At 32.9% G+C, this 71,823-nt stretch overlaps 8 protein-coding genes and 1 pseudogene across 8 annotated transcripts; 6 read left to right on the forward strand and 3 right to left on the reverse strand.

Annotated features, from left to right (window-relative positions):
• The first annotated feature begins 1,661 nt into the window (after positions 1-1,661).
• LOC122590025 lies at positions 1,662-5,756 on the forward strand (annotated as a pseudogene).
• Positions 5,757-8,532: 2,776 nt separating this feature from the next.
• Positions 8,533-19,019, forward strand: LOC122589514 (hippocampus abundant transcript-like protein 1). The gene is made up of 14 exons (XM_043761814.1): positions 8,533-8,744; positions 11,162-11,273; positions 14,881-14,993; positions 15,271-15,396; positions 15,491-15,693; positions 15,994-16,069; positions 16,166-16,252; positions 16,339-16,419; positions 16,698-16,730; positions 16,856-16,909; positions 16,989-17,030; positions 17,501-17,579; positions 17,670-17,740; positions 18,733-19,019. Exons 1-14 carry the CDS (start codon positions 8,556-8,558, stop codon positions 18,832-18,834), a joined length of 1,368 nt encoding a protein of 455 aa, XP_043617749.1. The 5' UTR covers positions 8,533-8,555; the 3' UTR covers positions 18,835-19,019.
• A 3,509-nt stretch (positions 19,020-22,528) lies between these two features.
• Positions 22,529-25,986, forward strand: LOC122587376. Its single transcript, XM_043759526.1, has 4 exons — positions 22,529-22,795; positions 22,894-22,979; positions 23,745-23,990; positions 25,678-25,986. Exons 1-4 carry the CDS (start codon positions 22,672-22,674, stop codon positions 25,852-25,854), a joined length of 633 nt encoding a protein of 210 aa, XP_043615461.1. The 5' UTR covers positions 22,529-22,671; the 3' UTR covers positions 25,855-25,986.
• A 1,354-nt stretch (positions 25,987-27,340) lies between these two features.
• Positions 27,341-28,032, forward strand: LOC122586807 (plastocyanin-like). Its single transcript, XM_043758797.1, has one exon. The coding sequence runs from the start codon at positions 27,434-27,436 to the stop codon at positions 27,932-27,934; it is 501 nt and encodes a 166-aa protein (XP_043614732.1). The 5' UTR covers positions 27,341-27,433; the 3' UTR covers positions 27,935-28,032.
• A 1,771-nt stretch (positions 28,033-29,803) lies between these two features.
• LOC122586808 (plastocyanin-like) lies at positions 29,804-30,489 on the forward strand. The gene has a single exon (XM_043758798.1). It carries the CDS (start codon positions 29,876-29,878, stop codon positions 30,374-30,376), a length of 501 nt encoding a protein of 166 aa, XP_043614733.1. The 5' UTR covers positions 29,804-29,875; the 3' UTR covers positions 30,377-30,489.
• An 855-nt stretch (positions 30,490-31,344) lies between these two features.
• Positions 31,345-37,083, reverse strand: LOC122589240 (phospholipase D delta-like). The gene is made up of 10 exons (XM_043761502.1): positions 36,166-37,083; positions 35,968-36,084; positions 35,274-35,468; positions 34,589-34,870; positions 34,133-34,201; positions 33,741-33,888; positions 33,503-33,651; positions 32,613-32,768; positions 31,922-32,122; positions 31,345-31,643 (listed from the first exon to the last, which is right to left on the reverse strand). The coding sequence occupies exons 1-10, from the start codon at positions 37,081-37,083 to the stop codon at positions 31,350-31,352; spliced, it is 2,529 nt and encodes an 842-aa protein (XP_043617437.1). The 3' UTR covers positions 31,345-31,349.
• Positions 37,084-43,109: 6,026 nt separating this feature from the next.
• LOC122588103 (serine/threonine-protein kinase STY46-like) lies at positions 43,110-50,174 on the forward strand. The gene is made up of 16 exons (XM_043760243.1): positions 43,110-43,339; positions 44,297-44,411; positions 44,496-44,584; positions 44,673-44,789; positions 45,404-45,458; positions 45,605-45,715; positions 45,839-45,889; positions 46,337-46,503; positions 46,970-47,077; positions 47,183-47,256; positions 47,360-47,535; positions 48,218-48,313; positions 48,988-49,068; positions 49,167-49,220; positions 49,297-49,431; positions 49,832-50,174. Exons 1-16 carry the CDS (start codon positions 43,110-43,112, stop codon positions 49,898-49,900), a joined length of 1,728 nt encoding a protein of 575 aa, XP_043616178.1. The 3' UTR covers positions 49,901-50,174.
• A 3,318-nt stretch (positions 50,175-53,492) lies between these two features.
• LOC122588971 lies at positions 53,493-57,434 on the reverse strand. The gene is made up of 7 exons (XM_043761199.1): positions 57,287-57,434; positions 56,456-56,750; positions 55,569-55,804; positions 55,213-55,471; positions 54,355-54,534; positions 54,118-54,273; positions 53,493-53,736 (listed from the first exon to the last, which is right to left on the reverse strand). Exons 2-7 carry the CDS (start codon positions 56,483-56,485, stop codon positions 53,560-53,562), a joined length of 1,038 nt encoding a protein of 345 aa, XP_043617134.1. The 5' UTR covers positions 56,486-56,750; positions 57,287-57,434; the 3' UTR covers positions 53,493-53,559.
• A 3,279-nt stretch (positions 57,435-60,713) lies between these two features.
• Positions 60,714-67,609, reverse strand: LOC122588497 (RNA pseudouridine synthase 2, chloroplastic). The gene is made up of 8 exons (XM_043760629.1): positions 67,218-67,609; positions 65,848-65,991; positions 65,249-65,500; positions 64,279-64,481; positions 63,162-63,240; positions 62,589-62,764; positions 62,386-62,488; positions 60,714-61,206 (listed from the first exon to the last, which is right to left on the reverse strand). The coding sequence occupies exons 1-8, from the start codon at positions 67,566-67,568 to the stop codon at positions 61,192-61,194; spliced, it is 1,323 nt and encodes a 440-aa protein (XP_043616564.1). The 5' UTR covers positions 67,569-67,609; the 3' UTR covers positions 60,714-61,191.
• Between the last annotated feature and the right edge of the window lie 4,214 nt (positions 67,610-71,823).

Raw genomic sequence — 71,823 nt, forward strand, 5'->3', positions numbered from 1 at the left:
TTATACAAGATCAGAATCCAATAAAAAAAAATTATGTTAGTAAAAGACAACACACAATATATACCAAAGTTACCATGGGAAGATATAATTACACATCAGATTTTTACCTAGACAGGAGACCCTCCATTAGAAGCTGGGATTCGGGCACCAGCAATGGATTATGGACAACATCAGCAGGAGATGGAGAACCTGTGTCTACATCGCCACAAGACCCTTCAGTATAATTCATAAGCCAAAAATGACACGTTAATTGTTTTTCCTTCTTTTGTTGTATGCACGTTGTCAAAAGAAAGTGACCTGGCAAATGATGGTGCCTTTAGTTTCTGTTTCTATCCTGATATGTTCGTTGAGGCCTCGAAAGGTTTGTGATAAAATGGTAGTATGAAAGTTTTATATGAAATGAAAGGTTTTTATATACAATTATGGAATTTATTATGAAATAATTAAAAGATTGGTCAAAACGTTTTGAAAATTTTTTCCAATCCCCATTCATGGTGCCGTGGGATTTGTATATGTAAAATAGGAAATTTTAATTGATAATAATGATTTGATAACAATAAATTTCTAATTACCATAATTAGATGATTTTGTGCTTATTATGCCAATGGTACGTAACGTGGATGGTCAGCAACCTTTTAATGAATTGATAACAATGAAATAATTTTAGATGGGGTCATAATAGATATATATAGATAACAGCAAAGATCAAAAGTTCTCTCTAATGTTAGCTGTATTTTTTACTGTAAAAAGAAATAATATTTTATGCTTAATTATTTTATTATTACTGTAAACATATACATCTTCTAACTTTTTACCCCTTCGTGACCTCTACTTTTCTTTCACCCCTTCATTACTTACTCTTCTTTCAACCAAATTGAATCACTTGATCTACTATATCCCGATGTATCTTCAACAACATTCAACCAACTTGAATTTCGATTCGCAGGTGTCATTGTTTCGTTTGTCTTTGTTTTTATATAATATTAACTTTTTGATCGTCTGTTTGATCTTTGATTTTTTGCATGGAAGCTTCTTCTTTTCTATTCACTCAATTATATTTTCTCATATTAGGAGTGGTTGTTTTCTTTTTTATTTCATGTTATTTTTTTTTTATATGGTTCCTTTGTTTGTGTGATACGTGAGATTAGGACCAATTTGGCTATATTTGTTGTTGTTGCTTGTTTTTTTTACTCATCAAACCACTAAGGTAAATAAGTTCTTTGCATTCTAATGATTTATATATAGGCCAAATATTTGAGACCAACTGTTTGATCTAAGTCCTCAACCAAAAGTGTAGTATTGTATTGTGTACATCAAACCAGTAATACGTAAAAGGTTGTTTTTTTTCATGATCTGTTGGTTAGCCTAATAATTGTTAGGATTTTGGTTTTTTTTTTTGTTGTCATTTTCTCATGACTAAAACAAATGAAATTTACAGTGTGCACAATTTTGAAAAGTTGACAGTTGTTGATAAAAACCTTTCTTGAGTGGAATTCCTTTAGTATTTATCAACTTTTATGTATACAAAATGTTTTCTATAAACGTTACTGCATAGTACTCGTATATAATTTTGACAAAAGTACATCAGGCTTGCATGAAAAGCAGGTTAGAATGTATGAATTGTACCACTAACTACATTAAATTCTTATGCACACACTTAAATAAATGTTTTGATGCAGGTCAAACGAAGCAGCCAAAAACATATCGCGAACTACAATAAACCCTTCGCAAGCTTACAGCTCTTCTATGAATATGCAAGTTAGATTCACAAGAATTATATATACAACGATAAGATTAACAGAATTAACAAACGTGCAGCAACGCGCAGGGTTATCTACTAGTTTGTTAACAATTGGTAAGGCTACCCTTGGCACTTATTTTATGTTCACATTACTTTCGTATCCTCTATCTTATGTTTACATTACTTTGCTTTTTTTTATCCATTATTTTTGAACGACATACATTGGAATTTGAATAACTACAAGACTACAACAATGTAACACATGACAGTAAAAGTAGTGATTTTAATAAAGTGAAATAGATAATGACGTATTTGACCGAATCTTGTTGAGATTCTCTATGGGCATGTAATTTTACAGCTTTTTTTAGAAACCTGAGTGACCCGACCCATATACATTAGTAATAAGTACAACGTATGAACGTATCATATACACTCACATAGTTTTCTTTCATTCTTAAACATCAGTGATATTAGCATACAGTAGGGGAAAGGCTTTTTACTTGGCATCTATGGGGCTCGGTACTCTTATCAACATACTTGGTGGTGGGGCTGTCTTCTGCATCGCACACGCTTATGTGGTACTCATCTTATTATTTTGACATTTCGCGTTGAAACTACGCAATTTAAGGTGTATTGTATTTGATTTGATTTGAAAACCATCGGTCAGGCAGATAATGTAGCTGAGCAAGGACGATCATCAGCATTTGGAATCCTTTCCGGTCTCCAATCATGTTCATTCGCTTTTGGTTGCTTCGTTACTCATTTCCTCCCATCTGTTGCATCTGTTTTCCAGGTAGTTACATGCAACTCGTTGTGCGTACTTGGATTGGTTGCTCAAAAAAGTGTTAAGTTTGCGATCTATTTGTGAAATATTTTAGATATCTGCAGGATTAGCAATTCTTTCTGTAGTATACATGAGAATTTTTTTGCCCGAATCTAATATGGATAAATCAGTGATTGGTGGTTTCTCAAAAGACGATATAACTACAAGCCAGGGTCTCATTGAGAAAGGGAGTAGCAACACTCGATGTTCTTTACACCGAACCACTCCTTTTTGTGATTCAGTTTCTCTCTTAAAAAGCAGGTATGTGTCACCCCTAGTCGTGAAAAAAGTAAATATTTTTCATCCAAACAAATGGAAATTAAGCATAGGTAAACGGGTTGTCCTACTTGAAAACTAATACAAAAATTACACTGAAATTTCTTGCAGTCGGACATTTATACAAGCAACTATCGTGTCATTCTTCACCCAACTTGGTCAACTTGGCATAGAGACTTCATCAATGGTACTTAATCTGCACGATTATTTACTAGAATAAACAACTATGTATTTGGTATTATGCTACTCGTATTTTCAGTCTTGATCGTTTGTTGGCATTTTGTAGTTCTATTTGAAGTCTAAATTGACAAAGACCAGTTTTCTGAGTTAAATATCATCACTGGGATTACTGGAACCACATCGCAAGTAAATCTTTACCGTGTACTCATCTCATAGTTATGGTATCCATTGTTCTTTGGGTAGTGATATTCGTACCACAGTTTTTAATAAGTCTACCACAATGTATCATAACTTATGCATATCATACAACTGTTTAATGCACACTAGTGTTAAAAAAAATCAAAAGTTGTGGTACAAATATCATTGCACCCTTGTTCTTTAGGCCTAATTCGGGTATATTTCATATATTGTATTGAAAAAATGCAGATGATCCTTCTGCCCATGTTGACTAGGGTAGTCGGTGATGAAAAACTTCTTGCACTTGGGCTTGCTTTCAACTGCATATATGTAAGCAAATGACTACCGACATAAATGAATTTTCTTTAAGACTTCTGAGATCTTGCATTTAACTAGCCATGCACTTGAAAACCGGTTTCTGCAAAACCGGGTTGGAAAACCCGAAACCGAATCCGGTCAAACCTCGGTTTGACCAAAACCGGTTCAGGTTTTGGAAAACCCGATAGTTTGAAACTGGTTTCGGTTTTGGGATTCAAAATCGGGTAGTTAGGTTTTGGGCAAAAACACCGAAAAAAAACAGTAAAAAACCGGTCCACCTTTGACCAAAAGCCGGTTTCAAACCAGTTTGGGTTTGGTCAAACCCGGTATCTAGCCTCGTTGACCAAACCCGGTTCGGGTCAGGTCGAGCAAAACCCGACTTTTGTGCTTTGGAAACAAATTACTTTAGTACTAAAATTACCCGTCCCACAAAATGTCTATAATGAAATTGAAACACGGTTTTAGAAAAGTTATCATCCGATAAGATATTACCTTTAGTTTTTTGAAAAACTTTGATTTCTTAAAAATGGATACTTTTTTTTTTGGAACAAACACATATAGTGATATGAACATTCAGTCATTCATTGTGGGACTCAGGTTGAAGACATGTAGAATGCTTATTCATTCCCTACAAAAAATCCAAGATCAATCCTTGCATAGTTGCAAGACTTGCATGTTTAACCAAAATGATTGTCAAAGTAAATGGATAACAAGCTTAACATATTCCTTGAATTGCAATGCAGATATTTCTTTATGCCCTAGCCTGGAACTCCTGGGTAACTACTTATGTACTAAGCAAATACTATATATTTACTGATTATACTTAATTGGAAAGTATATTTGATCTCTTTACTGTGTCTTGGATTTCCTAACTAGCTAGTTTGATTGAACAGGTTCCTTGTCTTGCAACGACACTTCACATTGTTGCCATTATTGGAGGTCCATGTGTGAGTTGATATCCACATTTTTTTCTTTGTGTACTTGCTAATTTACTTTCAGTTTTAACATCATCTGCCCTCTTTAGTTACGGAGCATTGTATCCAAACAAGTTGGTCCTACGGAGCAGGTAATTTGTTACATTCTTCCCGCATATGTAGTAGACAGTAGTTATGGAGTAGTTGTGGCATAATGGATGGGTCAATCTGGTTTTGTAGCACATCAAAAATTTTAATTTGTTTAGAAACTGTTTGGTGATGGGCTGATGGTTGGGTTGATATGAAACACTTTTGTCTGGATCTTTTTAACATTATTGATTCTATATTATAAAAAGCTTGTTATCATAATAATCATCTACTAATTGAGTAAAGCATTTAGCAAATTATATGCATTTGAAATACATTTTTTGAGACTTTTTACTTCTTTTCTACCTATTTAAGATAAATTAAACATGCCTGGATAAACCATTTGATTAATTGATAAGTGGAAACTCCTACATCCAGTGTGTAGTGCAAGTCGGAACACTATTTGCAGTGGTTAGACGACTAATAAAACTTTAACAGTTTAAGTTGATTAAAAAGCCTACTAATTTCTCAATCCTAGTTTTTCTTGTAGCTACAATCCACTTCATTGTATATCGATTTATTACACCAAATTAACTGGGTAATTCTTTCCATCTTTTAGGGCAAGGCACAAGGATGCAATATAGGACTAAACTCATTTGCAAATATCATCTCCCCATGGATTTTCAGTCCTCTAACAGGTCAAAAAACAACCTCAAACCTATGTTGTTTCATCATCATATATATTTGATTTTTGCTAATATATACGAGTATTGTTCTGTTTTGTTTATTGTGTCACCAGTTTTATTCTTGTCTGATCATGCTCCATTTGATTTTCCTGGTTTTAGCCTTATGTGTGCCGGCATTCTTGTGGTAATGTTCAAATCTTTCTATATTGGTTTCTTATATATAGAAGTGTTTAAATGTATATGGGCTGGGTAATGGGTCGACACAAATTAACTTCAACGGGAGTAACTTTTAGCACTTGTCAAACACATGAAACATAACTTGAAATATGTTCATTTGCAGACGATAGCATTCATCCAGAGTATCTTTATGAAGGCACCATCGACTCCTCAACCCAATCTAGATTCAAAAGTAGACTCTGGGGAAACATAGCTATGCTTATCTAGAATACGTTATTCCATCCTTCTATCTTGTATAGGTTGTACATTGTTGTACTTATATTACTGTAAAAAAGTGTGCTAGTGAAATATATCAAGGGTAAATGATGACGACAAAATGTACTGAAATGGTGGTGAAAAGGGATTGTTTGATAAGATGTTTATATAAATGGGTTCGATCAGAGCGGTTGGTTTATAGGGTACATCCTGTTGCCTGGCAGATATCCAACCGGGTTCTGTCTAACCGGAGGTCTTGAAAATGCCAGTCCAACCACGACCTGATCGGTTTGAAAACATTGGTGTTTATGCATAGATGATCTCTAATAGGTTGCCAATTCACCTAGGTGGGTTGGTCATGAGATTTTGTCAAAGATTCCTTGTGTGAAGGTATAAGGTTCAAACCTGGTATAGACGTTTATGTAAAAATTAATTAGAGTATTACTTTTATGAAAATTGTATGTATAAAATATATAATCCAAAATCTAAACATTAAACCTACAATATATAAAAAAAAAATAAGCCCTGAATTTTTAGAGGCCTAAAGCGATTGTTTGGTCCGTAATAACTACCGAGCCGTAATAATTACCGAGCCGGCTATGGTTGTTAATCATCAAATTTTTCTCATCAATCACAAAAGAAAGATAAGATATAAATATAAAAATAAAAATATTAAACTATACATATAACCCTGAACCAATTATGTTCTGATCTCTTGAACCTTGATATTCCAAATGGTCACCCTTCTTCTCCCATCACTAACCAATAAAAACCTTCCACCTCAATTTTTCTCAATCTTCCCCAAATCACTGGCGTCACTTTCCCACATCTTCCCCAAATTTTCACCTCATCATTTCTTTTTCATTTATTTTTAATACCATTTCATTCTTTTTTTCATTTCTTTTTAATAAATCAAATCTAAAACTTTATAAAAAAAACGTTGCATACATATATAAGTATAACTTATAATAAACAAAATAAAAATATAGGGGCTGAAACATAAATAAAAATATAGTTACCAACTTTAAATATTAACAAACTAGAGGGACTGAAATGTAATTAATATAAATAAAAAACTATAAAAAAAAATCGAGATCTGCTTCTTTCTTCTTCAACAATAGATTCATACACTATATATATATATATATATAGTTTCCACCATTTTTAAGATTAAAAAAAAAAAAAAAAAGAGAAATGAACCAATCAAGGCTCACTCTCTCTCTTTTTCTCCCTTTATCTCTCCTTTCTTCCCTATCGAGGTTCTTCACTGAAAACAACCTTCTCTCTCCTGCGGGGAATGGCCGGCGGCAGTGTGCCCGCGCGGCGCCGCTAGCGGGTAACACCCACCACGCGACCACTCCCTCCCCCCTTAAAGTTGATACCATTTCAATCCTTACATTTTCCAAAATCTCCATTGATGGTATTGATATCCCTAAGAATGAATAAAACTTTTAGAAACATATATAAAACCTTTTTAAAAAAATAAATAATAATCTTTAAAATGTTTATCAAAAATTCAAGATTGAAGTTAATGTCAAATGAAGATTACTACAATGAAAAAAAGCTTGAAAAGTCTTCTGAACATCAAAGATATTTTCAACATTCAAGTTAAATAAATAGATATAAATTTTAAATCATAAGCGGAGATTATTATTAGGACCCAAAATTGTGACATAAAATAGTCAAGGGAGTTGTGTGAAATATTGTTATTGTTATAGTTATTAGTTAGACTATGTGGTATGAGGGGTTCTCTAGGCGTTTTAGGGCTGGAACGCCTCTCGAACCCTTCCAAAACGCCTGCTACATTGCCCCCGGTAGGCGTTCCGGGCTAAAATATGGGTGTGGAGGGTTGGGCAAATCCGTGGACCAAACTTGGACTTTTTCACCTTTCCAATGCCAAACGGCTACTCTTCTAATTATTGTTTATATTTATTTTTTTGTTTTTCTTTTTCTTTTTATCCTATATAACTCCATAGGAGCACTGACACATGACGGAAGATGTCCATAAGGGCAAAGTTGCCTCACCCCACACATTTTTGGAGAATGCCTTGTTTGCTTATGTGGCGCCACATGGCGGAAAACCCCCCACCCATGGAATGCCTCATACCACTTGGTCTTATTACTCGTATAAGACTAAGAGGAGTGAGATAACTCCTACTCCAAAACACCCCAAATTGCTACCAAAACGCCAGATACACCACCATCCCAAGCAATCCATAGAAAAAAAAACTTTGCTTTCAAGACCCAAAATAGACGTCCACTCCTGATGGTTCACTTTGAATAATAACATTAACATAAAAAAAAGGAAGATTTTTATGTGTGTTATAGTTATTTTGTTTAGACATATCCTAACAAATTAAACATAATTTCTAGAGGTTTTTCGGTAATTCGTTGAAAGGCCATTAGAGTATAAAATTGATGTTAAAAAAAAACATAGTTTCTAGAATTATATTTGTCATTTCCTAAAGATTTTACATTTTCTTTTTTTCGTTCTCAAATTTTGCTATTGTTAACATCCATAATATATACTCGTATCCTCTAGTAGCTTTTTTTAGTTAATATACGACATGTTCTTTTATCACTAAAAAAAGCTATATATAAAAAAAATTTAAAGTCATTAGTTTAACTTGCATGTGTAAACAAGACTATTCTAGCCTAATAAGGTTAATAATAACATAAGAAATGATCATATATATTTCCAAGATAAATAACTTTTGGATGTCGACGACTCCAAAAACTAACTAAAGTACACATACGAAAAAGTTAAATAGTCACGTCTCTATTGATATTCCTATAATAAAATAAAATCCACTATGATTCATCATTCTTTGTACAAAATTAATACATTTTGCATTTTTTTTTTTTTTTGTCTATTAAAACCACTCTTCCAACGTACATAATAAATAACCGCATTGACATATATGATCATGGCGGAAAAGGTGACCATGTGGTGGTCATGGAGCCTCTCTCACCTTTTCTTGACGGTTTTTTTGTTTAACTTCTCTAGTTTCATGGTTGCTCCGGCGATAACCGACGTAAGCATGGCCGCACTTTGTCCCGGGCAAGACGAATGCTCTTTAGCCATTTACCTCACCGGAATTCAACAAGCGGTATATGATCTCCACTATCTTATTACTGTCCTATTTACTTTACATTATGACTCGAACCACAAGTTTTTACATTTTTTTTTAATTCAAAAGTTTGTGTTTAATTAAGTGATTCAACTTCGCATTTTGAAAATCTAATGTCAAAGTTGTAACCATCTTTTTGCACACATTTTGCGATATTATTATTATTATTATTATTTGTGTGTGTGTGTGTGATGATTTCCCTCATAAATCAAAACGAAAATTCATCTTCTTAAATTTTTATTTTTTGCAATAAGAAGATAATTTACTGATTTGAACTGTAATCATGTATGTTCCTAATAGACTGATCGATAGCTTTGCACTGGAAAACATATCGATTGTGATTTACACATCACATATCGATTGTTACTCTTTTCTACCTATTTCATTTTCTTTCTTACATTTTTTACTTTGCAATGTCTAGAAAAGATCAAGTGGTATCCATACTTATTAAATATTAATGTTAAGATCAAGTGCTCTGCTTCGAATAAGTTCTGCATGTGTTAGATTAGGTGCCTTAAGTATTCCTTGTAATGGTAGATAATGACCGGTACCAAAAAACATATGAAGTTAAAGAATATTCATTTATCAAATCTACTAGCGAATTTACCCGGGTTCAATCCGGACGTTTTCATTAAAATTATAAAACTAAAAAATATGCATGTAATTTTTTTATTAATATATTCTAAATCAATTTGGAGATAGTGAATTGAATAACACAATAATTTGTAAATTAAAGTAATCATTGCATTAACAAAACATAAAAGGATATTATACAATATAAAATAAGTTTCTTTGTTTGCAATAAAAGATTAAGAACTTTAAATAAGTATTTAGTGAGCTATTTTTAATTAAAAAGTTGTAAATTATTTATGATATCATAATTAAAATAAAGAATTTTTAAGTAAAATTGTAGACTTGCCACATCATATTTTTTCTAAAAATAATTTTGAAAGACAATTGTCTTTTATATATTATAAAGATAAAGATTGTTATTTTTTATTTTTGTATAAATGTCTAGAAAAGGATTATTAATTGTAGCAAAAAGTTAAAAACTCAGAGTCTTCGAATCACCTCCAATTAATAAATGGGCTTAACATAGATGATGATGTTATTGAAATAAATGATAGAAAGAAATATGACTAAGTGATAATATTAGAAATGATACTTTCACAGCATATTTTTACCATATACAATAATATATGCATTAAATAGTTATACAATACAACTGATTGAAACATATATTGTTAGTGTATGACAAACATGTGTTGCGTAAATCATCTCCTAATAATATAACTATCATTTTTGGAAAGAGAAATTTGATTTTCGATAACGTAACTAACAAACAAATAAGCACATGTCGTCTCCAAAATGGTGTCATGGTTTTGGATTATTTATTATTGTATAACGTATATATATTACACGTACACCATTAGCAACAAAAAGCGTAGGCCTAGCAAGTTGGACGATTCTTACATCAAAAATCAATTTATCACTTCCTAAAAAGATAAAGAAATGAAAAACAAAATACCACTCAGTGGCGGAACCAGGATTCGAACTGACCGGTAGAATAAATTTATTTACCATTAGCCTTTGTATCGACGTTAAGTGACGATAACGACTAGATTGTTACGATTTTTCGCATTTTTTTAAATTTTTTGACCAATTTTAACGGTTTTTAAGGGTTTTTTTTGGCAATTTGGTTGTTTTCATTTCTCATATAGTTCTACATCATCTTTATAAGATTTATTGTTAAGTAAATCTTTTAAAAGTTTAAAGTTAGTTATAATAACCGAGACCTGTAGCACCATTAAAGAATACATCATTTTTTGAAAAAACTTACACTACATCAATTTAACGGACTCATAGCCCGAGCTACCCCTAAGCTCAATGTGGTTCGGTACCACCCACTTCATTGTTTCTTTTCACAAATACATTAACAAATAAATTTTAACTAGGTGCCTATCATATAAGGAAAAGAAAACGATTTATACTTTTCAAAACTTTGCCTAATAATACTCAATACCACACGTTTATGTAATATAATAAATAGGGATAAAATTAATCGTCATTTTGAAAAAATAATAGCAATACTCACACTACCATAAAAATTAACATTTTTACTTATTATTATTTTTTTTATCACCTATTTGATTTTTTCCATGTGGTTTGATTGTGTTTAGAAAGATATTAGGTTCATCAATTAAGAGGATTTATTAGGAAATGAAGGCAAGCTTACTTTTAAGGGGAGCATATAAACTTATTCAAAGACACATTATAAATTAAGTTGTACGTATTTAATCAATTGATATTTAATTCTAATAATAAACTACGTAATAATTGTCCATTTTATCGCAATTAACCCTAATTAATGTTCGTGACGAATATATTTGTGTCAGATAACAGGAATGGGAAATATAGTGATGATGCCACTAATCGGACATTTGTCTGACCATCATGGAAGGAAGCTCCTCCTCACTTTTCCAATGATTCTCGCCATTTTCCCCTCAGGTAATTATTTTAAACAGACTACTATCTATTATCTCTAATCTAATCTTTAGAAAATATGATACTACGTACAATTCACATGGGCCCAACATTATGTAACACTTCACATGGGCTTTTGCCCAAGTGAAGAGTGGGCTGCTGATTAACTAGTCTAATCTATCTTTATGAAACGACATAAGACTTGTTATCGTACCTCGCCCAAGTTGACTAGTGATTCACTAATTCACGTTTGTTATATCTTTAATTTAGTGTTTACGCATGTAATGACACAAGGCTTACTAGCCTATTCCTATATGGGTTAGCTCAACGCGAAATGCAAACAAAATTAAATATTTTTTAATTTTACATCATCTTCTCTTTTGATCACTCGATAAGAAAGTTTTTTATGCCTTAATCTTACTTATCAGCGAATAATTATTAAGAATGTAATGTAATGAAAATTATTTTTCATATTTCACCCTTTTTTATAGTGGTGTTATTGTCATAAGCTATTAGCCTATTAGGCGAATTTCAACTTTGAAAATTTATTTGTAATTTAATATGTTAATGTCTTATTGACTACACATAATAAGAACATGACACATTTGCGTGTCATGGCTTTCATGGGTGTGAATGCAATTTACCAAAAATAGTTAGGTTCACCATAACACGCAAATATAGATGAGTGATGTCTATTAAGATGTACTAGCATGGTACCCGCGTAAATGCGGCGGCGGTGTCCACAATGCGATGGTGACGGGCAGCGGTGGCGACTGACGGTGGTAACAACGAATAGTGTGGACTATTATGTAAATCTAATTAATATAATGGTTAGTATACTTATTTTAAAGGTTGAGGGACTAATGGTGTTTTTGTTTCATTTAGAGTGGAGTTGTATTGTATTTAGAAGGTATTGTTTTAATAGAAGACAATTCTGACATTTTCTCCCCTGTAACTTTCAACAGGGGGTCTATTCTTTTTAATAAGAAGTATAGATGCTTTCTATTTCTATTTTTAAATTAAATTTATTTGTTCTCCAAGTCTACATCTATAAATTCTATTGATTAAGTTTACAAAGTTCAAATTGATAGTAACATACACTTAAATAAATACGAGCAAGGTATCTGCGTAATACGGCGGTTATGGCAGATGGTGACGACGGTGGCGACCGTTGGTGGCGGCAAATACGTCAAGTGGTATAGGTATTTGATATAAAGATATTTGATTTAAAAGAGTAGTGGATATGTTTACAAAGTTCAAATTGATAGTAACATACACTTAAATAAATACGAGCACGGTATCTGCGCAATACGGCGGTTATGGCAGATGGTGACGACAGTGGCGACCGTTGGTGGCGGCAGATGCGTCAAGTGGTATAGGTATTTGATATAAAGATATTTGATTTAAAAGAGTAGTGGATATGTTTTAGAAGATAATGAAATAATTTGTTTAGTTAATTCATCAAGGATAAAATGATAATTTCGCATGTCCCAAAAATCTTAGATATTCAACATGGGGATATAATTTTTATATAGTAGTAAGAGCATGGTATTCGCGTAATACGGCGGTGTGATGCTGGTGACAACGTCAAATGGTGTAGGTAATTGATGTAAAAGTGTTTGATTTATAAAGGTAGTATAAATATTTTATAGTATAAAGAACTAATGGTGTAATTTAATATTAAGCGTTAGTGGTGATTTAATTCATAAAGGGTATTTTGGTCAATTCGCATGTCCTATTTTTTCTAAACTTTCAATATGAATGTATAAATTTTATATAATAATATAGAAGTATAGATAATTAAAATAATACAGTTATATATCTTTATAGGTGAAAGGCTAATTTAGGTGTATAACCTTGTGATAGTAGTTACTTCAATCTTAACCTTCAACTGGTCTAGTGGTAAAAAGTCTTGTTTTCTCACAAAAAGTCTCAAGTTCGTATCATATGCTAGACAATTAATTTGGAGGTGACTAAGAAAACGGTTTGAATCAGTCACGGGTAAAACAAGAAATAACTCGGTTAGGCTGCTATATCATAGCAGCTTCAATGGAAGTCCATAGGAGATGTCCATTGTAACATAGATCGTAAGTGGACTTCATAGTTTTTATTATCTATTGGAGCATCAAGTTTATAGTCCAAAGTCCACACCAACCTCTTCATAGTTCATATTTAAGAACCATGGATGCATGGACGTCTTCATTCCAATTTTAATACAATATAATTTTTAATAAAAAGAATGAAAAAAAGTTTTAAAAAAAGCTTTGAGATAGATCTCTTTATTGTGAGAATAAAAAGTTTGAGTGGTTTTGATTTTTAATAGAAAGAATGAAGAAAAGTTTAAGAAAAAGCTTTCTCCGTTTGGGTATGTAAATGTGTAGTGCATTAATAGTGTATTTGTTTGTGAAAAAAAATATGTTCTTTCAAATTATTATATATAATTATCATAAACAACTAATTATAATAATCATAATGGTTATGTAAGAAAAATATACATACAAGCTAATTATTTCCTAAAAAGTATATTTTTTGTGTTTCATGTATTATACGTTTCATTTAATAAGACATTGTCTGATAATGTGGTCTTTATTTATTAAAAAACAGGGTATTTTTAAATATGAGTATAACCCACTGTGAGGAACAAATTCTTTTGATGGACCATTTTCTATTCTCGAACTAAGGCCAATTTTTTTTTACATCCATGAATACGACTCTTAAAATCCATGTTTTAAATACCGGTACGTACCGGGTGGTACCCCGGTATTTTAAACACGATATTTTGATTATACCGCCCTACGAAAATACTGGTGGTATACATTTTTATATATATATAAAAAAAAAAATTAAAAAGGAATGAGATTAGTCTTTAGTCATTTACGGTCCAAAAGAGCATCTTTTATCCCTAACTTTCAATCCCTAAATTAACACACACCAATACAACCCCTAAATTAGTAGCCACCACCTAAATGAGTAGGTTTTTCTACAATTAAACCACAGGTTTTCATGTTTGCTAGATACGTTTTTTACAGCCCAAAAAGGTCCATATATGTATATATTTCATGTTTGAAGGAATATGTTTCAAGTAGCCCAACAAAAACCCATATATATTTCAAGGACATCATATTATTACATGTTTCAAAATATCGGCCGGTATTTTACACAATATCAGGAATACCGGGTACCCGATGGTATTCCGGTATGATTAAAATATCGGTATTTAAAACATTGCTTAAAATTGTCCACTCACAAAATAATTCCTGGCTCCGTCTCCGTCTCTTATGGAGGAAGAAATATTAAAATCTTATTTTTGTCTTTGTTACAAATAAGTTAGTAATATAATATCATGTTACGATTAATTGTGAGTCGAATGTAATCATGAACTTATGTTTATAGGATTGGAAGAGTAAGTTAATAAAAAGTGATAGTACTTCATTAAAACTTGATGTGACATGACGTGACATTGTTATAGACTCCATAAAGTCCATATATCTGACTAACCATTCGGGTTGATCCTTGGTCAAGGAAAAATCTTATAATTAAAAAATATATATATATATATTCAATTTTAGAATAAATTTACATTCACAAGTGTGATGTATGATGTACATACTAATACGGTGACTGGACACAGTGATATTGGCATACAGCATGGACAGAGAGTTCTTCTATGCATACTTGGTCATCAAGACTCTTACTTCCATGGTTTGTGAAGGGACAGTTCTTTGCCTTGCCCTTGCTTATGTGGTAATCACCTTTAATTACTTGTATCATTTGCTTCTAAACTTCTACTTTGGGCATAAGTTTGTTACAAAGGAAATTGAAAGTACATTTATAATGTTTCAAACTTGTAATTAGTCAATCATATATAAAAAGATGTTACATGAGTACATGACACATAAATTATTGTAAGATCAACCATCTCCAGTGTGGCCTAGTGATAACAAACCGGTCACGCAATTAGACCCATTTGGTTTGACACAATATTTGAATTTTAGTATCCGTTTGATTTAAAAATATTCAGGCCGATAATGTAGCTGAGCAACGGCGGGCATCTGCATTTGGAATCCTCTCAGGCATCTCATCATGTTCATTTGTCTTAGGCAGCCTCCTTACCCGCTTCCTTCCTTCTCATGCTTCTGTCTTCCAGGTTACTAATCATATACATTCATAGATTTGTAATTACATTTACAAAGATAAAAAAAAATGTGTATGTGAATTTTATATTTTTGAGACTATTATAGGTATCTGCAGCAATGGGAATGATTTCTCTGTTGTACATGAGAATTTTACTACCTGAATCTAACATGGAAGCCATGATGATTGATGTTTCATCAAAAGAAACAGCTACAAATGAATGTCTTCTGGAAAAAGGGGTGGTCAACAATCGGAGACCTTTACGTACAACTCCTTCTTTACATGATTCCATTTCGTTGTTGAAAAGCAGGTATGTTCTCATATAATCGGTTTATAGGGAATCATGATTTTAAGCATAGATAAGAAACCTATAATTAAATTAGATACTGTTTATATGCAGATGTTTCAGTTAGTATTTAAAATGTTACATGACTTGCATTAAATGGCTAAAAATCATCAAAGTAATTGACCACTCAAGTATCAATTTTGTTCCATTAATCTAAGTACTTGCCGAAAATTTATAAAATGACAAATGCTACTAATATACACAATATGACAATCAAGGATAATTGGCAGAGCTCAAGCTTTTGTGTTTATATTATACTTTCAGCTGGACATTCTCACAAGCTGCTATAGTAGCATTCTTCAGCACTTTTGGAGAACTTGGCCTAGTCTCTGCTATACTGGTACTTCATGTATTTTCACTCATTTAGTCAACTAGGAATACAGTGTTAAAACCGAGATCAAGACTTATACGTTGTCGGGTTTGCTTACAATTGTAGTACTATTTAAGGGCTGAATTTCATTTTGACAAAGATGAGTTTGCTTACTTGTTGATCATTAATGGGGTTGCTGGTATCATATCCCTGGTAAGCCTTTCACTTCCATTCCATGGTTAGATATACATTGTTCAAACTTAATTCTATAAAACATATAATATTATTTTATATTGCAGATGATTATCATGCCCATGTTGGCTAAAGTACTCAACGAAGAAAAACTTCTAGCGATTGGGCTCGCTTTCAACTGTATATATGTAAGCAACCAATCAAATCTGAATTTCCTTTGAACATGAAGTATTAGAGCTAACGTTGCGATAATCTCGACTACTTACAAATAAACTTAAATGCATATTCATTTTCACGTGAATAAAAGAAACATTTTAAGGTATCGCTACAAAAGTTCAAAGATTTTTCTCAAAAAGTCATCATGCAACGAATAATGTAACCATGATTGTTTGGATTTTAAATCTAAAATGGTGTTCTTAGAGAGTGTTAGAAGTTTTCCTAACACGTTATGTGGATTGGAGTGCAGATTTCTCTCTATGCTGTAGCTTGGGCATCATGGGTACACTCTTTTGTTCTAATGACAAGCAATTAGTATTGTATATCTTTGTTATAGTTACCTTGAAAGTATGCACAGAAAATCCTCTTTGTATGTCTTGCTTTTGCTAAGCATTTTATTTTAAACAGGTTGTCTATCTTTCATCGGTGTTGCAGATTTTTGCTGTTTTTATAGGACCAAGCGTGAGTTCATATCTACACTATCTAATCTTTATGAAATTTGACAATATACTTTTACCTTACAAAATCTGTTTCACTTCAGTTACGGAGCATTGTATCCAAACAAGCTGGCCCTTCCGAGCAGGTACTTTGTTCATTATATCAGCACGAAGATACTAATAATTTCATATTATGGTTCCAGTTGATATAATGTAGGGGTGTAAATTTTCACCCGTTGGCTTACAAGGGGTTATTGGTTTATCTTTTATCTTAAACGGGTCAAATATTAATTAGCTAAAAAAGAAGCGTGTCAAACGAGCTGTTGGTTTTCTAAAATCTATTGATAACGCTATAAATAACACCTGAAACAGTTTTATCTAGAGTCTAGAGGGTTAGATTATCACTGTAATAGTATTATTTTTGAAATCATAATTCACACATTAACTAATGTAAAAGGTAAAATAATGTTGGCAAATATTGTGTCAAAACCAAATGGGTAAAATTCAAATATTGTGTCAAAAACAATGAATCTGACCGGTTACACCACCTTACAAGGTTATAATTATAAATGTAATATAGTATCATTTCTTGATGGTTATTTCATCTGTGTTTTAGGGCAAGGCACAAGGGTGCATAACTGGAATATGCTCATTAGCCGGTATCATTTCCCCATTGGTTTTCAGTCCTCTAACAGGTAAAAAAAATATACTTTAAGCACATAATGTTTCATGATCAAATTTGATTCTAGCTAATAAATCTTTTTTGTGTCTTTTTTTTCCCACAGCCTTATTCTTGTCTGATCATGCCCCATTTCGTTTTCCTGGTTTTAGCCTTATGTGTGCCGCCTTTATTGTGGTATGGTTTTTATCACCATTAAATTCTTCTCTGTTTCTGCTTTCTGCATTTCAAATAACGGATTTATCGTTTATTATTGTAAAAGTGCATTGCTAGATTTCTAATGAACTCAGTTTACTTAGAGTAACAAGTCCTATCTATAGGTGGCAAAGTGGGCAGGTAGGCGGGTCGGGTAAATTTATTTGGGCCCAACCATGATAACCCGATTTTTTTTGTTCAATAAATTTAACAGAACATTACCATATTACGGGTAAATATTACGACAATAATCTATATAGCAAGTTATGAGATTTGTGCATTAAAAAAAACTCTGAAGTTTTGAACAACTTTCTACTTGTTTGACTCATTTGACTTGTTAGAGATAATACATAATCCAACCCAAATTCACCCATCTATACTATATTATAAAGCAGATTCCTTCCAAATTTTCAACATTGAATTGAAATTTTTAATATTGATTTTAAATACATCCCCAAAATACCCCTCTCATCTATTCTATATTTATCTAAAATAACCATAATACCCTTTCTCTCTCCTCCATAAATCATTTATTCCTCCAATTCATTCAAAATCTTTTATCTCAAAAATCATACGTCGATAAATTATAAAAATTGTATGGGTGTTCTTAAAATTCATGCTCTTTCATTAGAGATGTCATTCGATATAATTTCGACAAATTTTTAAATCCGATGGCGGAGCCCGTACGGCTAAGGCATTTGACTATCATACTCTATGACATATCAACTCCTATAACCTATCACATTCTATGACCTAGGTATCACCACCACTATCTCACCGCCGCACCGCACGGGTACTTGCTCTCGTGTATATAAATAGGTCGAACTTGCCATTGTTCTTAAATCGCATAATAGTACTTTCAGCAAGATGGTTGATTTGCTGAAAAAGTTATGTCTGTATGTAGATTGGTATGTATTCCTGATTAAAGATTAAATTATATTTTGTAGTAGTAGTTGAAATTTGTTCATTTGCAGATGATAGCATTCATCCAAAGTATCATGATCAAGGCACCGACACCTCTTCCTCTTCCCGTTGCAGATAATAAAATAGATGAATACGATTCAGCGGAGCTTTGATTATGCTTTTACACATGATCAGTATAAACCAGCATAAGCAAAAATGTTCTTTTTCCTAATATATGCTCCATCGCTTATATGTTATGCATATTTATAAGGATGGTGCAAATTAGATTGCAATTGTATATGACTATATGGTATATTTGTATTTGTATATAGTATATGAAAATTTTGTTGGTGGCGAAGAGGTTATGCAACAAAGTACATGCATCATGTATGACATTAGAAAAGACAACAAAAGAAAGGGATTAGTTCCCTAAAATGTAAGAAACTTTGAACGAATGTTTATAGTAGGAAATAACTAAAGTTGTGTGTATTGTATGTAAGCAACTTTAAAATAATGTTTATTGTATGTAAGAATTTCATTTCAACCAATTACAATTTGACAAGTGGCACCTGTATATGGTTGCCACGTATGTTTTCTTACATACAATAAACATTTTTTTAAGTTGCTTACATACAATACACATAACTTTAGTTTTTTCCTACTATAGACATTCGGGCAAAGATAGTTACATTCCAGGATACTAATCTCACAAAAGAAATATAAACAGTAACAAAAGAAGTATGAACAGTTGTGAGTCTCGTACACAAGCCAAACAAGTAGAAGAAAAGCATGCATTTAAGATTATTGTACTCGTTTAGTCGATGCTTTACACATAGAAAGTACTTTCAACTATACAATCATGCTCCCTATGAATATATAATATTTGTTGAATTAATGTAAAGAAGATGAATACTCGTATCATATATGCAACGCAACATTTTATTGCTCTAATCGAGTTAGCATTTACCAATAGATGTTATGACTTTTTGTCTTCTTGAGTTTTCTTAAAGGTAAGAAGTGAAAGTAAATAAAACGATTTGGATAGAAGATTTTTAAATTCTAACTAGATAGATAGCCGCACGATGCAGCGGCGGTATACTGCGGCGGTGGGCGGAAGTAACAACGGTTGATGGTAGTAATTTTCATATCAGCGTCAACAAAATTGCGGGTTACAAAAAAGGGACAGTAGCGCGACTGAATTTAGGGTGGAGAGAGTATTATGGGAATAAAAAAAATATCTAAGGGTAAATAAGGTATTTCAAAAACAGAAAATAATTAACAGGGGGGATTTGTTTAAATAGGGAGTATAGATATAGATATATTATTACTCTTATTACGTAATCAAAATGATCGTGAACACTAACTAAAAAGTAAAAAGTAAAGTGTAAAACAATATATTATATTCTAAATATTTTGTACGTGGGCATAGGAATTGAAGGAATGAATTTAATGGCCAATTTGTTGTGGCATGTGAGAATATTGATCATTAGTAATGTCTTTCTCACAAATAGTGAAGTATTCAAAAAAGAAAACAAAAAACAAAAAAGGTAAGTCTAAGGGTAAATAAGTAATTTTAAAGGCAGAATAAATTTATTAGGGAAGGGGTTGATTTCTTTTATTAGGTAGTAGAGATAGAAAAAAAAATCACCCTAATTTTAAGATGATCTGAAAAGAAATAAGTATATCATTTTTTTCTATTCACTTATTATCCTGTTTTTTCTCATAAAAAACAAACTCAAGAATACAACATTACTCCAAAAACACTGTCAATGAGTAAGGCTATCTCCAATGGAGGCGCCCTTAGGTACCCTTGGATATCCTTTGCCGTTGAAGCTTGTCCAAAACTAAAGATTTTTTTAAGGATGCCCTTACCTAAGGGCATACCCTTACTTGTTTTTACTTAATATATTTTTGTTTTTAGTTGGAGGTAAAAGGATATGTAAGGACATGTAAGGATGTTTGTATGGTTGTAGATAAAATTATAGGATTTGAAGGATTTATAAGGATTTGTAAGGATATAATGTGGCAGCTCAATGACGCATAAGGACATCCTTAACATTGGAGATAGTCTAATTAACTAGATCAATGCTAAAGTGTTAACAATTTGTATGTTGAAATGCTTAATCACTCAAAAGTATGATTTTGTTAATTTTACGTAGCTGTATTGAAATGGTGTTAAACATCCAGTTATAAATTTACAATTACTAAGATATATCAATATTAAGATTAAGACTATCATACAACCAAACAATGGATTTTATTTAAACTAAATTAATTAATAAAATTAAGTAAGAGTTTTTATTATTATATTTATACTACTATATAAAAAATTTTCATCCTTTAATTTTTAAAATATTTATAAAATAGCTAATTTGAAAATGACTCAATTGCCCTTAATGAAATATTCCTTTTGGAAAGAGTGGTGATAAATTACCCAATTTGCCCTTAAATGAACTAATTTAAACCCTAAATTCTTATCTTACTAATTTACACCATAAATCTTTATTTTTTAAAATATTTCTACTATCTCCTTTACATTAACCTACACAATCGACGCCGCCACCACTACCAACCGTTGTCGTCGTCATCGCCGCCGCATAACGCGAGTACCGTACTAGTTTAAACTAAATTAGTTAAGCGAAAGACAACGCATTTGGCCACCAAAATAAGCAAGCGAATGTTTTTAAACTAGCAAACATTATTGTTAACTAAATCAATTTATAAAAATCGTTTATCGATAATTACTTTAACCAAATAGGGTTGATAGTTTATCAGTAAATTAATTGTATTTGGTTTCCTATCAAGATTCAAGTCTTGAGAGACTAGTATTTTCGTAATATCTCAAGTTTCATCTTAAGTATTTGAGTATGATGAGTAAGATAGTTTCCAATAAGAAAATAAATCATTTTAATTTAACTATAAGATCAAAATCATTGTTTAGCAGTTAAATCCTGGGTATATCTATATATTTATATTACTTTATAAAACATTTACTCATTCCAAATTTCTTATAAAAAACTTGATCTATTCAAACTACTCATCTTCTTTATTAACTAATTTAAATATCTCAAATTAAAATATCTATAACACCATTAATGAAATGGATAATGTTATATATGCCTAACATATAGGCCCAAAACATGTGTAAAACATTTAATGGATGACACTTGGAAGCCTTTCACATACATTCCATGCCTAAAACATTCCAAGCCTAAATCATGTCATGTGTCAATATTATTTAGATATATCAAACATTTTTGAGAATGGAATTATCTATAACATATATCCATCAACTATTAAAATAACTACATTAAATCTTTTACATTAACTACTTTTATATTAATAAACCCACCACCATCGTTCTAGCCAACGCAATACTGTTATATGGCGTGAGTATACGTCTAGTACTTCTTAACATAGGACTTTTTTATTAAAAAAAAACTAGCTGAACTGCCAAAACTAGCCCGATTAATTACTCAGAATTCACTATTATAAATATAATCACCTAATATATTCATAATATCTTTAATAAAAATTATTACAATGTACATCTTTCGAACCCCCCCCCTTTACATTGATAACCACACACTATGGCCACCACTATCGCCGTTATCTATCACCACCCATTACCGTCACTACTACCTAATGTCGCCACATGTCTCATCACACGGGCATGCATCTAATAAAAAATAATGTCGCTGAACCTAACTCACCGTTTAAAAAACCTAGATTGCGGTAATTTTATCGTTAATTTACCAAATTTTAACTATATTTTTAACTGTAAAATTCTTGATACCGAAGATACTTTCGCCATTTTTCTAATAATAAACAAACATATTTCAATAAACCCTTACCACTCACTCAATTCCTTAAAAATCTATACTTTGATCAAAATTCAACCCATCCGAAATCGCAATCAAATTCCTTCCGTTAATCAACGAATTTCAGTTTTCAATCTCACTTATTATAATTAAAAACAATAATTAATCAATCAATTATTTCTAATAATAATGGAAACCCTAATTTCATCAGCATCAATTGTATCTTCTTCTCATCCAAAAGTTTCAATCTTTTTCCCAAAATCCAAACACCCATTTACCAAAAGACTCACTAGCTTCACCGTTTCATCCAAAAGTTAGTATCTTTTTTCATAATTTTTTTGTGGGTGTTTTGTAATTCTGTATATTTTTTTTTATTATAAATAATAAAGTCTTTTCTTTTTTCTCTTTCAGATGATGATAATGAGCTTGGTTTTAGCTCTGAGTGTGATGATGTCACTAGTATTGTCCCAGTTTCCAGAAATCAATCTTTTTCTAAGGTGATCATTTTATTATATATGCGTGTTTGTTTTTCTCTAAGTTTTAGTTTCTGTTATAAATATATATGCCATCTGTTACACAAGCTGTGGAATTTTTGATATTATCCTTGCAACTGTTTCGGTTTCGAAGAGGTTACTTATGAATATGGCAACTTAGCTGATGTTTTTTTGAAGTATTTGATTAATACTTTGATAGGATTTAAGAGGAGGACTTGATTCGATTCCGTTTCATTGTTGGGTTTGTTTGGTTTTTAGGACTTTAAGCCATGCATCTCAATGAGTTAAGCTCTAGCTAGGAAACTGAATCAAGTTGATCTTTTTAATCCTATTAATAATCGAACATGATTACGGTTGGTTAAACAGGCCAAAAGTGTGTTTTTTGTTGGATCCAACCTGCAAATTATTTTTAATAAAATACGTAAAAAATATCATTGTTGGACTAGTATAGTTTTTGTAACCATTTTTAGAAAACTAGTTAGCGTGTTGTATGCATTTCGTTTTTCATTGGACGTACTAGAATCTACTGTATCGACCCGTTACCAAACTTGTTCTATGCATAGCATGGTTAACCGAGTCAAAAGAAGGCAAAAATGGTGTTTTGATTGCAATCATTTATATATCTCTAAAAGTTACGCTTTTTGACCTGTTACTGAAACCCCATCCACCCGTTTTAACATTTTTAAGATATATTGGGAAAAAATGGCAGAAGTGTTGGCCTGTATATGAATTTAGGTGTTTGATTCACGTCGGATGTTCTTTATGTAGGATGATGCTATGGGATTGGTTTTGAGTGCAGCAAATGTTAGGGGTTGGACAACTGGGTCAGGTATGGAAGGGCCGCCGGCACCTGCAGAATCTAATACCGAGAAGATCACCACCTTTCCTTGGTCCCTGTTCACCAAGTCTCCAAGACGTCGTATGCGTGTTGCCTTTACCTGTAACGTGTGTGGTCAAAGGACAACTCGGGCTATTAATCCTCATGCGTATACTGATGGTACCGTCTTTGTGCAGGTACTCGACTTGTTTTATTCTATATTCGCTATATTTACTTATATCCAATGTTTATTTTGTAATATTCGAAAGATGGATTGCTTAGTGTGTAAAACATTACTGCATAAGGGGAGATCTGTTTCCATATGTTGGAAGGGTTGAGCATTATGTTCAGTTAATATTTTTTACTTCTTGTGCTCTTTTCTTGCGACAGCCTGACATGTACAAGGGTCTTAAGGAAAGAGTCATGATACTTGTTCGGAAGGATTATTGAATTTATGAAAACTGAATTCATGATCGCCTTTTTAAAAGAGTAATTTGTGAACGAGAGTATAAAGGGAGGATCTAAATGTTAAGGGTGTGTTTGTATGGCCTATTTTGGATACAGGTTTATGGTATTGGAATAATTCCATGTGTTTGTATTGGGTATATGGGTTTACAAAGTGGCAATTAAAGATGTAAAATAGTGCTTTTGTAATTGTAATACCCAACCAATATGGTGTCTTTGATCGGGTTTTGACATCTTGGCAGGTTTTTTGAAATCTCTCTCTTTCTGTCTCTCTCTCTAACTTATTCTTTCTAATGATTTTTTACTTTTTGTTCTGTTAGATGTTAATATAATCTTCTAAACTCAATTTCATTTTATAAAATAAACATATTTATCAAACTATCATATCTTTTCTCTTTCCTACTTTTCTTTCAAACTTATACCTAGACATTAACTTTTCTTTTTTTCAGTATGGTAACAGGCTAATAGGCTATTACCATACCATTTTACAACCAAACACTTATTAAACGATAACTTGTCAGTTTAATGCACGAGACTTTTCATATTTCTGCCAACCTATACATAGAGTATAATGCTAGAGGATTTCAGAATACATACCCTTTTATGATGTCAGCAAGAGTTAGTTGAACCTTCTCCACCCGATATATGACGTTGCTTATAATTCAACATTAGGGAAATTAAGAGGAACTTCATATTATGTGAGTAGTATATTAGTATCCAGTTTGGAGTTAAGATAGAGGTGAAAATTTGTGTCACTGTCATTTAGTTATGGGTCAACTTGGGTTGTGTTGTTATCACAAATGGGTCAAATATATCCTTTTCCCAGAAGGGAATGAGTCAAACAGGTTGAAGGTAGCCCTGACTGTCCCAAAAGTTTTTCACTTGCTCCTCTTAATTTGTTCTTATTCTAAGGTTTAGGTTATTATCGTGATAATATAAATTTTTTTGATTGTAATAATGTAATATACAAATCATTAATATTAAAGATGGATCATCCCAACATGGCCTGTTTCAACCTGTACTTAAAATTGACCCACTGCTTAACCATGTAAACAACCCATCTTGTCACATCTAACTATGGGCGTAGGCCAAGTTTGTTTAGACTGGTTCTAGTGGTTGGAAGATGCTAAAAAATCTTGGAGGCGCAAAAAATAAGTTCTTGTAGTTCTGTGTCGCCTAGTGAGTTACTAGGAGTGGATCAGTTGACGGGTGGCAGAAGTTTCATCTCACTTGAGTCTGGTTTCTTGGAAATACACACACACCATGTTAGCAGTGTCTTCTTCACCTGCTTTTGGGTAGTGTTTGTGACCACTCTTTGTATTACCCGTGTGTGTGTGTGTGTGTAGTGTCTTCTTTGTTATATCTCACTGGATGATGATTTGCATATGCTGATGAATCTGTTCGCCTGATTGGTTGCAGTGTTGTGGATGCAATGTATTTCACAAGCTTGTAGATAATCTGAATCTATTTCATGAGATGAAATGCTATGTGAATCAATCCTTCAATTATCAGGATCCGAATGCTGATGCTAGCAGTCTTGGCTTCAAGTATCTTGACATGGATGATGAAAATGATGACATATTTCCACTCTTATGAGGTCCACTCTTAGAGGTGAAAGTTACGTTATGCAGATATTTATATGTACATTCTTTTCGCTGTAAACATAACATGTGGTGTTAATGGGCTTGTAAATATATTCCTAATCACTTTAATACTTTGTGGCATAAATATGTTTGTGTTCCATTTTTCTAGCCTTCACAGTTTTCCAATTGCACAAAATACGTGGCAGAAGGTATCGTGTATTTTAAAAAGGGCAAATGGATTCTGGTCATAACGAAGATATATATGCGAGGTCAAAAAGGGCTGGATTAAAAAAAAAAAAATTTCATTATCTGCATTTCGTAGATAATCAATGTGTTAAATATGATTTAGAAATATATATGCATTTGGTATTGGTTTACAGTGGGTGATCTGGAGGTCCATGTCATCTTCATCTCCACACTTGTGGTGTCTGATATGGAGTGTCGTCCTAAAGCCGCTCGGAATGGAGGGGAAAGGTCGGTCTAGTTTTTGTTTTCCCCTTTCATCCCGCGGTCATAACATAATTAATTCAACTGGCGTGTCCGAGGTGTGATGAGAAAATGATGTGGCATTCGTGGTAATCCATGTTGCCATATTAGGACGATGCAAGCATTGGGATATATTTTCATTCAAATCACTCATTTTACTCATTAGAGTTTTTGCCAAATCTTTTTAGGATTTTGTTAGACTCTAAACATTGCCAATAAGTAAATATTAATCGTCTTAGTTAAACTCATATTTCATTTATGATCAAATTGTGTTTTATATGTATTAGTCAAAATTGAAGTTAAGTTCCAGGTTATGTAACACGGAAGTTGAGTTTACCTGGTACAGAATTTTTTTGTTTTGAATCAATTAAGATGTTTCATTTCTACTATTGAGCTGTAATTAGCAAAAGCATCTGGCCCTTTACTAAACAAATGCACAAGTGTTGACCACTACAGAAATGTTCAAAAAATATTCTACACTTGCAATAGTTTTAGTAGGATTTGGTATTGAAGATCACTAAATAAACTCGTATAGACAAAGTTAGTAAGATGCTTGTATTGTATATCATGATACATTGATGATTTGTATTGTATATTCTTGTTTTCCACATAATTTCCACCAATCAAAAATCTCCTTATCAAAGCAGGAAGATTGGGTCAAGTGGTTAACACCCTTGCCTCTAGAGACAGAGGTTATGAGTTCTATCCTCATCTCTTGCAAAGTCGGAGGTCCTTTTCTATCCTTAGATAGAACCTGGAAACAGTCTCTCTACACCGTCGTGGTAGGGGTAAGCATGTATACATATTAACCTCCCCATACACCGTCGAGGTATTGGGACCCAAAACCCGTAAAAGACGTCATTTGGCGTTGGTTACTTACTAAAAATCTCCGTATCAAATAAGTAGATAGATAGCATTGCCGACATGGACCAATAGCATCAAACCATACAAAAGAGATGACTCTTTTCTCAACCCATCACTCCATATTACATTATTGATAATTAATTATTATCCAACCCCCAACCACAGAAGTCAATCCATATAAACCAACCGTATCACTTTCATATCCTTCCCACAAGCACAAAAGCCTCAAATTTTCTTTCCCAATGGCAAGTGTAACATCTTCTGCTGTTACCATCCCATCATACACTGGCCTTCAGGCGGTTGCATCAACCGCCTCTAAGGCCAATAGTGTAAAGGTGGCAGCCGCCCCCTCAAAGCTTTCAATGAGAGCCTCATTAAAAGATATTGCAGTGACGGCTGTTGCCATTTCAGCCAGCGCGTTACTTGCAAGTAACGCGCTGGCTTTTGAAGTCTTGCTTGGCGACGATAGTGGTGGCTTGGCTTTTGTGCCATCTTCCTTTAGTGTTGCAGCAGGCGAAACGATTGAGTTTAAAAACAACATTGGCTTCCCACACAATGTTGTTTTTGATGAAGATGAAATCCCATCTGGTGTTGATGCAGCCAAGATATCAATGGAGGAGGATGAATATTTGAATGCAAGTGGTGAAGTTTATGCAGTGAAATTAAGTGAGAAAGGGACTTACAAATTTTACTGTTCACCACACAAAGGTGCTGGTATGGCTGGCACCGTTACCGTAGAATAAGTTTATCTTGGTTGCTTAAATTTTTATCATTTCGAATAAACTTTGAAAAAAAAGCTTGTTATGTAAAGAGTTGAATGGAATCCAACTTTATACTTTAACCATTGGATTAAAATTTAATATTTAAATCTTGACCGTTTGATAGATCAACTTTAGAGGATTCTAATTTGTGGTGACGTTTTACATTTATACATACATATAAAGGTATGTAACTTTTATAAGCATGCATTTCTTAATTGTACCCACTAATTGGCGGATCTTGGTATTATTACTAGTACAATTTTATTGTTTTTGTAATATATGCTCAATGATAATTGTTCTGGGTGTTATAAATTCCTGATCATGAAGTTCAATCCGTTTACCAGCTGGGTATATCTAGCTCAATTATAGTTAAATACCAATTTGATTATGTATGTAGCTCCTTAGTCAGACCTGCAAATAAATTCATCTACAAGCATATGCAATTACATTTGTACTTCCTGACTGAATATAACCTGGTAAGGCTAATCCTGTTTGAGCAGAAAGTCACGGTTCAAGTAAGGAAAATGTTTATGCACCCTTACGGCCTTACCTACTCTAGTTAACCCTAGGAGCCTTTATGCACAGAGATTGCCCTTTATTTGGTATTATGTTCGTAAATTATAGATACGGGCCACTTCTCGAGTACAAAAAAGAAAAATCTTCTATATGAGTCTAAACATTATCTGATTAAAGCGTTAGGGAGGTTTGATATAGCACCAAGAAACTTGTCACCAACATCAGGGAAATGTTCATAGTATGGTGATGAGCTTACTTTCCCATCTGCATAGTACTTGAGAAGATGGACTGGTAACGGAGTAAAATATTCAGAACTGAACCTTTACCAGTTCTCTTCTGCAAACTCATTTATATACCGCACACAGTCTAAACTTTCTGGCTCCTTAAAGTAATCTTGGATGTTCCTTAAGTGTTCGGCCCATAGTGGCATTTTAAAACCTCATGCCTGAAATTTGCATTGGTGATATATAATTAAAATTCCTTGAGAGAGAGGAAAATCTGTAGTTTACAGTAAGGAGCAATTTTACTAGACCACACTAGAGGAGGCAATCTCTGTTCATTTACATACGGACTAGGATGATTTGGGGTATGTTTTAATAAGTTAAGCAGTTAAGTACAAAATTAGCTTAAAAGGAAATGGTCAAAAATGGTTCAAAGTGTTTTGGTGGAGCATAAAGTCTCCTAAAACCATTATATAATCATATCTCACACAATACCTTCCTATAGATCATTTAAACTTAGGGAGAAATGGGTTAACCCGAACCCACTTGACAAAAGTATCCATTTTGACATGTTACCTAACCACCCAACTTACCACCCGCAACAGTTGAGTATACTAACCTGACCATGTAGGTGCATATTCTGTTGAGCCCATGTGTGTTGAGGCCGATTCGCGGATAATCACCCATGGCTGTCTCTGCATGTCTTGAGCCAGCCATGGATCGGTGGTTATTGATGACTGATCGTAAATATCACATATTCATCATCAACTATTATTCCTTTTGCATGTACATAAATCATGAACCTTCCGTTCTGATATTTTAAAGTTGCAATAGGTTTAGCAGAATTTAATTAATATCATGATATATTGATGATTTGTATGTATATTCTTATTATTCGCATGTGCTCATAGCCTCATAGTAAACAAATAAGGCTGGTTTAGGATTTTCTACATAATTGTCAACCAATCAAAAAATTCCATATCAAACAAGTAGATAGATAGCATTGCCAACATGGACCAATAGCATCAAACCATACAAAAGAGATAACTCATTTCTCAATCCATCACTCCTTCATATTACATTATCTAAACACAAACCACACAAGTCAGTCCTTATAAACCAACCATATCACTTTATAATCCCATATCCTTCCCACAAACACCAAAACCTCAAACATTCTTTCACAATGGCAAGTGTAACTTCTTCAGCTGTTACCATCCCATCATTCACTGGCCTTAAGACGGTTGCATCAACCGCCTCAAGGGCCAGTGGTGTAAAGGTGGCAGCCGTCACCCCAAAGCTTTCAGTGAGAGCCTCACTGAAAGACGCTGCAGTGACTGCTGTCGCCATTTCAGCCAGCGCGTTGCTTGCAAGCAACGCACTGGCAATTGAAGTCCTACTTGGTGACAACAATGGTGCCTTGGTTTTTGAGCCAGCCAACTTCAGTGTTGCATCAGGCGAAACAATTGTGTTCAAAAACAACATTGGGTTCCCACACAATGTTGTTTTTGATGAAGATGAAATCCCATCTGGTGTTGATGCAGCCAAGATTTCTATGGATGAGCAAGATTATTTGAATGCAGGTGGTGAAACTTACTCAGTGGCATTAACTGAGAAAGGGACTTACAGTTTTTACTGTGCACCACACCAAGGTGCTGGTATGGTTGGCAAAGTTACTGTAAACTAAGTTTATCTTGGTTGATTCATTTTTATCATTTATGAATAAACTTCAAAAAAAAAAAGCTGGTTTTGTAAAGAGATGATTAGACCAAGATTTATCCAATCTCTATTATTATTATATATTTAGTTGTGTTGTGGTGCAGTTTTTACATATTTACATACATATAGAGGTATATTACTTTTATAAGTATGCATTTCTGTATTGTACCTACTAATTGATGGATCTTGGTATCATTGACTATTAATCACTGCTCTATTACTAGTACAATTTTATTGTCTTTGTTATAGATGTTCAATGATAATTGCTATGGTTGTTATTATTATACACAAATAAGTGGCTTTTATAAAGAATCTAAAGAAAAGATTTTTGTGGAAGGCCTTTCAAAAAAGAATTACTTGCAATTTTTACTTAATATATTGAAGAGAATGCATTGTATAATGAATCCAGGAAATGGTAATGGGAATACCTAAGTAGCCTGATCATGAATTTCAATCTGTTTACCAGTTTATTCTAACAACTTATCCAGCTGGGTTATTTAGCACAAATTATAGCTGATTTCAATTGATTTTGAAATACCAAATTGATTATGTATGTAGCTCCTTAGTTGGACATACAAATAAATTCATATATTTCTACAACTATATGCAGTTTATATTTACTTATTGATTGAATCTCAACAAAATGTATTACAACAATAACCATATACTTGATCAGACCTTCCCAGGTTTCATGAGATAACCCCATCTATGTATCCTATAAACGTCTAACAAAATCTGAATGAAACCTAGTAAGGCTAATCCTATTTGACCGGAAAGTCGCGGTTCAAGCAAGGAAAATGTCTATGTACCCTTACCTACGCTAGTTAACCTTAGGAACCTTAATGCACAGCGATTGCCCTTTGTATCATGTATGTACAATATAGATACGGGCCATTTTGGAGTACATAATATAAATCTTCTATAAAATTTGTGTCCAAACGTTATGTAATTAAAGCATTAGGGAGGTTGGATATAGCACCAAGGATCTTGCCACCAACATCAGGGAAATGTTCATAGTTGGGTAACGAGCTTACTTTTCCATCTGCATCAACTTGAATAGGGTACTTCAGAAGATGGCCTGGTAACGGAGTAAAGTAGTCAGAAGCGAACCTTTCCCAGTTCTCTTCTGCAAACTCATTTATATTCCGCACACAGTCTAAACTTTCTGGCTCCTTGAAGTAATCTTGGATGTTACCTAAGTGTTCGGCCCATAGTGACATTCTATAGCCGTATACCTGAAATTTGCATTGCTGATATATAATAGAAACCTTGAGGGAAAGAGGAAGATATCAAGCTAACAGTATAGAGCAATTTTACTAAACCACACTAGGTAAAATCATTTAATAATCATATTTGACCCAATAACTTCCAACGGATCATTTAAACTTAGGGAGAAATGGGTCAACCTGAACCGACTCAACCCATGTAGGCATGTAGCCATAAAAAAAAGTATCCATTTTAACATGTTACCTAACCACCCATCTTACCACCTATAACAATTGATTAAACTAACCTGACCATGTGGGTGCATACTCTGTTGAGCCCATGTGTGGTGAGGCTGATAAGCCCCCATGGCTATCTCTGTATCTCTTGAGCCAGCCATGGATCGTTGGTTAATGTTCGCAGATCCTAAAATCACATATTCATCATCTACTATCATTCCTTTTGCATGTACATAGATCATGAACCTTCCATTCTTCTGAGATGCTGAAACCTGCAAAGTTTAACATTACTTTTGCCATTTTTATAACTTAATTGAAATGTAGAACTAGGTGCCTGACTTCCCAAACATATCAACGCATATCTATACATTCATATTAGAGGCGGAAATATCAACTCATTTATATAGAAGCGGGTTAACTTGGTTTGTATTTGTATGATTGGGTCAATCAAATACACTATGATTATTTAGCTAAAAAAGAAAAGGGTTAAATTGGTCGAAAAGTTCAACAATCATCTAAAACCCACAACATTTTACTACAATACTTCTAATAGTGCTGTATCTTAATTCATATTCAATACATTTTACAGAAAGTTTTTTAATAAAATGGACATATGTGTTGACGGGTTGGGCGTCCCTGACAGACCTGTTACCACCCATTTTGCCATATCCTATCTGAATTATGGCATGAAAAGCTAGAAATTTAATGAACCAAGTTAAAACTGCAATTCAGAAGAATATGTATCAGTATATGCATGATTACCGAACTGCCATCTAAAGGTTTCTTGCTTTCATCCTTGCATCTCTCGCGGTTTCCGAGGCAGTAAAAATTTAAGTAGTCAAGTGGATGGGCATTCTTGAGTTTTGAATTCTTAATCTCTCGAGCAATAATTTCATACATCATCTCGATAGTTTGTCCCTAGACAAAGAAATATAAACTTATTTTACATGCATCTCCAACCTCTATCATTGGGCACGCCGGCACGGTACTTGTTTGAATGCATGTTTTGGAATAAACTTAAGTAATAATTCACAAGTGGCAGTTTCGACCCATTATTATGTATGGGTCGATACGTAGAAAAAAAAGGAGTGGGTCAAACTGGTTGAAAATTAGCCGAGGTCTACTTTTATTTCATAGACTTGTTTTTCTATAAAGATTAAGACTAACACTTATGTTTTTTAATCATAAAAGATGCATGAAGTGCTGGAAACTCCTTTTGAAAAACATTAAGTGTTTGCAGGTCAACCCAAACCGAGTAACCGACCTAACTTTTTTACATTAACAAGAAATGACCCATTTCAACTTGAACTCATTACCAAACCTTTTCTACCCGCGCATCTTGCCAGGTCGATGACTAGCGTTTGGTAGCATTCTACAGTAAAATAGAAAGATAAGACTTGAGATACCTTATAATCCATCACTACAATTAGTTTGGTTCCTTTCAATATACTGTACTGCCTAGAGGTGACATTTTGACCCACCAAGTCTTAAGGAAATAGAATAAATTTGGTGATAAAGTGTTTTGAATCAATCCAACCCGACCCACAAATTAGTCCAACACCACAAATACCCGTTTTGACCCATTACCCTACCCTCCAAGCAGTCCATTTTACCACAAATATCAATGAAGATGGGAAAGTTTTCGCCACTACCTGCCAAAACAAGATTCCTTGAACAGGCGCAGAATTAGGAACACCTTCTGGCCACATTGGAATGACAACATAAACAGAAAACCTCTCGTTTGCCCGTATCTTGCTAGCAATCTTCAAGGAAAGCTCCATTGGGATCAAATGGTCAGCACCTGGTTATAGAAAAACAGATTATCAGTCGGTGAACGAAGCAGTATAAACATATGAAAAATGCTGAATACGCGATGAAAGGACCTCAAACCTGTATCTTTATTGGACCGCCATGCATATGATGAACCAAGAAAATACTGATTCTCGATGTAGATGAAGTGTTTGGCGGATCTTATGGCTTTGATGTATGCCTTCTGAATGCTTGTATCGATCACAACATTTTTTGAACAGCCAAGATTCTGCTAGATGTGAACATTAAAATAAAGTCAAAGACATAGAGTTGGCAATTTTAACCTGTTGACTTAGGAGTGAGTCCATTCAAGTACATAGAATTTATAAAAAGGGGAATGGGTCAAACAAAGCAGATTAAGAATGTAGTAGTATACGGAGTATTTACAATCCAACCCAGTCTGGGTCTTTTTACCCATATCAAAATACCCATCGGGCCACACCATTCAAGACATAAAACTAATAAAGATAAACCTGAGACTCAGCTACTTGGGCATCTCTGGGAAATCCTTCCAGTGAACCAGAATCGATTGAGCGAAAAATCTGTCCATATTAAAACCCAACTAAGCAAAGGTCAATAGAGCAGATCCTAATTTTCGACAAATTAAAAGTGGCAATTTCAACCCATCGACATATGAATGGTTCTATTTGGGTAACAGTTTATCCCCAAAGAGGCAAATCAGAAGTGCTTAAAGGGACATTGGTCAAACATGTTAAAAATATCTGAAAGTGCACTTTTACTGCTTACAGTCTTCATTTTATTCTAAAATACAAACAATATTATCGTGGTTTCGGAGTCATGTAATATGAGTAGTATTTAACAATTCATAAATATGTGAAACGAATTTGTGGATCAGACCAAACATGTTTTGACCATTACCCAATTTGCCACCTCGAACAAAACACCTTCATATGGTAAAAATAGCAAACCTGAACATGCCATCTATTAGTATCTTCCTCCTTAGAAGCCCATAGTGATGGATCATCATCTGGAACTCTAGATGAAGGGCAAAGTATCCATGGAATCCGCTCTACCTTGAATAATGAATCTTCATGCCATGGGGATATTTTTTTGACTCTCTGTCCAACTCGAGACCACTTTGTAGCCTTTTTCCACCTTTGCTCAAAGTTTTTAAGCACGTCATGTGCAGCAGGGCCATCAATTTTGCAGTGCAAATCATGCCATGGTTGGCGTGGTCCTTTTATACCTGACTATCAAAGAAAATTTATGGTATGGGACAGTCTCAAAACAGAAAATACACAGTTGAACGTATATATATGTAACACAAATCCGGTCTGCTTTGATCAACACATGCTATCTGAACTCACAAAAAGGCTAAAACTTTTAAATGTCTTCATGTAGAAAAATAAATTAACATGGAGAATTGCTATATCATCCTAAAAAATCAACCTACAAGTTCTATATAGATGAGTGACATGTGTGTTGGAGAATTAGTAGAATGAAATGACATATTCCATTAACATGCGCAAACTTTAATTACATTCTGAAACTTATATTTTTAACTTGAAATGAGACAAAACACTAATTTCATATTCGATTCAGAGGCCTCAGGATGAAGGAAGAAAACTGGGTAACAGTAGATTATAGACTTACAGAAAATGTTGGATTATGGAAATCATCCTTAAATACAGTGTCACGATCACGAAATAAACGATGTTCAGGTGTGTCATAGCGTCCATTACACATATCCAAGCCTCCAAGAAATGCAGATATCTTCCTGTAACTTCCATGGGCTGGTGTATCCACTAAAACACATTTCTGATGATGTGTGTATAGTGTCCCAACAACCTGCATCAATAAAGTTGTTTTGTATAAGAAATGAGATTTAGACATGGCATCAATGATAATATGAACTAAAGGCCTCCTAAATAGAAGTTCCTTCACTTTGGGAGTTTGGGTTGTTGTTTTATATATGTTGATAATGACTCCAGTCTCCACAACACATTTGAACCATGGATCGATTTTCCGTAGGGAGGGGACAAAATGGGCAGGGAGGGTAACGGGTCAAATCAGGTCATATTGGTACTGCTTGGTCTTGAACACTCTTCTTGTTTGGTGGAACTTGAAAATATACTATAAACAATTAGTGCCAATGTGATGTATGCCTCATTTATCATGTTTGGGCCATTGTTAATAAATCATTACCTGATCTGACCCATTTATAAATAACTGGGTGGAAAATATTACCCTCACAAGACATAAAAAAATCCATATAGAAGTCCCCCCACCAACCCTACTGCAGCCAAAGTAAAAAAAAAAAAAAAGTTTGCACACGGATGAAACATGCCTGCTGCTTGAAAATGCTAAGCTTACTGCTTGCATATCGAGGTGCCAACACGCACTGGACGTTTGTGTGCTTAAAGAACTTCCGAGTCTCTTCATCGTGAGTTTGCATAACTCCTTCCTGAATGAAGATTAATACAAGCATGAAATTTTAAAAAAAACATCTGGAAAGGATACAAAAGATCGTTTTATATATATATACCGTTTTAAGGAAGAATGTGTCATGTGAAGTCTTATCATCCCAAACAAGCAACAAAACCTTAACCCCTTCTTGTGATTTACACTTCAACAACTCCCCAAGACTTAACTCACCATTACTTGGCAATGCCTTTGTTGGTTCCCTAACTAACTTCACCTTATCGAAAATCGACCATCCAACAACATAAACCAAATGACGAGCTTCCAATATCGCATGACAGATATCCTCCCAACATCCTTTTTGCTTAAACTTTTGACAATCTCCATCAAGATTTATCTCTGGCAATTGTCCATCTCCAACATGTGCATCTTGATACAATGTCACATCACATCCATGCCTCATTGGAAAATAACTTTTACTCAACCCTAACGACTCGTGTGAGCCACTTGATGATTTGTCATCACCATCTTCACAAGGACTAAATTTAAGTTTCAACCTCAAAGCCGCTTTAGGCTTTGGGGGTTTACCTAATGGACCAAGTATAGGAAACCAATCCTCAATCAACTCACCCGACACAATCCATTTCGCGGATATGATTGCAGTACCAATCATATCCGCGCCAAAAACATCATTATCCTTAACTTGAAACTCAACATTGGTCACAGGATGAGCTACAGGTGTAACAATGTGCTCGTTCCAAACGGGATATTGAGAGTTAGAGATCACACGTGTGCGTGCAACCGTGGCTCCAGCTAAGCACACGCTAACGTATGGATCACTTGTGATCACCTTGTGATTCTTCCGTTTTGGTTGCTTATCGGTTTGTTTTGGTGTTTTGCATAAATGGAAACATTTTAAACAACGTCGAACGCGTTCTGCTGGTAAATCCATGTTGGGTAAACATCTTGCTTCAAGAATTGTTATATCTAAGTCTCCATGAAGGAAAATTATTGAATCTTGATCATGGCTAATTGATGACATTATTATAAATCTTATAAATTTTCTTTGTATATTTTTTTTAAAAAATTTGATTTGGTAATGTGGGTATATGAATATATGATTGCCGGAAGAATTAGCCGTTGGGGTCTCCGGCCATGGTGACCAACGGCGGGTGAGAATGCTCCGGTGGTGTTTGGGGCATGACCAGCGCTATGCGTGCATGAAGAACATGGTCGCTAATTTTTTGTAAATGTTTGACACGTGGACCAACCAAAGAAGGTTTCAATGTAAATTAATGGTTCTTTTAATTATTGTGTGTTTTGTGGAGAAAAATAGAAATTTTATGTTGTATTTTTGGGTTATGAGAGGAGAAGTTGGCTTGGAGATCAGTGATTGAGACATTGCCCGGTTCTAACCTCTAACATTTTTTTGAAAGGTGAATTTCGTTGAAAACTTCGTGTCGCGATTCGACAGCGGAAGGTCTAGCATACATTGTCTTAACCGGGTCCGCGCTAGAGAGCTTCCTCGAAGTAGAAATATATATTTCAAATACCCGATGAGGGGAAAACCCCCTATTAATCCGCCCGAAGACACGACGATCAATAGGGGTAAACCCTGCCCCCTCAGACTTGAATATACCCAAGTCAAGCCCTCATAAAAGGACTTTCTTATGTCCTCCCAAGGCTTGAACTCAATATCTCATAGATAAAGGATGATATTTCAACCATTGAGTCGGTAAAAAAGAAGTTAATAAGTGGAGTTTATGGTGGATTGGGGACGTGGGTTTCTCAAATGGGCCGAAAAACAAAGTTTTTAAGGTTTTGTAAATTAAATAAAAAATCATGATGGGCCGGTTAATATTTAGGCCCGTCTTTTTCGGGTATTCCATAGGACATCAGGACGCCATTTTTACTTTTTGTCGTACATTTCTCCAAATTAAGTTTTTTGACTTTTTATCATCTTATAATATTATACTATCATAGTAAATTTTTTATTATAAATATCATTGATAATTAGTGTATATGGAATTAAGCAATGCCTAAGAACGGATATGATGAATAAATTCACCTTACGGAATTATTTGAATATATATTGATTTTCAAACTCCAAATGAGATGCACATAAACCGATCAAGTAAGCAAAAGTTAGATTAAAAGTCAAGATCAACGAATTCGCTTTGGTGACCGATGTCACATAGTAGTATCACAATAAACAGATTCTCTATCACTAAACTTTAATTTTTCAATAACTATATTTGACTAACGAAATTCATAAACTCTAAGTTCATCATCACACGCGTTTAAATAAACAAAAATTATAGCGCCGGTGATATACCGGAGGAAGGTGGGGATGACGTCAAGTCCGCATGACCTTTATGGGCTGGGCCAGAAAGGATAAATCAATGCAATTGAAGCAAGTAATGATAGTCAAAAATAAAAAAAATAAAAAAAATAAAAAAGTTTAAAAAAAATACAAGACATGATCTATTTGAATATAAAGTTTCAATTTCAACGAGGAATTTCCTTATCTCGAAATGGTCGATTATGAGATTCCATAAGCATTAATGCAAAAAATTGATAACGTCAAACGCTTTCTTTTAACAAAGTGACAAGTATTTTTGTTTTAAATAACAATGAATGGTATGATAATTATGGTTTAATTAATTAGATATGATAAATTGTGAATTAGAAATGCATTGAAGTGGGTTTCATACTAAGACCACTCGACTGGTCGTGGTTACTAATGACTAATCTTTTGCTTAATCTTTTTAGAAAGGGAAGAATTTCCTTCTTAATTATGTGGACATCATTCTAATCATATCCATATTGGGCTCCTTAAGAAACCACAATAATGACTTTCGTTTTTTTTTTTTTTTTTTGAAAGGAAAAAAAAAAGCCCTTAATTTAGATTACCAATCACTTAATTTAGTTCATGGACATATTGAAAAACTGATTCGAATTCTATTGATAAGTTATTTTGTTTTATCAGAAGATGTCTCAACTCTGAAACTTGAAACTGAGAATGAGGATATCTTGGTTAGGCAGAGATATGATTAATCATGCTTACAACTTACACACTTCCTAGTATTTCGTATGCATGAATTTTTGAGCAGTATTCATCCTTTGTTCTATTATTATTATTATAATTCATACCGTTCATTATATTCCTAGTTTGTTCATGATTTAATCATATTATATATTCTGTCTTAAACACTATGATTTGAGTCTATTGTTTTAAATCATTAGAATAATAGAAGTAACTTCGCAAAATTTAAACTGACAGAAACCGTTGCTCTCGTAGAAATAAAGAAACTTCTCGTCCAATTCCGACAATCCGGCCTGAACCTTTGGGTAGATAAGCCTATGTTCACAAGGTTAATTCTACATCAATTTGTATTGTACTTTTGTAGCCATCTCAATTCTCACATGGTTGGTCTCTCCGCTAACGAAATTTTATTAATTGTGAGTTTAATACACTAGTTAATATAGTCGTTGAACTTATTATGCAATTTTCCTACCAATAAATTTACACCTAATTAAGTTGAGACTTCAATGTAGTTGTATCATAACAATTTAAAAATATATTTGTATCCCCTTATCCTGCATCACTTTGGTACTTCCAATAGTATATGTATTGGTTCACAAATTTCCTAGCTTACCATATTGACATGAAAAGTGTGTTTCATATAATAATAAATCTAAAGAAGTATAATATTTAAATTTAAACATTAACTATAGCATCGTGATAATCGTGACTCACTACTCTATATATATTTTGGTATATTGAAAAATAATTTATATAAGCAAAGATACCCTTTCAATTAAAAAATGTTGTAACATTGTAATTTTAAATGTTTAATAAGGTCCCATTTTGATAACGATCTGTATTTTACTTTTGTGTGTACATTTTCTTGTGTATTTTTTTTTACATGTTAATATTTGATAAAGCACCCATAGTCGATTGTCCCATACTAAATATTAGACTCGTGTCTAATATTGGATACAGGACTTATGACATGAATTACAAATACAAATTGAGTTGTTCATGTCAATATATTATGTTACATACAAACATTACGATAATGTTTTTTTAATAGTTAAATAATTTAGATGTGTACATCTCGATATTTTATTTTTATCATATAATTGATTGAGATTTCATATACTGATGAACTATTTTCTAAGTTACCTTCTGTTACAATTGTTATATGCTAATTAATTTTTCGTTAAGACGAAAGAAAAGGAAAATATAGCATTAAACTAATCAACTGACACAGATTGTTTATAACATTTTAAAGATAATATAAGTTATCAAATATATAGATTTAAATGTAAAAAATATAGGTAAAAACAAATTTAAAAAATACATATATACCTTTAAAACATTGAACACATATATTCTATTTCATTTTTTGAAATACTTTTTTTAGACAATATCTTGTCTGTTGGATTTTTATAATTAATTAGACGATAAAAATATTTTAAAAGTCCACTCAAGTTGATGACTAGACTAAATATAAATTAAATATTTAGTGGTAAAAGTTTGGTTTTTAATGAAGATAATACATGAAAGTTTCAACTTTCAAGTTTGAATCTTATGAGCTTAATTGGCATACAAAGCGCTTCAGATACATAGGCTAACACAGGAAAATTTACGTCGCCCTCAATAAGTTTCCTACGAAGGATACATAAGATAAATTCGCTCAAAGGATACCTCTTTATTTAAAAATTTTTTCTAAAAGTAAATCAATTTTTTTCATTTTTTTTTGAAAGGTGTGAATCATTTGCTCACAACAAGGATCTAGCTTACGTTGTCTTAACCGTGTCCGCGCTAGAAAAATCTCTTACCCTCAGTACCTAGTAGGAGGAGAAACCCCCAACTAAACCGCCTGAAGACACGACATTTAATTGGGATAAAACTCTGCCCTCTCTGCAAGACTCAAACTTACTTTACTAGAGAACTTTATTTGTGGAATTCTCTGAAATATCTTTCTCATATCTTGAACTCGAGACCTCTAGTATGTAAAGCTGATGGTCAAATATTGAAAACTTATTAGGTCAAGAAATCAATTTTTCTCATGAGGTCAAGAAACACTATTTATCTCTAAAAACTTAATAAATGTTTTATTTGCTATGATTATTATTAGTCACACTTATATATCATCTTATTGCTACATATTATTGGTAACAATGATTAATAAGTAATACCGCTTATAATTATAATAGTATGATATATTATGTACAAATGTAGAGTCAAATCCACTGTCGACTAAGTTTAACAAACACACATGTAATCCTGCTCCTTACATTCAAACTCACGAACTCTTACTTTTATTTTATTCTTAAGTGAGACTTTGATGTGAACTACAACGAAAAGTAATGGCACCAAGTTGGACACAAGCAATATTTTATATAAATATGTTGTGATGATTTAGGCAATGAGGTAATTAGGTGATTATATTGGACAATAAACTATAAGAGCAGGTTGCGAGGCTTGGCCTTTAATGATACTTTTATTGAGGGATCTTAAAGAATTTAATTGGAGAATCTTATTCTATGGGAGGATGTTGGTTGGTGCTATTGGATTTGGAATCATCAACTTGTACTTAGTTTTCTACTTAACTCCCTTCTATATTCCCACTTTCACGACATTTCCCATTAATTCATGTATAAAACATTTCACCCGCCCACATGTATTGTTCTGTAAATAAAAAGAGATAATAAGTCTATCTATATCTTTGATTCATTTATCACAATTATAATTATCGATTTATATAATCTACTGTAAAAACTATACTAACATGGTAAATTAATCAAAAGTTATGATATATATACCATCTACTATTAGGCCGGTTTATGCTTAAAATTAGTAAATGATTTTGCCTTTATATCATTGACTCATTTCCAAAGTAACCTTACGCTAGATGTTGGGGGAAAAAAAGTTTAGATAAATGTATTTTATTTTATTTTTTATCTTTTTGAATAGAAGTAAATGACTAACTTCTTACTTAATGTTATATTTATAAGGGAAAAGTGAATATAAAATTGTCCGACACTTAAGCTTAGGTGTGGAACCCCTCATATACTAATTTTTTAATATTTGTTGAATTTTAATTAAATCACATGGCCCCCTGATTTGTATGGATTAAAAAAATAATATGTGAGTGTTTCACACGCTTAGCTACCTAACAGCCTTATATTCTCATCCCTATTTATAATCTATATCTTTTATAGTCTTGAGAGTTTTTAATGTTTACTCATGGAATATAATTATGCGTAACAAAAAATGAAATTAAGAAAAAAAAAAAGACCGATATCAAGTTTCCAATTAAGTTTTCAATTTTCAGACATCCTTGTGGCCATATTACAGCCTTACAGATTTCAAGTTCAAATTTTTTTTAAATGCATATCTAGAGAAGACTACACACATTAAAATTAAATCAGTTTTTCTGGAACCAGAACTGAAAATTCATTATCCAGACTCGAAATGTAAAAAGAAATGTTGATAAGTCTTAAAGTAGAAGGATAGAAAATGTAATTTTTTAATATAATGAATCTTCCAATTGGATTTAGATGAATTGATTAAAAAACCAATAAAACATGGTGAAGTAAGCAAGGCAAACAAGAATGGCTTGATTCCACGTCGATAACCTCTCTTTGGGTGCGCATTACGCCATTTTTATTTTCCATTAAAAATATATAAATGAATAAAAAAGTAAACTCTCATTTTCAATAAGTTGTACTTCGCGCATTATATATTGCACTCTCATTTCCATAATATATATACAGTATTATTTCCATTGGACGGCATTTTATTACTACAACTTTGTAATAAACTGACTTAATTTACATGTTTTTTCCTTGTATGCAACTATGACTACAAAACAAACACATACGAGTACTATTTAGTATATATATGTATATTGTATGATGATCATTGTTTTCATCTATGTTTGGTGCCGTGACTGAATATCGATATCGACGTTGTTTCTTGGTTTGTTTCTATTTTCGGACGTTTTGAAGTTTTTGTTTTTGTTTTTTTTTTTTTGAAAATTAAAGAAGAGAAAGATGGTGGTGAAGAAAGGAGGAGGAGGAGGAGGAGGAGATAGTGAAAGTTGTTGTAGTAGTAGAGCTTCTGAGGCGTGTCCGGGTGGAGCGGTTGGGAGTCGAAAAAGGAGACCGAAAGTCGAGGTTTATGAAGAAGTGTTGAGGAGACTAAAGGAGAGTGATTGTTTAGAAGCTTGTCAACCTGGTTTTGAACATCAGTTATGGTCTCATTTTAACCGTCTTCCTGTTAGGTAATTAATTTTTTTTTACATATTATGTTGTTATATGTAAAGTTATAGTAATTATTATATATATATAAGTTTTGGCAAATTTGAATTTATTTTTTTTTGCAACTTTCTTTTTGTGATTGTTATATGATTACTATATATATAGGGCCTCAAAAATGTTAGGGACTCGAATTTTAGTACTAGAACTGGCAGTGGCAGCCCTAAGAATCTAAGTGCCTAGAACGAACGTGAAAAAAGGCCCCAACGTACTCCAGGAGAATTCAAAATACAAACGCTTTTTTTAATTGTGTAATAAGATCATTTTTGCATATAACCACTAAATTTAACTTGTGAATGTTAAGAAGAAGTTCTGTTAGAGTTAGGTAGTTTGATTAATTTTAAAGTATAATGGATAAAGGCAAAACTATGAATAGAGGAAAAAGCAAAGATATATGCTACTGTTGGCCTCCAAATTTGATGGAAATTACTATTTATTATGAATAATGTTGTGTTAACTTTTACAATGATTACTAGAAATGGAAAAATTGTAGTTTTGAAGTTAAAGCAAAAGTTTGAAGTCAAATTAGCAATTAAGAATAGTATTTCTGGCCTTATACTTTTTACTCAAGATGAAAAGTCATTGAATTAATTTGGTGGTAAACTTGTCATTTTCAAAATAATTCACAAATTATTTTAGTAGTTGTGGAGATTTTATTGTTGGGATCTTTAGTCAAAGAGAAGATTCTAAAGTATCTTCAACAGTAGAATCATTAAGTTACTCCCTTAAGAAACCTGTAATTAGTTAATTTGAAAGCAGTTAATATCAAGGGATACGATGACCCGTTCCGGGATATACTATTGGTTTTAACGGGCTGCTGACAACTTAGTTAGCTTTTTGAAATCTCTGTACTACGGATAATTCTCATATTGCATGTTTTAACATACTGTTTTGGATCCACTAATATATTAAATTCGTTGCAGATATGCATTGGATGTGAATGTTGAGAGGGCACAGGAAGTCCTAATGCACAAAAAGTTACTGCACATGGCACATGACCCGACTACTAGACCAGCATTTGAAGTCCGCCTTATTCAGGTATATAAGAAGGGTTCCAACCTGACTTTCAAACTCAAAATTTTTAAACATCCAAATGAGGTTTGCCTGTCAACGTTCCTGCAGCTTCAATCTAGTGTCGATGAAAATGATGATGACTCTACTTCAAGCTATACAAGGATGAAAGACGCTCTAGTTTCAATCCATCCAGGAAGGTATAGGCATGGTTTTGAATAATGGGTTAGCTATCTTTCAAAACACGAGAGTTTTGTAATGAATACCTATTTCTTGTGATTTCAGCAGCACCCTTCCACTACCTGCATTTGGTCAGTCGTCAAATCTTGAATTTGCTTTTGAGGCTGGAAAATCAAGTATGCAAGGTGGAAATGGAGTTATGAGTGCCAACCAGCACTTGTTTCGGTAATTTTCTGAAAGGTTTGATTCTATTTACGTCTTCAAGTCTTTTGTGTGTGGTATAATATATAGTGTAAATAACAATCATGACGCATTCACCATGTATGAGTCGATTCAGGCTGTAGTTTATCTCTAACGGGTCAAATGGGTAAACTAATATTAGTAGCTTAAACACAATAAATCATCCAAAGTGTACTTTAAATGCATAAATCCTCCTAAATCATTTTAATAAAAAATCTTGTTATTACTGAAGTAAAATACTTTTTACAATCGTAGTGGACAAATTTCAGGTCAACCTACCCCATACCAAAAATAATCAGATTTGACCCATTCGTTATCCAAACTCCTGCCAGGAAGCAAGTTTACTGTCTCTTGTAAACATGTGAACTGATATTCAGTATTTTATTCTCAGATTTAAGGCAAGCATGAAACAAGTTGTTCCACATGTGGGCTGGGAAATTCTATATTACCTTGATGAAATTAGATTATATGCCCTGCCCTCAAAATTTACTAAAAGTCCATATTCCATAATGTGTTTGTTTAATTGGGGTCTGGAGTGTGTTATTGATTTCTTGAACTTCTTACAATGATGTGATGTAACAAGATTTTTAATCCTGTAGGCCAATGCATGAAATTACAGTTTCAACAAATGATAAGCCTAAACTCCTATGTAAGGTAACTAAAACTATCACCTTTTTACTTACACATACAGCTATATATGCTATTGAAGTTGCAGTTTTGTTATGTATATACCTTTGAACATACAAAAGTGACCTAAGGATTTGAAAATATTGTCTCTTTTCTTTGTGTTTTGTATTCAGTTGACTTCACTGCTCTCTGAGATAGGTCTGAATATACAAGAAGCACATGCTTTTTCAACAACCGATGGCTACTCGTTGGATGTCTTTGTTGTTAATGGTTGGCCATACAAGGTGCTTGATTTCACCATATCTAGTTAACTAATATCTTTAAAGAATTCTACAAAACTAGATATCAATCATGTATTCAGGATTAAATTGATAAGAATGAAGATATATGTTTTCCTATATTTTTAGGAAACCGAGAAACTCAGAGATGTATTGGCAATGGAAATACCGAGGGTTGAGGTATTCACCTGCTACCTTTTGGCACCAATGCATATTTTTGTGATGGATGTGGCAAAACGGTCCCATTTGCATAACAACGGGTCAATTAGGTTGTGTTTATCTAAAATGAGTTTGTTTTCTATCCCAAATGGATCAAGTTAAATATATAGGTAAGGTGAACATGTCAAATGATTCAAATGAGAAACACTCTAGTTCGGTAAATAATTTTATTCGAAGGATCATTAATGAAGTGATTTTGCTTTGGTAATCATAATTCACCCATAAATTTTGAGTAATTACAAAAATATTACTCCGTAGTATGGGCAAAAGATTAATTGGGAATCAACACAGCTGGTCTCCACCCGTACTAATAAACGAATCGCTTGAAGTTGTTACCCAACCCGCCCATCTTGCCACCATAACATTTGCAACATATATTTTGTTTCTTATATGCTAAGATCACTGCAGGAGATACCTGGGTCAAAAAAGTCACAAGCGTTTCCTTCTAAAGAGTTGGAGATTACAAAATTTCAAGAAAGTCTTACGCTACCTGTGGATGTGACTGATGTTTGGGAAATTGATCTTAAGTTGTTAAAGTTCGAATATAGAATTTGTGGCGGATCGTATGGGGATTTGTAAGTTTGATTTTTTTTACTGAATATGTATTATGTGACAAGTTTTGACCCACTTATATTCAAAAGGTTCTATTGGGTTATGGTTAACCTATACCAAACCAAATGGGTTTAGCGAAATTAAGCAAAATAAGAAAAGGATCAAATGGGTCAAGTACGTGAAACTGGTCAAAATCATGTGAAATATATCCATTTGCTAAAACCTTTTAAGTTGTCTTCTTTACAGAAATGAATTTATTTGCAAATACCTTTTACAGTTTAATACAGTTGCAATCATAATTAGCACATCGATTATTAATGAAAAACATTTTATGAGAAGGAACAAATTAAAAAGTGTTTGTGGGTTAGGCCGACCTGAGTTGCACAAAAAACTACATGCTTTGACCCATCCAACATGCCAAATCCGCCCATTTGCCATCCTTTTACCAGAAGTTCAATATAGATTGTCTAATATTATTGCCTTATACAGGTACAAAGGCATATTTTGTACTCAGGACGTGGCTATCAAAGCTCTCAAGGAAGAGTATTTAAATGAAAATGTGCAGAGAGAATTCGCTCAAGAAGTCTATATAATGAGGTTTGTTAAATTCATTTCCTATTTGTGGACTGTTTGTTGATATTTGATGCTCTAAGTTGAACACGTTCATTGTCTCTGTGAAGCCTAAATTTCTTTTTCTGACAGGAAAGTACGGCACAAAAACGTTGTGCAATTCATCGGTGCATGTACAAAACCTCCAAATCTTTGTATCGTTACCGGTAACTCTGAATAATTCCTTAATACCTTACATGACCCATATTTTGTTTGCTTTTATAGTATGAGCTGCTCGGTTTTTAGTCTAATCATTTCTTTGATGTGAAGAATTTATGGCAGGTGGAAGTTTGTATGACTTCCTACATAACCAAAGAGGTCAATTTGATGTTCCAACTATACTCAAAATAGGAATTCACGTTTCGAAGGGAATGAACTACTTGCACGAAAATAATATAATTCATAGGGACCTTAAGAGTGCCAACCTGTTGATAGATGAAAATGGGGTGAGCAAAAGTAAACTTCCACTTGGAATTATAATATGTTATTGTTATTTCGACCCAATGATTTAACAATGGTCATTTGGGTATGCTTTACCTCTAACATATCAAATACTCTATAATAGCTAAAAGGGGAATGGGTCAAATAGGCCGAAGCAATTAAAGTCTCCCAAGTTCTGTTTTAAAATGAAGGGCAAATGCTACAGAATAACAACTGTTTTTCACGAATGTCCGCCTAGGTAATAAGTATTTTTTTAATTGTCAATGTGGGTAATTATGGGGGTCAAAAGAGACAGTGAGGTGAAATTTTAAATACCTCCATGGACTATATAAACCATTGATTATCTAGGTGGACATTTGAGAAAAGTTAATGGCCATATTGTAACATTGTTTCCGAAATCATATTTTATTTGCATTAATTGAGAAAGAAAAAGGTTAGAAATCGATAAATATGGTGTATGTAGGTCATCCTGGCCTTGCCTTTTTCGTTGGGTAGTAAACAATGATCCGTTTCTACCATTACCCAACCCACCCATACTGTCACCTCTTATTAATCTACATATATGCATAATTAGTGGCTACATTTATAGTAACAAGAGATACGTATATTAATAGTGCTCGTCCAACAAACATATTTCCCCAAAGATATATGTTTGACTTCTGATTAAGGCCACTTGTTTTCTGGCAGATTATTAAGGTTTCTGATTTTGGTGTTGCTAGAGTGCAAAGTAAGTCCGGTGTTATGACTGCAGAGACTGGAACTTATCGGTGGATGGCTCCTGAGGTTAGTTGATACTAAATAGGCATTATAAGATGGATTTTTTCAGCAAAAAAATATATATATAGATACTATATGAAATTCAGATGATATCTATGAGGGATAAGTGTTCGAAAATGCATTAGATTTTAGTTCAAAGTCTATTATATGTTTTCAGATTAGAATGCTTATATTTTGTGTATCTTAGTTGCAAATATTGCTACTGTATGTATTTAGTGGTACTATTGCTGACGTGTGTCATACATAAAAAGCCGCCTCATCAGCAAACGTATCATCAAATACATACAATAGCAATATTTGAAAACTAGGTACATACGAAATATGATTAAAATTTGGACACGTGCTATTGATTCTGGACAGTAGTTAGATACGTTATAAAACACTTATCCCTGTCTATGATACTCTTTATTTTCTTCTTTTTTTTTTTTTTTTTTTTTTTTTTGTATTTTGTACTAAGTTGCAACCAAAAAGCATATCCTTTATTTTTTATGAAAGCTATTAGTGGGTGTTTGAATCTAAAGGGAAGCCATGATAAATAACTTAGAGTGATCAGAAAAATCTGATTATAACTTTTTAATACTTTGATGCTGGTTCTTATTCTTCATTTTGCAATTATCACTTTGAATGCATACCTCAATTAGTCAATTACTTTAATATTATTATTCTTTATTTCATGGAAGGTTATTGAACACAGACCTTACGATCACAAAGCAGATGTCTTCAGCTTCGGCATTGTCTTGTGGGAGTTGTTAACATCGAAGGTTTAACCATCTTTAGTCCTTTCTTGTGTATTAAACTGAAATATATTCTCGATGGAATGCATCTTTAATAATCATTTTGTTATTGGTTGACATGGCAGCTTCCTTATGCTAACATGACTCCACTTCAGGCAGCAATAGGTGTGGTTCAGAAGGTATATTCCGTAACTTAAGCTTAGAAGTTGGATATAGAAATGTTCTTTTTTATAAAGATATCTACTTAAATCCTAGGGTTTAAGGCCAGTAATCCCTAAGCACACCCATCCAGAGATTGCAGAATTACTTGAACGGTGTTGGCAGCAAGACCCATCTCTGAGGCCAGAGTTCTCGGAGATCATCACAATCTTGTTGCATTTGTGTACGATGGTAAGTAACAATCTCAATAAGTACATGGCTTTCATTTTTTTTTCTCTTCCAGATTTCATTTTACATACTAATAACATGTTCCAATTTCAACCCGCGTACTTAGAAAAAGAGTCTTTCTGAGTTGTGTTGTCTCAAAGAGGTCAAATTGACCAGACAAAAAAGACAGCTAGGACTGGAGGGAACGGGCCAAATTTGTTCAGCGTGTCAGACGGGTTGAAAGTTAACAAAAGTCTAATAAACGATTTACATTGAATTTTTGATAATATAAATCATATAATAGATGTTTAAAGTAATGGTCAAGTGTTTGCAGGTCAACCTAGCCTCTTCGACCCTTACTTTAATGATTGTTATCCAACTCATCCTATTTTGCCACCTCTAATAATTATATTTTGCTATACAGGTAGAAGTAAAAAGATCTATCAAGAGAAGAAATAGCTTGGAAGGTGTCTCTCGACCAGATGATGTATGATTACCACATTTCTCCCCAACTTGAATGGCCCGTTAAGTTTCTAGAGTAACATTGTAGGTAAACTACGCGACTTTGATGACTCCACATTGTCATCATTAATCTAGAATGTTAGTTGTATATTCGATCATCTATACCATTTCTCTCTAGTCTTGGAAATGCAACATAAAAATATACGACCTTTGACCGGAGAGCAAGCTCAAGTAGTTCTTAAGGGAGTTTTTACCATCCTTGTAAAAGCTGTTAGTTTGATAAAATAAACACATAAATAGCATATACGGATAAATGTTTTGTATTTATCAAATATCATGTCGATAAGTTTGATTGTAACATATTGATACATAACAAGTTGATTATAACAGAAAAGAATGATAACACGACGATAACACAGAGATATAGAAGTTGTATGATAAAAGATAGTGCTGATATAGCTCCAGTAGCTCCCTATTCTAAATTAAAGCCCTGGTAGCCCTAGTTCCTTAGAACAATTAACTAAAAGACTCCACGGCCTAAACAATTGGATGTCAACCTTATTTAAAAAACCACCAGACAAAGTCCTAACTTATCTTCCAAGACATTACTCGTATTATAATTAATTATTTATCAAACCGACACTTAACCCCCTTTCTTTCTATTGTAACTTCTGATCTATATCACATATTTAAAAGTTTTTACATTTGAATTGAATCTGATTTGACTTTAAGCCCAAAGGTAGACACATTATGCCTGGTGTTACTTTTGGCGGGAGAAGTGGCTAATGGAGGAACCTTTCACACGTTAGTATAATTAGCTAATCTCAAGTTACTGTGTAATTAGTAATTAGTAAATCATCTTTGGACAATTTAAGGGTTTCCATAGTACTGGAGTAGCCATTGTGATAAACTGATAATGAAGTTATATACATACATTGTAACGGAAACAGGAAAGAAGTTATTAAGAAAGAAGTTATTGGAAATGAGAATGATGTAATTCAAGTCTTTGATGAACTCAAGGAACTTTGGTCCTAATAGTATGTGTGGTGGCCACTAAAGTTGTGGGTTCAGCTCTTAAAATAGACAAAGTTGGTGCATTATGTGGTATTAATTTGCCTTAAGAAAAAAAAAACATCATTCAAGAACTCTATGACGCATTTATCTTTTTAGTTAGAAAGATGAGTTTAAAATCTAATCACTTTCAAAGAGATTACGAACGAAAATTTAAAAGAGGTTTAGATTGTTCTAACCGAAAACCCTCTTGAATGCATATTTATTTGGCTAAGTTGCAAGAATTAACTAACAATTTTATCAAAAGCAAGTTTAAAATACACAGTTGTTATCTTCTCCAAAATCTAAAAAAAGATATATTCACGTATATGAATGATAACATCAATGACGGGATGATACTTTTTTTTAGAACGGCCAACAAATTTCATTATAAATCTAGCAAGAAACAGAGAAATATTACAATACAAAAGTAAACCGGATGATACTTGATAAGCAAAACAAAGAACATTTCTTTTTTAAGTGAAGAAATAAAATAAAATGCTGCAACCAACATGTGAGACACGCATTGGCAACATGTTGGTTTATATATTGGAAGTTAAAGATGATTAATATCTGGAGAAAACAGTTAGTATAACATGTTCATTAAACATGAGTTTGTTTCATATAAATATACATTTTATCGATTTATTTTAGTAAATCAAAGGATCACAAAAAATGGGACGAGACTGTTCTTGATTCTACAGTAATCATCCATTTTAATGTCAGATGATTTACTTCAGAACAAGAGATTTCGGGTTAAGATTCAATGAGGATTTAGCAGTTGCACCCAGACTCACTTGTGATGGTCTAGAGGAATCACCCCTCAGTATATTCAGTACTTATACTTTACCCGGCTTTTTCCAGCCAAATTACATAACGATCTTTCCTTAATAGTTGGCCCATTTCCATTTAAACTATAGCTCTTGCCAAAAAAAACATCTATCCGTCAAAAGGTACAACGATGCATGCTTTATCTAAGCATAACTTTGGTCACAAGTACTCTACGCATAGATCAAATTCTTTGCCTTGAATTAGAGTTGAAAAGATTTGAATTCTCTAAATCAAGATTTCATGATACCTTCAGGCGTCGAGTAAATTCAAAATACTTTTCTAAGAAAATGAATCTAGACGATTCAATATTTTATCCTAGAGTTTTCAATCCCAATTTCAAACATTATTCAGGCATACTAACATAAAAATTCACTAAATATCTGTTTTTTTTCTGGTGATGACGTTGACTGGTAAGTGGATATATATATATATATATATATTATATAAAAAATTCAAAAGGTTACAACAAATGTCATGCATCATTCGTAAGTAGATTAGCTGGTTATGATGTTTTGTTCTCACATTCTCATAAAATGCCATGGTAAAGACCCTGATCATTACCATCGCCATCAACTACAAAAGTAAATTGAAATATCCATAAAACATCACAATGTATGTAATGTAACCCAATACTGAGGCTGCCAATATCCTATTAAGCTTGACCCTGACGGCATAACTCAAGCTTAATTCTCTCTAGATATCTTATTAAATCATATAGAGCTTGTTCAGAGTTCAAATATCTGAATTAACATCATGAATGTTTTGAAAGCCTGGTTTGTAGTTTACTATTTCTATCTACATTAAAAACATGTTCGTTTGTTTTGTTTGAACACCAACATATAAAGATCTTGCTCATAGGGGCATATCTATCCGGAGAGAGGGTAATCTAGATCTTGATTCACTACTTCGTCTTATTAACATGGACCAACGACCAACCATATCTTCTTGACAACTAACATGGGCACACTTATTTTTCTTTAACAAAAACATTCAATCTTATGTTCTTGTCAAACAAACACACAGATGTGGAAACCATTTATCTTTGCTCTAGAGTGAGTCCATTTTGCAGTTCAGCATGTTCAGACGACCATTTCTGAGACAATTAACAGAAATACGTTGAACCTAACTGAATTCCTACTAATGTTTCCTATTTCGATCCATGTTGTACAACCCAGAATCAAATGTAACAACCCAAATTGAAAGTATCAATTCAATTATAAAAACTAAGAAAATGTATGTCCATTGTTAATATGATTGACACTGTAGATGTGAGCCCCAATAATAGAGACCAGTCAAAGTCTAGGCATGTGGAGGTGAGTTGCAAATAACAATGACAAGTTATAACTTTTATCTCCATCTTTTCAAACAACCAAGTTATTACGGTGGGTAGCTAAAAAGAAAATTCGTATAAAATTGCCTTATACAAAATTAGATTGCTATTGTAATAACAAGGCCCTTCTCTTCAAAATTGAAACAGTTACCCACCCGCCAATTGTGCTACCTCTGGAGTCTAGACAGTATAGAACATTTACTACTACATTCATCAGACAACATAAGATGCAACCTAGCAACTAAATTTTCCATTAAATCAATAGCTGGACTACAACGGTAAAAAAAGGGATGAGGGCAACACATAAGAAGCAACCTACGAACTATTAGGTGGAGATGCTATTGGGGTATGAAAAGTGGACCAAAATTTCAACAGGGGATACATCCTGTTGGTTTTCCGCTAGACAGATGAATTTAACAAAGGAAATAAATAAAGAATGAGTTAGTTGGTTAAAACAACATATACAAAATTAGAAGCATTTAACTAACTTTATAATCTTCATGCAGGAAGCTTTCATATTGGGTTCCATTTAGTACCTTTTGGATTTCATCCCAGTTTTCAACCTGTTGGTTCAGAGGACCTTTGTGTATTTTCACTTGCCGACTCTTAAGCTTCATTCGTGGGATCCTTAGAAAATCTTGAACATCATTCAATATCTGCAAGATGGGAGAAAATAAACTGTTTACATTCTGATAGAAGTAAAATGGAAGGGCCAAGTAAAACCATAATAGGAAACAAGTTTAGGTCAATATTGGTACTTCTTTGTACAAATTAAAACAGGCAAGGGTCAAATTGACTAGAACACCTTTTTGTCACAAATTTGTTATTTTTGTATAATGAACTAGGAGTTTTTAAACATTGCATACAGAACTTGGATAATCTGATCCGCTTGACCCATCTCATGTCAACTTTTTCATTTCACCTGTTTTGCCCTTTACAGAAGACATGTAACCCAAAATTACCCGTTTATAAGTAAAAAGATCGACACTGACAACTCTACTTTCCAACGGCGAAAAAGTGAATGTTGAATGTCTTACTGTATGATTCTTGATTACATCCTCATAGTAAAGGATAATATGTCGAGTGGTATTGAAGTGTTCCAAAGCTTGCTTAACCATGTTGTCAGCTTGTTGCAGCTCAGGTATCAGTAATGTTGTGTTAATTGACGGTTTGTAACTTGCTAGAATTTTAGCCTGAAATAGTAGCAGATTCTTTAGTAAGATGAAGTCTATGCATGCACTCACACACCCCAAAACACACACACGCACACACACCTCATCATGGGAATGCACATGGGATTTGTGTTTCCCATTTAGTGGCTTAGCACTTTGGTCATAGGCATTTGCAAGTATTGAGATTCTTCTACGAAGAAGATTTTTTCTAAAAAGGAAGATCATCGAAACTCCCTTAGTATTGAAGTACTCTACTATTGCCTCATGGTTCTGCATCAAACCCTGAAATATAATTAAAAAAAAAAGTCAAGCAGACCCAAAATTAAAATGAGATCCAAAGGACGGTCTCCGCCATCTTTTCCTAGTCGTATCCTATGTCTAAAAGTAACCTCAATACATAAGACATTTATTGACTGACAAGCACAAACAGTTTGTATATGAAAATACAAGACCAGGATCTTGTCCAAGAATATATCGGTTGATAGTAAATCCGTTAAATAAGTCTCTAATACATCAGATTATATACATAAATCCCCAATACTTAATCATACAGCATGGCAATATCTATTGATATACTTGTTGGTATGACTGAAATTTTGCATGCAAAGTGACCTAACATTATAACTGTATCAGGTATGCAATATCCGATCCTGCATACAAGGGATTTCAACAAAGATAACTTAGAGAATGGTATGTATAAATTAGAGAAATTGGCTTGGCAGGTGAGGGCATATAACAAAAGACGGTGGGAAAACTTAACGAATATCCTTGCTTAGTGTCGACTTTCCTGCCACCGGACGCATGGATTTATTAAAAGGATTTAATGCTTATATAAGCCTATCAATTGTCGTCATACACATCGTATATATAAAAATTAAGTAGTTCGATGCAAAAACTCAAAAACACAAGAAATACTCGTAAACAAAAAGTGATATGCTATGGCTCAAAGAGGGCGTGCACCTGATTAAGCATCCATTTCAATCCCACTGCAGCTGTGCACTCATTCTTTGATGCACTTGTAAACCAATCAAGATTATAAATTTTGTCCAAAGTATCCGCAATTGTTGACATGTTGCTTCTTCGTGGTTTAACTGAGAAAATCTCTCCATTGGAGCTCACATTCATATGACTGTTTAATAATGTCTCAAACCATCCACTTCCAGATCTCTGTGTTGATGCGATAACGAAATATCGAACAGGATTGCATGCACATTCAGCCCTAATTATATACTCCAAAGCAAACAGATCAGCAATTCGCGTTACAAGTATAATGAAAGAGGTTAATCTGAATCACAAGAGGAAGAGGGAAAGCATACCGACTAAAAGTTGTAGGTTTGGGTAAATGCACAAAAGACCTCTCCCATTTTTCAACAGCGGGCACCTCACAATGCCGCTCAGCCACTTTAATGTCAATGAAACCACCCTTGGTAAAGTTGGTAATTTGCTTTAGGCCAGTTGAACACATAAAAACCCCGCATACCATAACAAAAGCCACTACACCTATTCTTAACACCAACGAGTTTTTTACTGGAAGTTTGACGATAAGCATATCCTGAAAGTCAAACCATTTACAAAATTCACTAATTCAGACGAGGAAAAACATCAATCCACATGTGATACTCCCTCCATCCCCAAGATAAATGCAGTATTTCCTCTTTGAGTAAGATTCTATTCCAAACTTACCTACCATTAAAAGATAATCTTTCACATTTATACGAGTATCATTTAACTATGTTACGAGTCAGATGATACGTTTATATTGAGTTAAAATGAGTAATTCATTGACTAGTCTAATTGCAAGAGTTAAAATACTCATTACGATTGAACAATATAGATTACTCCCTTCGTCCCAAATGATTGTCCATATTTCTATTTTAGTTTGTCCCAGGAAAAGTGCCACTTCCAAAAAAATTTACATACTTCCCTTTTCTACTCTTAATAACACTTTTTTTTTCACAAAACTATTTTCCTAAAACTGCATATACTTCACAAACATAAAATTATCAATTAACTACTTAAAAGTGCATTGACTGCACATATCTTAAATGTTATGCCTTTTGTCTAATGGACACTTATTTAGGAACAAAGGGAGTATTAATTATAAATTGAACAAGGGACATACTCATAACAACAACTCGATTAACAATTACCCTTTACTTTATACTTCAAATCAAGACCTATATATAACCGGAATCAAGCATACCTTACCGAACAAGCACCGATCATCAGCCATTAGACGTCTAACAAGTTCAAAACTAAAGAAAACAACAGGAACTCATCCAGTAACACATTTATACAGTAATTTCCACTTTCCCAAATCTTTTTTGCTTTACTCATGTTTTTCTCATCTTTAAATCTTTTGTTTCACTCATCACCAGTTCCTTTTCACACGGAACAACACCTTTCCAAGATCCCCTTTTTTATTCTCTGATCCACTCTCTCTTTCTCTATAGATAGATTTCACTCACACTTTTTTCACTTTCTTCAAAACCTCAACCCTGCAAAATCACATGATTTACAAAAATAAACCATTAGATCTCGAATCAACGCTCTTATGAGATGCTTCTTTTTAAACAATTCGAAACTTTTTTTTCTTTTTATTCTCATTCACACTAAAAGTAGCTCAAAAAATCTCTGAAACTATAAACTAAATTTAAAAAAAAAAACTGAATCAACATCAAACAATTATCAAAACTGTAAATTAATGACGTCACATAAACTATCAAAACCTATAACCTAAATAACAATAACTATTAAGCTCCATAGTTATACCTAGGGTTTCTTCATCATATCATATATATACATACATAAACATATATGTAAGGAATCCTAAACTCATTAGGAATTAATGAAATACATTCAGTGATTGTAAGGATCTTAATGCATTACAAATTAAAAATATACAAATACAGCTAACAATAATATGTATATTGTTGAGCTAACTATAGATTAATTTATTAATGTATATATATATATATATATTATATTATATAATACATACATTAAGAATGAAAATGAGCAGAGTAGAGAGTACCGTTGGAGATACGGAGCTGTTGGATATGATGACGATGGAATGAATATGAAGTGTGTGTGTGTGAGAGAGATATATTTCAGCAGCTCGGTGTAGCTGCCGATCACAGCGGATCGATCTATTTATATACGAGTATATTTCAGAGTTAGTGGAATCACGGACCGGTTGGTAATAAACGCAAAGCTTTATGTTCTTTCTTTTCTATTTTATTTGGATTATATCTAAAAAAAAAAAATTTTTATTTACATGTACGAAAGATAATTGACGTAGAGTTTAATATAAAAATAGATTGAAAATTTTCTGTTCAGGCTATTTAAAATGGTAAGCATATTGTGTTTTGATGTACATGACTTAATCCGGTTTTGCCCATCATCGTTTCTAAATCATTCCTCACCCGTTACAATATATGCTATGAAAGGATTGAATCTAGGTCACTTGAATGAAAAATGGCTTAGTGAAAAAAGTATATGTTTCATTTTTTTTCCCTATGAATAATAGGTCCAAGGCTTAGGCCTTGGGCCTAACGTGTCTATCCTAAGAGTCTGTCATGATACCGCATGTGGCACAAATGCTCATATCACAACATATGACGGCGGTGTTGTAACACGGTATTGATGATGCTCCATCATATATTGGTTGATAAAAATTTGGAAGAATAAACATATTTATAATATGTACATATTCGTGTAACAAGATAATTGTTAACATTTGTTTATGTGTCTTTGGGTTTTATTTGGATTTTAGACGGTTATATTATTTATCAATAAACTAAAATAGGATTGAGATATTTGAATTTACGATCCAAAATCACAAGGCTATTTGTCGTCATCCACTATGCTTACAAGTTTCGATTTTGATGTGATTTTAAAAATTAAGGTAAATTTAAAAGTCTAACTAAAGATATATTATATATATCATTACTGTTTATTATAATTTAGTTTCGATCATCAAATTACCTTAATCACAATTTATTTCATACTCACGAATCATTTATGAAGCATATTTGAATTTCTTATGATACAATCTATATAGCTACCGTATATCATTAAAACTAGTAATTATAATATAAGATAAAGCTTACGATATGTCACACTTTTTATTGCTGAAATCATAATACAAAGTTATGGGTTCCGTAAATGTTTATTTTATCACATTTGAATACAGGCTAGTCATTATTTAATTATAAAAAAAAAAAACAAAACAAAAGTCAGCTATGAATAAAAAACAATACTTACAGATGCTTTACATACAATATCAACTTTTATATATATATATATATATATATATGGACAATGAAATAAGAACAGTTTTAAAATAAGAACGGCGAGAACACCTTAAAATCATCATTTTAATGCATTAAAAGTCTATAAAACTGACATAGTGCATAACTAATTATCATTATTTAAGTGTTTAACAACACATTCATTAATCAAAAGTGAAAAAATCACGTTTTTTGTTGGATGCATCATTTTGATGAATATGCATCCAAGATGGATGCACAAAACAAAAAACGAGATTATATCGATTTTGACGGATGAATGTGTTGTTAAACACTTAAATAATGATAATTAGTTATGCAATATGTTAGTTTTATAGACTTTTAATGCATCAAAATGATGTTTTTAAGGTGTTCTCATCGTTCTTATTTTAAGAGTGTTCTCACCGGGGTGTTACCATATATATATATACTACCATTGTACCCGCGCGATGCGGCGGTGGTCGGTTAATGGAAATATTTTTGAAAAATAAAGGATTGATAGTGTAATTTAATTATTAATGTTAAGAGAATAGTGTATGTGAAAATATTTTAAAAGGGTTGTAGCCTTGTAGGTGTAAATATTACATAAGAGGACATTTTAGACATTTCCCCCATGTAACTTTCAACATGGGGGGTATTTTCTTTAAGGGAAAATGATCCGTACTGCAGACTTTACCTAAGCTTAGGTACTGCCACATTAAAAAAAGTTACATATTAAACCTTTGAATTTAATAAACATACATAACCCCCCTGAATTTTACATAAACCCTCCATGAATTTTACATAATCCCCCCTGCTTTACCTAAGATAGGTACTGCATGTTTTACCTAACTTTTCCCTTTTCTTTAATATAAAGTATATATATATATATATATATATGAAATAAATATATTATTACATGTGGATTTTTTTAAATAGTTATACCACTTCTTCTCTTGCGATTAACGATCATATTTTTTGTATTTTTTTTTGTAATGTTTTTATATGAGTACGTTGCCTAGCTTAAATCGCCAACAAGCATTGATAGCTTCAACTACAAACTATCTCATTGGAATTATGGAATATTGGATTGGATGCAATATTGCAATAAGTTCCCTATTCTTAAATGCAATTTCAAATTTTTCTTTAAAAAAAATAATATTATTATAATAATGCTTATTTAAAATGAGAATTAAGTTTTGACTTTATCAACAAGGTTTTAGTTTATAAAATTCATTTTCCGTTTATCAACATGTAGTTTATAAAATGAGAATAAAATTCTATGGAGTATGCATACAGATAAAACGACGTTTTTTTTTTAACATGTAGTTTTTGTTACTAGTAATCTCATACCTCTGCTAATTAAAAAAACTTTTAAAAAAACCAACTTATTTTTACAATAGATGACACATATCTCTGAACAGGATAGTATCTCTATTAACAGCAGCATCCAAATTTTATTTATTTAGTTATTTGTTTATTTTTGAAAAGCAGAAGGGATGTCAATTTCACTGGGAGCTTGGTATGTTATTTATTGAACTTTAAACAACAATTAATTACGAGTATTTTTTTTCTTATCAACATTTATAATATGGATCATTGCCCCTTCACGTATATAGGGTTTTAAACATTTAAACATCAAACAAAATAATGCAAAAGCAACGTGCCATCATGTAAAGTTTAAAGGACGCACCATCATTCATCATTGCAGGCCATGAATATGACTTTTGTGTGTTTGTTTTTTCCATCAATCATGAATACGACTTTTGTGTGTGTGTGTTTTTTCAATCAATAATGGACGTTAATAAGGCATTACCATGCAAATGATATGCAATTACTTAACGCTATAACATTTGGTTAGTCTACTGTTAAAAGACATGCAACGTAAAGGCGACGGTCAGGGGTTTAAATATCACCTCATATCTCCATGTTACATGATTTAACCTCCTCATGTTGTCTAAAGTTGCGCTTTAGACAAAGAACCTGGTTATACACTTATATATAGACGGCATGTTTAGCTTCAATTCGGTTTGCCCCCAATTTTAAGGTCAAACCCAAAACGGTAATGACAATTATTTATCAGATTCATATGAAAAAAGCATCCAAGTATGTTAGTTGGCATAGTACTTTGAGCACATTTTTGAAATGTAATAATTATGCTGCAAAAGTAAGTTAGTTATACAATAATAATAATAATAAGTAACAAAACAAACGGCTTAATTGGTGCCTTTAAAGTTTAAACCACACCAATCACTGGCTTTACATCACAATGTACAGTCAAAGGAAAATATAGATACAGATTATGTCCTTATACGATATTGATTGATCATACACATTTACAACAAATACACCATCATACTCTCTGTTACTAAAATAAATAGTTGAGTGGTTGGGTAAAAGTGGTTATGATTCTAGGTAATTTCTAACTTTCTGTTTATTTAGGGTCAAAGTAATTAAATTTGAGAAAGGGGAGATGGGGATTTGATATTCAAACAAGCTAGGCAGCCTGCCACTAATACCTCTAAACTTCTACGCGCTAACTTGATGCAATGAGCATATCGGTAATTTACTTCCCCTCTTGAACATAACTATTCAGATTCCATTTGTAAGAAATAGTACCTAGAGCTGCATGTAGGTCTTCATATGTCAAAAATGTATGATCAAAACTTGTTCAGCTCCCTTTAACCTGCAAACCAATATAGCATAGATTACTTCACCATATGTAGGACTGTAGATATATTGTGGGAAAATGGGTGTATTTAGAAACGGGTCAAAACACATTATTTCTTTTTCTTTTTTGAAAAGCAAATAGGTTATTTCTAGCATGGGTCAGAATGGGACAGGTCAAAAATGCTTTTTTATTGTATTTTTTCGCTTAAATAATTGAAGTTCTGGATATGACTACAAAAACCATATTACTAACAAGTAAAATTTATGATCTGGATATTTCTATCATCTGAATACACTTTGAATAGCTCAACTTGTTTAAATAGTTCCACACATTTGACCTCTTTCCTGTTGAGTTAAAATGTTTAAGCCACTTAACCTATTTGACCGATTTGAAATTAAAAAAAAAAAAAACAAAAACAAAATCACCCCATTTAAGCATACAGCTCTGCTCAAGGTACATGTCACACTATGTGCAGATTAGGTATTACACTATTAAGACCAAGCATAATTATAAAGCGTTTTATATCCCAAGAACATTGCAACATCTGATTATCATGTGGCGCAATGCAAGAGTTCAGTAATCAGGCTTAGCATTTCAGACAATTGATAACTGGGATTTTGTTTCAAAATAACACTGGGCTATGTTAAAACAAGATCCAAGGATGATGACCCACTTACTTATAAATAGGGTGATTGGTTCAATCTGGGTTATGGTATCTCTCTAAAGGTCAACAGGTAACAAAAAAACATAGCTTACAAGGGAAATGACTTAAAAGAGTTTGTCAAAGTCGCCAAAAGTATACGTTTAATGCATAAAACCCCTTCATCGGAAAACCAAGTCACCCAAGAAATTGAAACTTGTGGGAAATTGAGCCTAGAACCTCCTGTCAAGAATCCCAATCAATCAATTGTCCTATCCCTATGGGATAATGCGTAAAACTTCTTACGTCATTTTATTCAAAGAATTTATATACATCTCATAATTATTTAGACAAGGAAATTAGACTATTATGAAGACTTTGGAAAATTTAATGAATTTCCTTGACCAACCCCACCACAGCGGCTTCAATATGTATTTAAAAATATGACTCAGTATGACCAAAACCAGTTTTGACCCATTACCAAGCTGTCCATTCGTCACCTCTACAAAAAAAAACCAAAAAAAAAACATAGCTTTACAACATGAGCCCATTACCTTCTCTGTGCTTATATTACGAAGTCCTGTCAAAACTTCAGCAAAATCTATCGGGGGCAAGCATGAAAATTTTATTTTTTCTCCGGTGCATGGATGAATAAATCTGCATATAAATATGATAGACAAACTTGCTCAGAAAAAACAAAAACAATGATAAACCAATGGGACTTTAAGACAAAGAAAAAAGGTTTTAGTCGACTAACCCAAGAGTCAAAGCATGGAGACAAGGTCTCTCAAGTTTACCAATAAGCTGTGAAAGCTGACCATGTATGCTTGATGGGTTGTTGAGCTGCAGTCGTGACATGGCCATGTTCTTAGAACCTCCATACACCTCATCTCCCATTAAAGGAAAACCCAGGTACTTTGCATGTGCTCGAATCTGTTTCAGAGCATCACAATAAGATACTCCATAACAGCTAGTATCCAACTCATACTCATAACATTATACAAATACAATTAAGGGATTAGTACCCATAATGTAAACAACTTTACACGAATTGTTATAGTGTGTATCGAACTTCAATCTTGTGTATTGTATGTAATGAACTTTCAAATTGTATGTATTCAACCAATCAAAACTTGACAAGTGGCAACTTATATGGTTGCCACATATACTCGGATACATACAATGCACAAGATTTAAAAGTTTATTACATACAATAGACGTGATTGAAGTTCGATACATACTAAAACTATTTGTGTAAAGTTGTTTAGATTCTAAAATACTAATCCCTACAATTAACTATAATCTAACACAATGTTAATGAAAACGATACCTGGTGGGTGCGCCCCGTCTCTAACCTCCACTCGACCAATGCACATCCACCACCAGCAAGTATCTCAACTACTCTGTACCTGATGATCAATAGATTAACTCAATCAGATAGTTGTATAGCACATTAAGGGTTAAGCCCATTAAGTCGTTAACCGTTCTAACTTCTTTGAACAAATTTAGGTAATGATCAAACATAACTTGAATAATCAAACTTAGATCTCCTGTTGGACTCAAATTGTATCAGTTTAGTAGTTCAAATATGATTACAAAAACTACATTATCACAATAATAATCCACACATAAAGAAAGTGAAATAATATTTGTATTAAGAATACACTTTGGAGTTTGGCCAACTTTTGATCTGTTTAGTTACACTTTTTGATTTGACTAATTTGAGATAAAACATAACTCAAGTCTCAAACTGGCCTTTTCATAAATAAATCGGGTCAACACCTCTACATATACGACTTTACTGAGATTCCTTTTATGCGTAATCACTATCGTTTTATGATAAATCAAGGAAATGGTTTAGATTTTTCTTTGATACATCTTTTGAGAAGACAGAAGTGGTGTATACTCTGTTCTTTTTGGGCATTGGGATGATTGTATAAGGAGAGCAATCTGCTAGTTCGAGTCAATTAATCAAGAGAAAAGGAAATGGTTTAGCTGTAAAAATACGAGGAAAAGGTTCCTCAACAATACTTAAAGTGCCCTGGAATATTCAGTGTTTATATGGATGACAGGTAGATGTGGTAATTTCTACCCATCTATCATGAATGGGTTACTTGTGCTTATCTCAAACAGCTCAGAATAAAAAGAATATCTAGAAATAGAACGTCCAAATGGGTTGAAAGCCACCCGTAATCTATTTTAAATGCATACAACCTTCTAAATTGTGTATTAAAAATTTAGGTTCTTATTAGATAGAGTTTTTTAATCACATCTAATATATTAACTAATTACAAAAAGAAGTCTTGGCAAAAGAAAAATAAAGTGGTTGTGGGTCAGGCCAACCCAGACCATACTAAAAACTACCTGTTTTGACCTGTTACCCAACTCATTCAACCCGCCCATCTTGCCATCTTTGATACTAAGAATAAAAGAAGACCTTGAATCACCTACTAGCAGCATGGCGAGACTTTCCACATTTGGTGGGACCCGTATCAGCAGTCATACGAATACGATTTGTCAAATCACGACCAATTGGAATATCAACACGTCCCGCAACTGGTGATGGAACTCCACAAGTGAGACTCACGTATATCCTCTGGATGGTGTGTTGCTTGAATTGTTGAGATAAATGGGCGTGTGAATGCTCATCCTGTGTTGTCCCATAAAATTAGAGAGAGAGAGAGACCAAAATGTATGCCTTCCATGCAAATTAAGCATCATTCTTATAAAATTAATGAGAAAAGCATTAAAATCTTCCCTAAATATATAACACTTGCTTCTTGTATCGTCTCACTAAAAGCTACATTTTAATTTTCTGGATATAATTCTATCCAGCCTTGTTCCAGACAACCGCTCAAGTTCAAGTAATTTACTTTTGTAACCACTAAGTCACTACTCACTAACAATATAGCTTCACAAATATTCTTTACAAGAGGTGTTTGGGATAGCAGCCAAACATACATAAAACTACGTTTCTTTCATATGTTAGATTTGTTCCTAGATGAACAGCGCAAATACAAAAATGAAAGGAAAAAAACATCAGGTATGTAAGCTTATGGCTTTTACTTATTAAGTATTGGATTGTCATTAAGTACGAAAAAAATGCTTAAACTTATTGGCTTATTTCTTTGAGAAAAAACTCGAACGCTCACAAGGACAAGTTCACCCAAAGACTTCAGTCAAACTTTGGCTTACAACACATAAGCTTAAGCAATGAGCCCTTAAACTAAGCTGACCGAAACTCCCCATCATATGTGATACATTTATTGTTGACATCATCCACTTTCATCTAGTTTCTGAATTTCACAGGAGTGGTTGCTTGTTTACAGAGAAAAATCAACTTTTACTGTTCAGAAAGTGAAGCACTCACTCATAAAATGAATGAAATGGCAGAAATGATGTTAGTCAAGGAACTACCTTTGCAACAACAAGTAATCCACTGGTGCCTTTATCTAACCTATGCACTATCCCAGGACGAATTGATGCTTCATTAGTACCAAAACTGGGATCTGAGCAAGTCTGATCTGTAGAGATTTCGTCCAGCTCATTGTCAGACAAATCGTCAGGATTTAAGAGGGAATCTTGAAACGAAGGGATCGGGAGACTGCAATGATGAAGAATGGCATTTACTAGTGTCCCAGTAGCATTTCCTGGTGCTGGATGAACAACCTGAACAAGAAATGTAAATCATGATCGAGATTGTGATCAGTGATTGTACATATATAACTAAAGATGGCAATTTCGACCATCTGATTAAAAATGAGTCACTTCGAAATGTGTTTTAGCTTAAACGGGTCATAGTCAAATCAAAAAAATTAGATAAAAGGGCAACGGATCAAATAGGTTGAAAGTCGCTCAAAGTGGCAACTTCTATTATATGAATGCAAATCCTAATTCGATAGTGAGTCTCAGATTGTTATTGCAAAAACAACCATATAAGTCCAGAAAAATAAGTTGAAAACATTAAAATACCCATCCACAAAAGCAATGCATGTTAAAAAAAATGATGTGATTACCATGTGTGCAGGCTTGTTAACAACCAATATGTGTTCATCTTCATAAATAATATCTAAAGCTATATCCTCTCCTTCAGCTTTTAAGGGTTGCAACTCTGATATTGTGCATTCAACCTTATCGCCATGTCTTAACATGTGGGAGGCCTGGAGTAACATTGTACATTGAGATATATTAGATAACTAACATCTGAGTGTTTGACAGAAAGTGATTGTGGTTATCATTATTTTATCTATACAGAATAGAAAATGATCAGATTTGGAAAACCAAGAATATTAAGACAGATGTAGATAACTAAACTACCCCTCACAGCCTAACTTTAAGCAGCTGTTATCTGAATCTAATTATGATAACTTAAACTGCAATTAACACTATAGAAACACAGAACCAAGAAATCGGCTTCATGCTCTTTGAACAAAGATGTTAATCCATAGGAAACAAATAATATATTATATATCCTTTCATGATCCCTCCTACCATCCTCTCCTTGTAGCTACTGTTGTCACATTAAAAGGGTACAAAGATATTACATCTTAAAACTGGACAACATATCTGTTCTCGGAAAATCCTTACATCATTATTGAAATTAAAATACTCCTACAGGCTACAGTCCTATTAATATACTCTCTTTTTCTCCCTGCTCTCTCCCTCCAACGGCTCTTTTATCTCTCCAGATCCAAATCTAGATCTGAGATTGAGGCTGAGATAGAGATTGAGAGGTTGAGATTAAGAGTTTGAGATCGAGAGTCTCCCCTATTCGGTTTTGGCTTCGCCTGCCGTCGGATATTTTTGCAAGGGTTATAGCCCTGGGCCTGAGGTCCGGTCCCTTCCACTTCGGTAGATCTGGAAGTAGCCTCTCTACCATTGAGTAGGGATAAGGTTTGTCTACATCATACCTCCCCCATACCCCAGTTTATGCTGGGATTGGGTACCGTTGCTGTTGCTGCTGCTGTTGTCCTATTAATACATGTCCTCAAATTTCCTAACTAATATATCTACACTACTACATTTAGCATACAACCATTTCCAAGTTGGCCTATTGGTAAGGCATTCCAGAGGTCTCAAAAGAGACTTGGTTTCGAATCTCACTGGATCAAAATCTTAGCAAAAGCCCAGGAAACAGCCAAAGGAAAGCTAGAATTTTGAATAGCGACCCCTCTCCGATCTTATTACATAAAGCATTCATCTTTTTGAGGCACAATGATCTTTAAACTAAAGAGATTATATCTCAACTTATATATATTTATATAAACAAATACATATTCTAGCGCAGATACAATGCTAGTCAATAAAACCACATGCCAAATTATTAAAAATACTAACTTACATAATCCATAAGAACAAAATGCACAAAAAGGGGTTATACTTATACCTTAACAACAACATGATGATTAACAGAAACAAGTCCTGACTTAATACTTGACTGAACTCTAGCTCTACTAATCCCACTTATCCTATTAGATATCCAGCTATCCAACCTCATCTTTTTGCCTTCTTCAACGCTTTCTTCGAGCCGAACACCGGCGTAATTCGTTCGACTCTCTGTTTCGGCATCTGGGTAGTCAGTTAAACTGGAATGAGATGCAAAGGAAGGTTTTTGATGATGAAATATTGATGGGTTTTTGTTGAAAAATGATTTGAAAGAATTGGTTAGGGTTCTTGTTGTGGCAGGGGAAAATGGTGGTGCTGCTGGTGAGGTTATTAGTGTGTGGATTAGTGACATTTTTTGTTTTGGATGATGATGGGCTTTGGTTTGTTTGGTCCTAGTTCATGTAAAGTTTATTATGTCCTGTGATTGAAACATTTACTATGCCAATATTTTCTTTTTTCGTAATAAAACGAGATATATCACCTGACGTTGTCTTGAGAGATATTACATTTGTGAACGATTTAATAGAAAAAATTATTTAAAACTATTAAACTAAATATTTTTCAGTACAAATAACAATATATGTCTAAAAGTAAGTATATTAATACTGATAACACTTTTAGAGGAATAAGAAAATATGTTACGGACATAATACGTAACAATATCAGAAAAAGATATCGCAATGAAATATTTTTAATATTAGTTATGACATTCGATAACGATGAGATAATGCGTTACAAATAGGTATGCCTTCCTAGATCGGGTTAAAAACTACAAACTTTTTAAAGAAATAACATGTTTTATTCAAATGATTTAAAATAAAACAAAAGTTGACATTTGTCACTTAAAAAACGAACATTATAAGTTTTGTGTGAAAGTAAAAGTAGTTCGCATAAAAAGTTTAGTGTTTAAAGTGTAAGAACCTAAAATGTTGTTGTGAAAATAAATTAAAAAAATCAAAAAGTTTAAAAGTTTAGTGCTAAAACTACTAAAGTGAAAGGGGTTTAAATGTTGTATTGAAAATAAAAAGAATAAAAATGTCACTATTCTTTGCACTCGACAGTTAAAAAACAAACACTAATTTTTTTGTGTGAAAGTCGCATAAAAAAAAAACAAACACTAATTTTTTTGTGTGAAAGTCGCATAAAAGTTTAATGCTAAAAGTGTAATGGCTAAAATGTTGTGGTTAACATAAAAGAAAATCAAAAATTATAAAAGTTTAGTGCTAAAAGTGTAAAGGATTTAAATAGTGTGATGAAATGGTTAAAAAATATTACTTAATTTTATTAAAAGATACGTTTTAAAAACTAAAAGACTAAAAGGATCCTAAAAGTTTAAAAACAAAAAAAATATATAAAAAGAAAGTTTTAAAAATAAAAGTAAAAAAAAAAAGTATAAGTAAATAAAAACTAACTAAGGTTGCTTTTGTCTTGTGTAGTGACATTCAGAAGTATTTTTACATTATATGGCTTAAAAAGAACTTTCTTTAATTAGCAAAATTTATTGTCTTGTCTGATTGTTGTTTATAGTGACTCAGCGAGTGTTCGGAAGTTTAGTGGGTCAAACAGTATGATCCAAAAAGTGCAGCTTCCACTGGACCAACAGATCCAATACTGTAGTTTGCCACCGCCACTAGAACCACCCGTTGCCGCCACCGCCGCCGCATTGCGTGAGTACCCATCTCGTATATATATATATATATATATATGGGTACAATCAAATAAGAACAGTTTTAAAATAAGAACAGTGAGAACACCTTAAAAATATCATTTTGATGCATTAAAAGTCCATAAAACCAACATAGTGCAGAACTAATTATCTTTATTTAAGTGTTTAACAAGACATTGATCCGTCAAAATCAAAATAATCACGTTTTTTGTTAGATACATTTTAAAAACTAAAAGACTAAAAGGATCCTAAAAGTTTAAAAACAAAAAAAAAATAAATAAAAAGAAAGTTTCAAAAATAAAAATACAAAAAAAAAGTATAAGCAAATAAAAACTAAACTATATAAGCAAATAAAAACTAAACTAAGGTTGCTTTTGTCTTGTGTAGTGACGTTTAGAAGTATTTTCACATTATATGGCTTAAAAAGAACTTTCTTTTTAATTAGCAAAATTTATTGTCTTGTATGATTGTTGTTTGTAGCGACTCAGCGAGTGTTCGGAAGTTTAGTGGGTCAAATAGTATGATCCAAAAAGTGCAGCTTCCACTAACCCAACAGATCCAATACTGTAGTTTGCACGAATTTTCATGCTTTTCTTTTTAATATATATATATTATAATAAAGGGAAAATATATTCTGTTAGGACAACAGCAACCAGGTAGATACGGTTAACAGCATGATAACTTTCCCTTAAAATAAAACAAAGGTTTTTAGGGAGAAAAAACATAATCACACAAATATCAAAACAATAATATGCATGTAGTCACCTACAGGAAGAAGAAAAAAAACGAGTAGATAATCTCATGATTATTTTCAAAGATCAAACACTTACTAAAAGCAAAATCTATATGTTTTCCTATAATAACAAATAAAGTGGAGAAACATATGGCTAATCAAAAACGATATTTCAATGTTTATGTTGTAACGTACTTGAGTATTTCAATGTCTCAATGGAATATACACTCAACCATTGTATATTTGTATGCGTGTTATACTCATTTGTGTGTCATTATCTCATATACAAACACATCTAACTTTTACATTTTTCCCGATTAGCTATTAGATAACTTAAACATTTTTTTATAGTGCTAGTAACCTTCAGCTGCAGTTTCTATAATCACTCATGCAATTCTTTTGTTCCATAATCCTTTATATTTGTCTTTTTGATCGGTTAACATATTTGTCAATTATTAAATTTGATAAATGAATTATATCATCAATTTATAGGCTTTAGTGTTAGAATCTTTGGTAATTTATTTACTTCAATTTCAAGTTGTTTAAAATCTCCCTCTAACGTTGAAAAACCAAATATATATCAATAATCTATAGATAAATCTCACAATTTTGGTTCTAAATGTTTTTAAACGTATGTGAGGTTCTTACCATTTTTCTCAACATTCATTAAAGTCTCATCTTTATGCGTTGTGATGGAACAACTTGATCAGTTTTTCGCACAACTATTAATTCTTACATAGAAGACTTAAGTTTCTAACCAAAAACCACTTTTTAAGGGGAATAAAATACAATAAGTTATTGACACATTGTGAAGAGAGGTGATGAAGAGGTGAATCGTTAAGGCGTATATGTGAAATAGACATGTTAAAATGGATAAATGAATTGGTTCACCTAAGATGATAGAATGATAATGGGGTCCATTCTTTTGTTTATATTATTTATTGTATTTTGATTGGGTATATTATAGCATATTGTTAAATTATTGGAGAAAAATAAAATAAAAGAAGTATTAAAAAAATGTTACTTTATAATGGCAAATGAAAATTTTATAGTATAATAATAAAATTGTAGATATATATGCTAAAATGTAAATTCTATTATCTAATATGAAATAATTAGTTTTGAATATTTTAATTTGTAAGTATGTAATGCAAAATTATTGACAAAAATTGAATTAATATGTGGTAAACAATCACTACAATGAAAGTCTCATCTAAAATAGTCAATCATAAAAACTGTTATGTTGTGGCCCACATACAAGTTGATATCGTATCGATATTATATAAATATACATATATCCTAAACAAAAGGGTAGTTATATAAAAACTAAAATTTATATATAAACCATTGAAAGGATTATTTTATGATAAACAATCATTTTGTTACATTAAAATCCAAACAACATTCACATTCAAATTCTAAACTACTTTGCAGTTCTTCATCGTCATCTTGATCTTCATTTATCTCATTACCCAGAGGTTAACTTGACCCCTCACTAACTCTTGAATCCTAGTTCCAAATAATTTTTCACATGTGTTGACCAACTCGATTTCGCTTAGCTCTTTAAAAAAATCAACATCATCTAAGAAAGATATTTCCTTTGGTTGGAAATCCATAGATTGTCCATTGCTCAATGTGGCCCTCATCGAAGGATATAGGTAACAATTCTCATGATGATACAGTTACAGTGTCAACATCATCTTAAATCTCTCGCCCAAACACATTTTACATAGCTCTCATAAGTTATGTCGTCTCAATAGTATCAGATCCTTGAGGGATGCCTAACTCGTATATTCTTTTAAGTACATCTCGGCTAAAATCATGAATCATTCCTCACGCAGAGTCATAAATCTTTTTGTTTTCATTCGTCATAAGGTGAAAGTCCCATCTAAAACAGTCAATCACAAAAACTGCCAAAACCGTGAGTTTATCATCATATATGTCGATATATAAGGGTTTGATACTTTGATATCTAACCAAATACTAAGTTAATAACCAAATAAGAATTTTTTATGTTCAAACCACCATAAAGTAAATTTTATAGCATATTAATATATAATAAAAAGAATAAACTGAGGTGATAGTTATAAGTTTAGATGATTTAGATGAAATGTTAATTTTTAGGGCGAGTTACCTATTTGGAATAACTGGCTCTCAAGCAAATGTATAGCTTCATGTCCTATCCTATAAATATGTCACGTACAATCT

The sequence above is a fragment of the Erigeron canadensis genome, chromosome 2 (genome assembly GCF_010389155.1).
Source record: "Erigeron canadensis isolate Cc75 chromosome 2, C_canadensis_v1, whole genome shotgun sequence".
NCBI lineage: Eukaryota > Viridiplantae > Streptophyta > Magnoliopsida > Asterales > Asteraceae > Erigeron > Erigeron canadensis.

Bases quoted from the DNA above. Each gene is read 5' to 3' on its own strand.
- LOC122589240 (XM_043761502.1), bottom strand. From the start codon at position 37,083: ATGTCATCAATTAGCCATGATCAAGATTCAATAATTTTCCTTCATGGA. The intron at 33,889-34,132 runs GTTTATCTTTAT...CACATCTAGCAG, and splicing joins CCCAAGTAGCTGAGTCTCAG to AATCTTGGCTGTTCAAAAAA. The intron at 32,123-32,612 runs GTAATCATGCAT...TAAACTTTGCAG, and splicing joins AACCTTTAGATGGCAGTTCG to GTTTCAGCATCTCAGAAGAA.
- LOC122586807 (XM_043758797.1), top strand. From the start codon at position 27,434: ATGGCAAGTGTAACATCTTCTGCTGTTACCATCCCATCATACACTGGC.
- LOC122588103 (XM_043760243.1), top strand. From the start codon at position 43,110: ATGGTGGTGAAGAAAGGAGGAGGAGGAGGAGGAGGAGATAGTGAAAGT. The intron at 44,412-44,495 runs GTATATAAGAAG...ACGTTCCTGCAG, and splicing joins TTGAAGTCCGCCTTATTCAG to CTTCAATCTAGTGTCGATGA. The intron at 47,536-48,217 runs GTGAGCAAAAGT...GTTTTCTGGCAG, and splicing joins TGTTGATAGATGAAAATGGG to ATTATTAAGGTTTCTGATTT.
- LOC122588497 (XM_043760629.1), bottom strand. From the start codon at position 67,568: ATGTCACTAATCCACACACTAATAACCTCACCAGCAGCACCACCATTT. The intron at 65,992-67,217 runs GTATAAGTATAA...ATGTTACTCCAG, and splicing joins ATCATCATGTTGTTGTTAAG to GCCTCCCACATGTTAAGACA. The intron at 63,241-64,278 runs GTGATTCAAGGT...ATTGATCATCAG, and splicing joins TCTCGCCATGCTGCTAGTAG to GTACAGAGTAGTTGAGATAC.
- LOC122588971 (XM_043761199.1), bottom strand. From the start codon at position 56,485: ATGGCTGATGATCGGTGCTTGTTCGGTAAG. The intron at 55,805-56,455 runs GTATGCTTGATT...TTTGACTTTCAG, and splicing joins ATCGGTGCTTGTTCGGTAAG to GATATGCTTATCGTCAAACT. The intron at 53,737-54,117 runs GTAAGACATTCA...CCCATCTTGCAG, and splicing joins ATGTAATCAAGAATCATACA to ATATTGAATGATGTTCAAGA.
- LOC122586808 (XM_043758798.1), top strand. From the start codon at position 29,876: ATGGCAAGTGTAACTTCTTCAGCTGTTACCATCCCATCATTCACTGGC.
- LOC122589514 (XM_043761814.1), top strand. From the start codon at position 8,556: ATGATCATGGCGGAAAAGGTGACCATGTGGTGGTCATGGAGCCTCTCT. The intron at 16,253-16,338 runs GTAAGCCTTTCA...TTTATATTGCAG, and splicing joins TTGCTGGTATCATATCCCTG to ATGATTATCATGCCCATGTT. The intron at 17,741-18,732 runs GTATGGTTTTTA...GTTCATTTGCAG, and splicing joins TGTGTGCCGCCTTTATTGTG to ATGATAGCATTCATCCAAAG.
- LOC122587376 (XM_043759526.1), top strand. From the start codon at position 22,672: ATGGAAACCCTAATTTCATCAGCATCAATTGTATCTTCTTCTCATCCA. The intron at 22,796-22,893 runs GTTAGTATCTTT...TTTCTCTTTCAG, and splicing joins CTTCACCGTTTCATCCAAAA to ATGATGATAATGAGCTTGGT. The intron at 23,991-25,677 runs GTACTCGACTTG...GATTGGTTGCAG, and splicing joins ATGGTACCGTCTTTGTGCAG to TGTTGTGGATGCAATGTATT.